This window comes from Cannabis sativa, chromosome 1 (assembly GCF_029168945.1).
Source record: "Cannabis sativa cultivar Pink pepper isolate KNU-18-1 chromosome 1, ASM2916894v1, whole genome shotgun sequence".
NCBI lineage: Eukaryota > Viridiplantae > Streptophyta > Magnoliopsida > Rosales > Cannabaceae > Cannabis > Cannabis sativa.
Genome location: NC_083601.1, coordinates 3,648,059 through 3,705,119, shown reverse-complemented (window position 1 = coordinate 3,705,119; position 57,061 = coordinate 3,648,059). Strand labels below are relative to the sequence as shown.

Below are 57,061 nucleotides of genomic sequence, written 5' to 3'. Positions count from 1 at the left end.
TGACATTCCTACCTGTTGCAAGATTGAGATGGTGAAGGGTTCTTTTGTTAAAGCTGATAAGAAGAAAGCGAAGCCTAAAGAGCGACTTCGAACGATTCAGCGTCGTTGGAAAAGATTGATGTGTGGTAGTTCTGAAGGTGAGCTTACTCTTGTGCAAAAATCTGAAATCAACACTATTGGTGGTCAATTTTCTTCATTTAGTACGAGGGCTCTTTTGGATGAAGAGGGTCCTCCCAACCCTTTTTGAAAGGGTCTCAGGTAAGTCTCTTTTCTCTGCATATTACTGTATACATTGGGGACAATGTAATATTTAGTTTGGGGGGAGAGGCTTAAAAAAAAAAAAATTAATTCTGCACTTTAATTTCTGCATTTTAATTTTCTGTTTTAGTTTTTTTGTTTTAGTCAAGGAATGGCAATAAGCTTGATGATAGTTGTATACTGCTGATTAGTGTGATGTGATCTGAATCTGTAAAATAACTGTGTGCTTGATTTTGTTAACTCTTTGGATTAGTTTGGATGCTTAGAAACCTGTGTTTTTCTGCAAATACTCAAATTGTGAAAATTGTTATAACTGTTTTACTATGGTTTGTGGTAAGATGGACATGATAGCTTAGAACTTGCATGTTTATTCTTTTGAGGCGAAATCCTTGATAGTGTTCAATTGGAATATGACTTAGGCATTTGTTGGATAGTTTGAGCCTTTCAAGCCTACCATAATGTGTATCCCTAGTTACCCTTTTGAGCCTTAACCTGTTGTGTTTTCACCCACTGATTTGAAATTTTGCAACCACACTATTAATTTTTATTCTCACCATGATTATCCATGATATCATAAGCTATATGATTAGTTTGGGGGAAAAGAAACATTTAGTGTGACGAAATAGTGAGAGAGAAAAAAATTTGTGTAAGATTGAGATGAAAGAAGAGGAAAAAATTGTGTAATTCAATGTCACTAAAAAAAAAAGGAAAAAAAAAAACAAAGCATTGAGAAAAAAAAAAAGAATTAAAGAATATGATTTCAGTGATGTTGGAAAATAATAAATATATCTTTTCTCAATCTTGGTAAACTTGGGAACAGCATGGGGTTTAGAAAAAGAAAAGTAAAAGCTTGGGGGTTCTGTTTGTGTGCTTATGATATCTTGAGCCAAAAATGTCTCTTGCCTATCCCTGAATATCTGAGCCATATTACCTAAGCCTTGAAAAGACCTAATGATTCCAAAGAATACTGTCAACATTAGTGGAGAAAGGTAAGCATGCAAGCTTATGAGTTATCGGATTGTGGAATTAATGGAAAGAGTAAAACTTTTATAACAATGTTTCATATTTGAGTAGATTGTTGCAGTTGTACATAGTGTAATTAATTGAGCATCCGAGTTAATTGTTAGAGTTAATAAGATCAAAATTCTAGTTTATGCAAGGAAGTAAACAGAGCATGAGTCAGCAGCATAGTGATTATCTGATAGCGTAGTTAGTTTTTTTTATCTTACTCGGGGGCGAGTAAGAATCTAGTTTGGGGGATTTTGTTAGGTTATAATTAACCTATATTTCGGGTCTTTAAAGTTAGCATTATCTCGTCTATTGGTGTCTTTTGGAGCAGTTTTACGCTTGATTTTCATTATTTCAGGTTCCCGGGGTGTTAATGCTCGAATTCAGTCAAATGGCGAAAAACTGGGATAAACTTGGAAAAATTGGAAAATTCGGTTCCAGAAGTGTCAGTAGTCGCGACCTCCAGAGAGCCAGGTCGCGACCCTTTTTCCTGGTCGCAACCCTGGTCGCGACTTCGTGAGTTTGGCAGAAACTCAGTTTTTCGAGTTTTGCCTGTAGTCGCGACCAGCTTAAATGCTAGTCGCGACTATGTACGGAAATCGCAGATTTGACCTAATTTTGATTTTTCACTCAATTGGAGGCTCACCACTCATCCCTATATAAGGAATACGACATTGAAGGTCAGATCTAAGCAAAAATAGACCTAATAGTGGAGGCAAGTGGAGAGGAAGCTATCTTGAAGACCCGGAGCGATACCACCTTCTAGTTTCTTTCTTTTACCCTTTTTATTCATCTTTATGTTTGTTTTTATTTCTGAATTAATCATGGATGTTTTTAGAGTTATTATGAACTAAATTTCCCAATAAGGGAGGATGATGATTGTTGTTTAAGTTTATGCCTAGTTAATAAATAATTGCCATTCCTTCATCTTATGTGTGAATACTATCTTTATTTGTGTTTAATTTCATGTGCAAGCTTGATCACCTTTTACATGTTCTATGATCCTAATTCAAAATCTGAAAAGTGAGAATTGGGAATGCTAAAATTTAGATAGTCTAGGTTTTGATGTAAAACGAAAGTATTTACATAGCCTTAGTGACTAATAGATTATTGCTTAATGCTGATTTTATGTTGATCTAATTAAGAAGTTAATTAGGGAACATATTATTTAGAACCTAAAAGATCTGAAAAGAGTTAGGTTAATTTATAATCTGTCTTTCACATTGAGATTAGGATAGCAATTAGGTATTAACATAGGTAACTTATCAACAGGATTCACCTCCCTAATCTCTCATCTTGATTAATCTTCGTTTATTTTCTCTTTAATTTCTGAGTTATTTACTTTTAAAATTGCAACTTATTATTTTACCAAATAGAATCATAAGTATAGTTTAGTAGTACTTAATCCAATTCCCTGTGGTTCGACCTCACTTGCGTGAGATACTACTTGATACGTACACTTGCGTAATAAACAGAATTTTCGTAACAATGACCTAATATGATTATCTCCCTATTATCAATTTCTATGCAATAGCATATTTACTAAGGTAATTTATAATCTTCTCAGATATATAAATTTCAATCACATGCAAACGTTCTAGTCTCGTGATAAATTTAACATGCAACAAGTATTAAACACAGAAACCCTATAAGCTATCTAAACCATACAGGTACATCGAAATTCAGTTTTATTTCACTATAGCATAATTGACACTCACTTCTCAGATCTCGCATCAAAATCATAGATAGTTAATAAGTGGCCAGACAATGAAAAGTAATTAAGCACGAATGAAATAGAATACATAGAAATTAGGGAGAAAATAAATCATATTTAAACCATAAAGCAATATCAAACAATATCCATCTAACCTTAATCAAGTGTTTAGCTACACATGTTCATGGAAGTAAAATTACACATATTAACTTTAAGAAAGAAAAGACGATAGAGAATAAAATAATGCTAAAAATCCTTTATAGAATGCCTCCAGTATTGACTTTGGTCTCTAAAATTCGTACTCCTTTTTCCCTCTCAATTCCTTGACTGAAATCAACTCCAGTTCACTATTTATATAGGCTTTCAACGACTAAAAAGATATAAAATGCACATGTTAAATGCCTATTCGAATTGGGAAACCACCAAAATCCACGTGAGAGAAAAAGATAATTTCTCTGCAGTGTAGGAAGGCAGGCCGCGGCCCCAAAATGGCTGGGTCGCGGCCCGTGTTAGAGTTTCACTACATGGCTTTGTTTCGACGGTGATTTTTCTGTTGCGTTGACTGATAGTATTTTGGCCATAACTCTGTCGATATTGCTCAGAATTGGATGATTCAAGATGTTCATGAAAGATAAAAGAGAGATCTATAGCTTTTATGTTTTAACTTTTTCCAAAATCTAACCAGAAGATTGTCGAATTTAGGCTTGAATTTTCAGCTTTATTCTCTTGTACAATTTTCTCTATTTTATATATCATCTTTTTGTGAGATTTTTTTTTTATCTTTTTTCCATCTTATTCCTTTGATAGTTTCTAATCTTCTTCTATTTTAAATCTGCAAAAATAAAAGATAACAAGCACAAAAATGCTCCAAACACGATTAAAACTAAATTAAAAATATACTAAATTTAATCTAAAATTAATACTCAAAATAACTTAACATTAGAATGGATCCGAGAGACATACAAAAAATGACTTTTCGCACTCACGAGGGCCACTACGAATTCTTAGTCATGCCATTTGGTCTGACAAATGCGCCGTCAACTTTCCAAGCAGCCATGAATTAAGCCTTTAGGCCACTTTTAAGAGGATGCATTATTGTATTTTTTTGATGATATTCTTGTCTATAGCTCCAATGAGGATGCACATGTAGAACACTTGAGGCAAGTACTACAGTTGCTACGACAACACAAATTCTTTGCAAAGGCAAGTAAGTGCAGTTTTTTCAGCACACGGTTGAGTATTTGGGACATTTGGTATCTTCTCATGGGGTTCAAGCCGATCCTTCGAATATTACAGCCATGACTCAATGGCCGCAACCACAATCTATGAAACAACTACGTGGTTTCCTTAGTTTAACAGGGTATTATCGCCGTTTTATGCAACATTACGCTACCATTGCTGCCCCTTTTGACGGAGCTGTTGAAAAAGGATAATTTTCAATGGTCACTTGCTAAAGCCACGGCGTTTGAAAAACTCAAAAAGTCTATGACTGAGACTCATGTTCTCAAACTTCCTGACTTTACTAAAGAATTTGTTGTAGAGACACTACTACAAAAATGATTTTTCTCAATATTTTTAAACATTCGTTTAAAGTATTCCCGTCGGTTTCTATAATCATCGCCTATACGACCGTCGTAAAATTGGCAAAATAGGCGACGATTAAAAACCGTCGCTAATGTAGACTTCTCGACGGTTTAAAACTGTCGCCTATAACAAGGCGATGGTTTTAAACCGTGCCCTATACCGTGGCCTATAGTATAGGGCACGGTTTAAAACCGTCGCCTATACCCTGTTATAGGCGACAATTTTAAACCGTCGGGAATGTAAAATAAAGATAAAAAATACAGATTTTTCTGCCATTTTAATGGTAAAAAAATCTGTATTTTCTCCCATTTTTTTCCTGCATTAGTTAATGCATCATTCACAATTTTAACAGCCTTGTCCCTTTAAAAAAGATTATGAGATCATCAACAAAACATAAGCTAATAATCAATAATCTTTTGCACAAAGGGTGGAACCGAAAGTCTTGGTGTTGTACTCCAAGTTGAAGAAGTTGTTGGGTTTTATGCCTTAAATAAAACTCATTTCAATATAATCAGATTTACTTATTAATATAGATCAGAAATAACATTTAATGTTGCATGGTTCACATGATTTATTTCATGATTATATGTACATAATGTATAAATTCATCTGAAACCCTTTTCACACACTTGATCCTGTTTATTGTGCCGTCAACACATTGGAAAGTAAACATGACTATGTGAATAAAGTTTCCTAGATTTATCAGACATAGGGTTTTACTGATATGATAATCTACAACAGAGTTTACTTGCATTTGGAGAAGTGCTATGTTCTTTCCAGAGCATTGGTTAAAGTAAAGTTCAGGTTGGATGCATGGAGTATGCATCGGAAGGGACCGATATTGAACTTTGACTTAGATTTATTAAACTTACCGTAATATCTATTCAAGTAAATATCGCCTAGTTAATCCTAGATCAAATGATCTTAATCCTGTTATGATTAGGCTCAATCTTGAAAGGCTATTCGTGTTCTTTGATTTGTTAGTTAAGCCTACTTTTAGGTCAGGGTGATACGTACATTTTGGGAACACGGTAGTGCAATTGAGTGGGAGCGCTAGCATAAACATGGAATCTATAGCTTCTATCTGGCGAATAGTAAGCAAAGGATGATCTCCTTCAAGCTTGACCAAACGAACATAAATGGTGGAGTACTCATTTCACATAAGCTGAAATATCATTTATACGGGGTCAAGTGTTTTAAGGATAAAATACATTGTAGGGTGTAACGGTAATCTAATCTCTTTACAGTGTAGATCATTCATATAGAGGATCATTGATCAAATTAGGATTATAACAATGGATAACTAATGATGCGTCTATATGGTGGAGCATATAGAGCATTCTATATATTGAGAGTGCAATTCTAAGTTCTATGCGTGGATTCAACGAAGAATTAATAAGTTAGTGAATTTTAATGCTAAATTCTTGATCTACTTATTGGAAGCTCGGTTATATAGACCCATGGTCCCCGCACTAGTTGAGATAATATTGCTTGTAAGACTCATGTAATTGGTTTTGATTAATCAATTATAATTCTCAAATTAGACTATGTCTATTTGTGAATTTTTTCACTAAGTAAGGGCGAAATTGTAAAGAAAGAGTTTTAGGGGCATATTTGTTAATTATGATACTTTGTATGGTTCAATTAATAAATATGATAAATGATAATATTATTTAATAATTATTTATAGTTATTAAATAGTTAGAATTGGCATTTAAATGGTTGAATTTGAAAATTGGCGTTTTTGAGAAAATCAGATGCAGAAAAGATAAAACTGCAAAATTGCAAAAAGTGAGGCCAAAATCCACTAAGCATGGCCGGCCACTTTTGTAGGGAATTTAAACTGATATTTTTATTATTTTAATGCCAAATAATTCAAACCTAACCCTAGTGGAATGCTATAAATAGATAGTGAAGGCTCCAGGAAAATTACACTTCTGATTCAGAAAAACCCGAGCCTTCTCTCTCCCTATCTGGCCGACCACTCCCTCTCTCTTTCTTCCCTCTCAAATTTCGAAATTCTTAGTGTATGAGTAGTGCCCACACACAACAAGTGATACCTCAACCATAGTGAGGAAGATCGTGAAGAAAGACTTCAACAAGAAGGAGGTTTCAGTATCAAAGATTCAGAGAAAGAGGTCCAGGTTCAGATATTGATAATGCTCTGCTACAGAAAGGAATCAAGGGCTAGATATCTGAATGGAAGGAGTCATTATGTTCCGCTACACCCAATGTAAGGTTTCCTAAACTTTATATGTGTTTATTTCATCGTTTTAGAAAGTTTATATTTAGGGTGTTAATCAACATACTTGTGAGTAGATCTAAGATCCTGGTAAAATAATTTCCAACAGAAGTCTAGTAAGATACTCTACGACTAGAACAAAGAGCATGGATGAGATATGATCTCCTTGCCTCAACACTTTTGCACCTTTAAAGTCTCCTTGAATTCTCCCATTAAGTATTAGAGTATAAGAGGTAACTTTTAGACAAAGCATCACCCATTTAATGAATCAAGAGGCAAAGCACAAGGCTATCATGAGCTTTTCCGAAAAACACTAATCCAGCGTATCGTAAGCTTTACTTAAATCAATGTTTACAGCACAATGAGGGGAGGCATTCTTCCTATTGTAACTTTTGCTTAAGTCCTGGAAAATAAGAATGTTATGAGCCAAAACTATATTCTTGATAAAAAATACTTTGGTTTTGACTAATTAAACAAGGAAGCATTTCAGACAACCTGCTACAAAGAATTTCAGAAATGCATTTGTACAACATATTACAACAGGCAATGGGATAGTATTATACAACCCTCGAAGGATGATCAGTCTTAGGCACTAGAGCAATTGTTGTTCTGTTAAGCTCTGTAGGAATGTTTTAAAAAATTCAAGAATAGAACAAGCTATTTAATCACCCAATTATGACCACATTTGCTTGTAAAAAGCCAAGCTATAGCCATCCGAACCAAGACTCTTATTGTCAAGGATGCGAAAAAGAGATTTCTTCACATCCTCCTATGTAAAACGTTTCATCAGCCCTAACTGTCTATCCAAGTCAAGTTTAGGCCCCATATTTAATAATTCAGCATTGAGGCTAAAAGTTGTTGTACTTCTACTGCCCATATACCCTTTGAAATGGTTAAGAAAGTGATGAACCACTTCAGGAAAGTCCTCAATCACAAAGCCTTGTTCATTAACATACGAAACAATTCGATTTTCTTCCCTTATCTTCTTGATACTAGCATGAAAGAATTTCATATTCTCATCTTTGTGATGTAACCAAGTTATTTTGCTTCTTTGAACAAGATAACTATGATATTATTTAGCATGAAAATCAAACTTTGAAGAGGCTAACCTCTCAACTTCAAGCAAATCAGCATTCCCAGGCTTCAATTAAGCCAACAATTGAGAAGTTTGAAACTCTCCCTTAGTCATATGATAGTTGAGCTCCACATTTCCCACTTTATACCTATTAAACTTCTTGAGAACATGCTTAAGCCACACACTACTACAAAAACCCCCTTTAGAGGCGGTTTTTAAGCCCTTTCAGCGTCGGTTTTCGCGAAATTCGCTACCGACGCTGATCAGGGCGACGCTAAAGGGTTTATATGAACCGACGCCATAGGTACCCCTATGGCGTCGGTTATTAGCTCATAACCGACGCCATAGGGGTACCTATGGCGTCGATTATGAGCTAATAACCGACGCCATAGGGGTAGTACCAACCGACGCCAAAAGCAAGCGATTTTCAGTTTTTTCAAATTTTTTTTATTTAATTATATAATTTTAATTTCATTTTATTTATATATTTAATAATTTTATATATTATTTTATTTAATATAAATTACATATTTATTTTTTAAAATGTGAATCAGATATTATTTAAATTTGGGTAAAATACATAATTTAATTTCATAAAAGTAATTAAATATTACACAAACACTAATGTAAAATTAGTTAAAAATATTAAAGTTAATAAATCTAACTACAAGTTAATCTATAAAAATTACATAATGAAGAAAAATTCTTCGACCTTTCAACCTCAATCGTCACCGTGAATCACCGCCATCAATTGTTCGATCCACTTTCGCTGTAGTGGTAACAATTCTGTTTTTGGATCGTATTGCTTCTTACCCTCAAACTGTTAAAAAAATTAAAAATTTATATTAGTTTATGTATATGTATATTATATATTTATTATTATAGAATTTATATACTATAATCAATAATTAAAACTTACAGCTTTTTGATCTTGTATGTAACGGCTGGGGTTGGCACGTGCGACGATGTCAGTGATATATTTCAAAACATAAAATCCGCATTCTTGGCTTTTAGGTTGTCTTGGACAGTTTGCTTGGTTAATTCCTTGCCACTGGCCAAGATACTCATGTGCGTTCCCTATATACATGAATGCCCTGTTTGGGAAAATTATATTAGCATTTCAATTCGTTAGTTAATTTAAAGTCGTTACATAAGAAGTCATTAAATTATTACCTTCCGATCATTTGTTCTATTACTTCGGGAATTGGGCAGCCTTTTACAGGGTTTAAATGGATAATTTTCCTTGGCGCAACCACCAGTAGCGTCCAATGCATCCTAGAAAATTATATTGGAATATAAGTAAGATAGTATAAAAATAATTTGAAGACATAATATAGAAATGAACAATTAGCACTAAAGAATTTAATAAAGTTTACCCGATATTCCAAGGAATAAAGAACATTTGGTGGTTGTTGTTCATTAATGATAACCAATTAGCCAATCGTCTTGCCGCATCGTCAAAATACTGACTCTGTTCTTCATCGTTGATCCCATGCACTGTGAGAAGCTCTGGGTCGTAAAACTTGAAAATTTTTCTCAGACCGTTGATGCTCTCCCATATGTGCCTGCCAAAAAAAGTGTTAGTGCCTTATAATAATTTAACTCTAATTTGATATAAGGTTAATTAGATTAAAGAAGAGTATACATCATTCCAAACAGCATTCCCTAGTTGCCGATGTAGTCACACGTAGCAACCTGCTGCAAATCCTCTCCAGATAACGTGATCTGGGTACGCGGTGCAATGAATCCTCGGGGGACAGGAATTGTGATTATATCACGTTTATCTTTGAGCCTTAGGAATTCATGAATCATCCATTTTAGCGAATTAGGGATCAACACCATCTTCTCTTCCGTGAACAAGTCATCTTCCCGTGCACCACGGCCTTGTGGAGAAAGCATCGGAGCTTTCCCCTTTGACGCATCACGTCTTGAGGGCGGTTGAGCGAGTGGACCCTAAACAAAACAGAACATAATATATATATATATATATATCAAATTTTATCCAAATTCTACCGAAATTTTGGCAGCATAACGGTTGTAATTGAATGACCCCAAAAATTTTGAACATGGCTGTATAATGACAAATAACACATATATAACAGTAGTTTGTTCATCCATCCCACCGCAGCACATATATTCGCAGAACCTACTTCACTACGGATGAATATTGAAGATATTCAAACTCCACTAATCATTAATAATTAATTTGAGTTGAGAAGTTACCTCGGTTGTTAAAATTAAGTGTTTAGGCCAAGGAAGGAACATCTGGTATACGTCCCTAACATATCTGCACTCTTCAATTGGGACTGGGATTTCAGCGTCCTCTTGCAGGATTTCCGAAACCATGATCCGGGCATGTGAATCATCGTAATCCTGGCAGTGAACTTTGATCATACCCACATGCTCGTACAAATACCCTCGGGCCACAATATTGTCGATGTTGTCAGAGCAGAGATGTACTTGCTGATTAAGGGCCGCATGGTCATCAAAATTGTATAGGATACCTTGGTCGTTGAAGGAAATAAACTCCTCAGCATAAATTTGTGGTTGTACCTCATCCTGAGGAGCGTATGGTTGTGGAACATACGCCTCACCAGCCACCTCTCCTTCTTCCTCTTGTTCGGCAGCGTTCCTCTGCTGCTTAAGGGATTGGACTTCGGCTTTTAATTTTTCAATCTCCTTCGCTTGCCGAGCCACAACATCAGACACTTCCCTTTTCTTCCTGCCGAACAGTTGAGATGCCCTGGTCAGGAACCTACAAATCATAAAATGCAAATTAGCAACGATTTTATTTGTGTAACTAAATAAATAACATTTGAAGTAATAGCATACCCAGCAGCCCTGACACGTCCAGGATGCTCTGGTGTCCCGAGCGCCTGCGTCAGGATATCGTTTTGGCCCTGGACCTGAATTTGTCCCTGACTAAGCTTCTCTTCTAATTGAGCCTAATGCACGCATATATTCAAGCAATTAGTATATGAATTATATACACTAACTCATGAGTAGAACTCAATTAAGGATTAATATATACTTACTATCTTCTCTGCAATTTCCTTGTCGTAATCAGTGACAAGTTTTCTACTCTTGGTGCGAGATTTAATCCAAACACGGTGGCGGGGGGGATCTGCAACTTCGAGGTCCTTTTTCTACATAACGTTATAACAATGAAATGAGTACCAATTAAATTGTATAGCACATTATAGCACATTAAATTTTAAGTATTACTTACCACAACTTCCCGTACGTTCACCATTCCACTCCGACCACTTCGATGTCTGGATTGAATTTTTGAGGAACGTTCACGTTGCACCTTACTCAATTCCTACAATGCCAAAAAAATACATTAGATACATGTACTTGTATTTAAGAGTTTATCTTAGTGTTAATATAATTAGCGTACCAGAAATTCAGGAGTTAGTCGACTTTCAACAAATTTGCACCAATCAGCAGCGTCGATCTCGGGGTGCTTTTCAGGGACTTGTGCCAGTCGTCCCAGATCATTCTCTTTCAACGCGGGCATTATGATGTCTTTTGTCATCCTATTCTTGAAGTCTTTCATTAACTTCCCAGCTAGGATGAGACAATCATGTTTGAAGGTGTCCGGCACAATGAACCCCGTCTATTTTGAAGGAAAACAAACACGGTTAGAGTCAACATTTGGAGTAATAGAAAAACAAATCAAAATTCTAACAAATAATAGCTTACCTGAATGTCTTTCCAAACTTTATTTTTCAGAGTCGGGTTGACTTCTTTCCAGTTTTTATAAGCCAACCCTATTGTCTGCCGACATCTGACTCCTAGAGTGGATACGAGCTTCGCATAGCTTTTTCCACAGTATTGACCTTTATCATTAACTTCGAGGGCCACTCTTTTGCCCTGATCCATTAGTTTGGATATTTCATTCATTTGCGTCGGCCCTCGTGTAGGTATTGTGGTTGGACACTCTGCCTCTGGGTCTGAATCAGATCCCGAACTCGAGTTGGCCATATCTACACCATTAACAAACAAAATTGAATATCATGCTACTAATAACACTAAATTCTACCGAAATTTGATCCAAATTCTACCGAAATTTTGGCAGCATAACGGCTGTAATTGGACGTTCCCAAAATTTTTAAAAGTGCCTAAAGTAACAAACAGAACAAATATAACAATACAGAACAAAGAAACTAACATAAACAATACAAAATTTATCCACCAATCCGACCGCAGTACATGTATTCGCAGAACCTACTTCACTACGGATGAATATTTAAGATATTCAAACTCAACTAAGCATACATTGATAATTAATTATACTAACAAAAGGTTAGCGGATGGATATACCTATTGCAAATCCGATCAACACCGAAATATGTCGATCGACTCTCAAATATTAGCACACAACCTATAACATAATGCAATATACAACCAAATTAAAATTTTAATTATTAAATTACTTACTAGTTATTAAACAAAGTAGCAAGTTACTAGTTACTAATTTCCATAATTTTTTTTAAAAATAACATATACATATATAATCAACTAAATATCACACTACCATTATTTTAAAAACTTTAACTCTAAACTAATTAAATTCCTACTACCTCTCATTCTCATTCACAACAAATATATATACAATACAAATACACAAAATACACAAATAGTATATACACAATATATATACACACAACATATATATAAACACATATTCAATAATAAAATACAAAATATACACATATATATTATATATCAAGTAAATAAATATTTACCTTATAAACGCAATCCGGCGACAAATTGCGACCAAAAATCCGGCCACCTATAGCACACACAATATAATATCAATAAAATGAAAAAATCCTAAAAAAAATTTACAAAAACGAAATAATACCAATGTACATTAATAAAATGAACAGAAATCATATTTATACCTTAATGAACGTTGAGATTGAACGATTTCTCCGCTAAAAGCGGTGGTCGGAGTTAAACCACCACTTTTTTTTTAAAATAGGTTCGGGTACAGTGTAAATGGGTGAAAAAACAAAACTTTTTTAGTGTATGGGATTAGATATTGAAAATAGAAACTTTTAAGACAAAAATGAGGTGAAATGGTGAAGAAATGAGAGAGATATGTGGGTTTTTAGAGGTGGTTGGCGAGGGTTTTCGTGGGTTTTCTCTGCTGTAGAAGTGGCTGGGTATATGCTGGAGAAGAAGAAGTGAGGAAGAAGAAGACGATGCAGAGGTTATACTCTGGGAGACCCTATGCCGTCGGTTCCTAGCAAAGAACCGACGGCATAGGTGCACACGTGTCAATAAAGTGTGCACCTATGCCGTCGGTTCTTTGCTAGGAACCGACGGCATAGGGTCTCCCACAACCCTTAAAAAATCCCAATTTCCAACCGACGGGATAGGGTTTACTAATATATATATCTACGGTTTTTACCAAAAAACCGCCTCTAAATGTCAATTTCGAATCTGGTGGGTGTTCTCACACCCTTTAGCTTCCCTTTTTATAAAATGGGTTAAAAAAAGGGAAGCTAAAGGCCCATATTGTAGTAGTGACATCATCTTTTTCATGATTATGTTCAGCCCCTCTCAATGCATTGGAGCACACCAGCTATTCATCACAGCATCTTTAAAATTCACATGGCTGGTCCATCAATTAAAGAATCTAAAAGGCTCTCTCCCAAGATCCCCCAATTGATGGTCCTTCACAACACAATAATAATGATTCGAACAAACTTCCCATAGAAACTCAGTTGTCAAATTAGGAAAGAGGTCAAGCCAATCCTCATTCTTCAATACACGATCAATTCTAGAGTAAACTCTATCTCCTCCTTCTTGATTATTTTTTCAAGAGAACTTATAAATAGAGCTTTTATGGGAAATATGATTTTGCTATAAAAAAAAAGTTATTTTATGGGAAAAACAATATGAGCTGACTGATTACTCTAAGAAGCTAATATTAGGATTTATAAACAATTAAGAAATATATAATCACCGATTTAATTATATTTTTAAAAGTACTTTAATATAGAAAACCTTAAATCATATTTCTATAGAACTTTTGCTAAATTAAAGAAGAAAAAAATGAATACGAGATGAGCAGAATCACTAATCTGAAGCCATTGTTGGAGATTACTAAGAAGGTTATAATCTCAAGAATACACTATTTCTTTAAAGTATTTTCTCTGATAGGGAAGAAGAGAATAAAAGAAACCTAGTATTTCATAGAGACCACTACTTATTTAAAGAGTGATTTCAGAATAAATTTTTGGTATTTATAATTTGGCCCCTCAATAAATTACAAACTAACTTATGATATCTACACATTATTTCCATGATAATTTAATATCCTTTTGATACCTATACATAACATAATCGGTCACTTAATTTTGTATCACACTTTATAATATCATATACATTATACATATGTGCTAATAGATAGACTTTTAATCAGCAGGTAACTAGTTACCTTGAGAAGATAATTGCTTATGAAATTTGTGTTTATTTGTACTTAAAGTACTACAATTTATGTTGATTTTCATACTTTGTGATAAATTTTGTATTGCATACGATGGATGCTAGAGAAGAAATTGGCTTCATTAGATGTGCCCGAGGACGTACAAATAAACTTGATTAGAGATTTAGAATGGAAGGAGATAGAATTATACGACTTAAAAGGTACAATATATGTGTTGTTGATTTTGAGCTTTTAACCATCACTGGAAAGGGGCTTTTGGCGAGGTTGAAGTGATCTTGAAATGTGTCATTTGAGTTTGGCTCTCAGATTCTTATGGCTTTCTTTTCTTATATAAATAATTTTGCTACGAAAGAGATGTTAGATTTTTTGATCTTTAAATACACTTATTGAAGTGTTTTATTTTATGTATTCATCATGTAAGATTTTGAATTACAGGTTCAATTATGTAGGAAAAAAATATCTGACAATATTTATGCGATGAAAAAGTTGAAGAAGTCTGAAATGTTATGGTGGACAAGTGATGACTGATGCTTAAACCTATCTCTGGAGTTGGCTAGCTATGATCGATATTTTTCTTATTAAATTAGTGTGAGCATGCTATCACTTCATTCATAAGAACTACTAATCACATATAGTGTTTGTCTTTGTTAGATTGTTAGGTTATCTGAGGATCTTTGTCCATCCACTCTTAGAACATGTCTTTATTGTGTTGTTATTTATATGCTTTAATCAAGTGTTTAATAAAAAGAATTAAAAAACTTAGAACGCAACTAATTTTTTTCATTTTAAAATTTTACTTATTAAACCTTTTATTTTATGTTGATCTCTAAAGCTATGAAAAGTTTTATCTTTTTTCAATATATTATAGGTTCATCTATGTAAGTATGTTGTCTTGTTTTTATTTAATCTATTTTTATTGTTTTAAATTATTCAAAATAACATTTACTTTGTTCTGATGATACTTTTTGTTCTTCTGTAGGTTGAACATATATATTATAAAGTTGAAATTAAGAATTTTTTTGGCTAAAGTTGGTAGCCATAATATCTTTGATGTCACACATCTTTTATTTTCGTTTTCCTGAGCCAAGTGTAATGTGTGCACTTCCCATATCAACAATTTTATTTGAACAATTTTATTTGAAATTGACTATCTGATTTGTATTTCTAAAACAATTGTGTTAAGAGTTAATTTGTTGAACTAGACAAATATTAAAATTTACATTAACTTTATGGTCTATATATTTCTTTAAAGGCTAGCACGCATAAACAAATATGACATTATTTCCCATAGGCTTAGTGGAGAATAAGTGTGGTGGTAGTGGTAGTGGTGTGATAGATTTTTTTATTATTTTTTTTAAATTTCTTTTGCGACGGTGCACTACTATTTGCTTCAGTTATGAACTGAAGCAAAAACTTTTTTTTTTACTTCAGTTACATTTTGCGTCGGTTTTAAAATGAAGCAAAAATATGACTATTTGTGTCTACGGTTATTGCGTTAGTTAACCCAACTGACACAAATTGTTTATGTGTCACTTTAAAATGGAAGAAAAACTCCTTTTTGTAGTAGTGTGGCATAACCAAATGCACATGCAATCCACAACTTCCAGCCATTTAGAATTCAACCAGATATCAATGCTAATAAGCACATCCCACACATATAATCACATCAAAATTATTGCTATGTTACTTTTCTAGCATGGCTCATAACAAGTAAGTAATTAATCAAATAACAAATAAACACATAACACTTACTATACCACGAGTCGACCTGCCTTCACAACAAATGTACATATCCAACTATTCTTCAGGATTATTAAACCATGGCTACTCTAATACCAAGTTGTAATGTCCTAATTCGTAGGGACACCACATGTGTGCTTTTAAAACATAGTTTTATAATAGGAGATTAACAATTTAATAAAATTCGTGATGATAATAAAATCTTCATCGAAATAAAACCATAACTATGAACATGATTACATTGCTAAAATTTGATTTTGAGGATCCCCTTTTACAAATTTTTTACAAAAGGGCTATATACAAAAGTAAGTCAAAATACACATCAGGTCTGCAACACTAAACATCTCTTGACCATTAATAAAACTTTAACCCTAGGACATTTGGTCAACCACGAGCACCTTAAAATATCTCGGTAATTCTAAAACTAACTTATCTCAACAATCTCACTAAGAGTACTAACTAAAACTATTGTGACATTTTAAACTTTCGATTAGGTCTCCAAGGCCGCCAAACTTGAAAATATTTTTATTTTATAAATAACATACACCATACCCATATTTTCTAATAAAATCTCCGTAATTAATATAAATTACGTTTACTAATCCACTTATGGAAAAATTCTATAATTTAGGCTGAATTACATTAGTAGAATCATAATCCTACTCATTCACCCTACATATTTATATATAATAAATTTTAATTATTCATAATTATGGTTTAGGGTTTAGGTTTCAATATTTCGAAGGAAAAATACTCAAATATTGTTTGTAATTGGAATAATAGATTGTCTTTACACATTTAATTGATGAAGTAATTTTTTTATTGGGGTAAGTTGAAAAATGCCTCTTTTATTCATCAATTAATCAAATTTACCTCTAATTTTATATTTATTTGAAACATACCTCTTTTTATATGTATTGTACCCAAAATACTCTTACATAAGAGAATCACATGGAGAGTATCTTGAAGTGACAGGGGCAAAATTGGTACAATGTTTAAAAAAAGAGGTAAAAATGATAGATTTTAAAAAAGAAGGTAAAAATAAAAGAGGACAACATAAAAAGGGTATAGAGTGTAATTTCCTCTTTTTTATTAGCTGTTATTGGTAGTGGTACTTATTATCCCATTCTATATACTCTGGGAAAGGTGTAGCCTATACATTGGCAAAGTTCATTACTTGTCCTTTAGGAGTTCGTGTATGTACAGATGCATGACCTAAAATTTTCGATGCTCCTTTAACTTTTGTTGAATAAAGTTTTTCATTTTTTTTTTTTAAAAAAAAAAGTGATTTTAGGGTATACAAAACAAATATCATTTATATTCTATCTCGATATATTAAAAATGGTAAATGGCACTATAAATACTTAATGTTTTAGATTTTATACACTTAGATATTTTATTTTTTATTTTTAGAGGCAAAAATACGTAATGTTACAATTCTCTTAATTACACATGTTACTACTAATGCCATTAACTCATAAATATAGACACGTGGAGGGTCCAAATGCATTACATTTATTTATTTTATTTTAAAATTTAATATTATAATGTCAGAAACTAAATGTTACTTGTTTAAAAAAATGAGAGAGATGCAATACTAAATTATCATAGTTGAGTGAACCAGTACAGTATATATATGGAACATGGTTATCGAATGGAAGTGCCAATACTATGTGAAAATTGTTACGAGAATTGTTTTTTTTTTTTTTTTTGAAACAAGTAGCATTAAGTTTCTAACATTAAAAATATTAAGTTTTAAAATAAAAAATAAATAAATAAATGTAATTCATCTGGGCCCTCTACGTGTCCATATTTATGAGTTAACGGAAGTATTAGTAACAGATGTAAGAGAATTGTAACATTGAGTATTTTTGTCTCCAAAAATAAAAATATTGTATTTAAATGTATAAAATCTGAAATATTATGTATTTATGCCGCAATTTACCCAATTAAAAATATATATGTATATTCTAATATAAGATTAACTTTATTAAAGTGTAAAAAGCCCCTTTATTAAGGGAAATTACCCCATATACTATTTTTTTTAGGAATAATTACATAAGGCCCCTTTTTTTGTAAAATATTTACATTTTTACGTTCAAAGAATGTTTTTTTTTTTTTACATTTTTACGGTTTTTCAAAAAATAACACGAAAACAACATAAAATCAACAAGAAAACAAAATAAAACTAACATGAAAATAACAACAAAAAAAAACAAAAAATAACATACAGATAACAAAAAATTAACAACAAATGAACAAAATTTCAACCTAAAGAGATCGTATTTCATGTAAATAAAATAAAAAAAATCGTAAAAATGCTTAAAATTCCGTGAAACCGTATTTTTGTTGTTTTTCTGTTGTTTTTGTGCATTTGTTAAATTATCACTTTTTTTAACTTTTTTTTTAAAAAAATTTACGGTTTGGGTTTCCAAAGTGATTGCAGAGCTAGTGGCAATAGGGGATTCTGTACGATTTTTTGTTGCAATTTAGGTTGCAGCCCTAGTTGCAATAGAGATTTCTATGTAGAATTCCGTAAAAATTAATACAAAAAAAAACTGTTTTAAAGTGTAAAAATGAAAAAACCCTTTTTATTAATGGGAAATTATAGTAAATGGCTCAAAATCATAGGATTATGTTAGTTTATGTCCTCATTTCAAAAAAATATAGCAAATGACTCTAAATCATAAGACTATATTAGTAAATGTCCTCATTTCAAAATCATTAATTTTTTTTTTTTAGAATAAGAAGCAAATTATTTAAATATTATGGTATATCTATATTAATTTTATTAAAATCTTTTTTATTTTAAAGTTATGTCAATTTTTTTAATTTTTTATGAGTTGTTTTGGGTTGTTGGTATATAGAATTTGTTGTACGGTATATTTTTAATTTGTTGTATATGGTATATTATTATTCTTAGATGGTATTTATTTTTTATTATGATATGTATAATAGTGGTATATAATTTTATTAGCATAATAAAAATATTTTAATGTATATGTATATAATTTTATTGCCATGCTACATATATTTAATTATTATTTTATAGTTTTTAATTGTACGATTATTTATTTTAAATAATATTTAATTAGTTTTTATTTTATTATATACAATGGTCATGGTTTATATATTTTAATTGTGGTATATAATTTGGTTACTATAGTATACATACATATATATATATATATATTAGTAATCTATATTTTTATTATTCTTATTTTTTGTATATATGTTTTGGTGTATGGCATATGTATTTTTTGTTATACGGTATATAATTTTTTAAATAATATTTAAGTTCTATTTTCTATTGTACTTTTGTTGACATGATATATAATTTTATTAGCATCCTATATATTTTTATTTTTATTTGTTGTTGTTGCTCCTAAATTCGCCCAATATACGTGGACCAGTCGAGAGGGGACACGTGGATCAGATAACTTGGGAAGATTTGCTAAGTCTTTTATGCCACCAGGAAGCGCTATTCGCATGGGTCCCGGAGGATACACCCGGAGTACAAGGTACTCCGGGAAGCTAGCATAGCATGAAGGCACTCCGGGATGTGTCAGGACTCTCCCGAGAAATCAAGTCGCATTTAATGCTGCATGGGAGGAAGCGTGTTGGGACTGTAACACGCAATAAAGTCTGACGGCACAACCCCCGAACAGCAGCGCTACAGTAATGATCATTTAAGTCTAACGACGGCTACTCTGCGAAGAGTCACGTCAATCATAAGGCAAAAAGGACATTCTCCATAAAAACCCTACAGCACCTAGGGATTTGACCATGCATCACCCATGGTATATTCATCAGAAATGCCCAACTTTATGGATACTTACAGACACATGTGTAAGAACAATTCTAGGGATTACCCCACCAAAACACTATAAATACCCCCTCAAAGCTCATTTAATGGGGTCGAGAATCTTGGTTGCTAAAAGAGCAAGAAGAGAACAAACTCACCAAGAACATTCTCTGTATTTAAGAGAAAAACATTCTCTCAAGTGTAGAATCTGTATTAAATACATCCATTAATAGCAGTGGCTCGTGGACTAAGGCTCATTAACGCCCCAACCACGTAAAAAGTCTTCATCTCACTTTCTTACAGCTCATTATTATAATTATATTTTAATAGTTGCCGAAAACCTCGGTCAACATTTTGGTGCTTTCATTGAGAGCTGAGGAAAGCTGCTTCACAACAAGCATTTAACTTCACGATAATGGTGGAGACAAGAGCTACACGTCATCCTCGCCCTCTAGAAGACGCTCAAGATCCCAATGAGGAAGATGTAGCCTCAAGGGCAGCAGAGGAGTCCGAGGAAGAAGAAGAAATAGTTCCCGAGGAAAACCACGAGGAACACCTCGACGAGTATGCCTATGATGATGGAAGCTACCAAGAGCTGGTGCTCCTCAGACAAAAAGCTATCGATCATGAAGCTGAGATCGAAGCTCAGAAAGTGCAAAATCAAAAAATGCAGGAAGTGATGCTAGCCATGCAGAAAGCCATGGAAGGAGCTGGCATTCACGTGCATCCCAAGGCGATGGCCGTTGGACTCGACGGGGAGCCAGCAACGTCTTCGCCTAATTCCCAGCAGCAAAGGCCTAGGGAACCTAGCCCTATAAGGCACCCTGCTGAGGAAAACCAAATAAAAAACCCTACTTCTGCCCCTGGTCGAAAGAAAAGGGCGCAGGATCCGCGAAAGGTCCGCTCGGATTTCCCTAAAGGGAAAGGTCCGCAGAGGGGCAAGCCCCGAAGAGGGAGTCTTGGCCCTCAGGATCGAGGGGACCGGAAAAGCGTTTCCGTGCACCAGGAACCAGGGGGTAGAGGAGGAGGCGGACAGAGATGTCCGCCCGTTGATCTGAGAAATCAAATCAATGGGAATCAAGGTGACCTCCGGGATCACCTTGACCAAAAAAGATACAGACCCGTAGTCTCCTCGGGTACTGTAAACGAAGGGATTATGGCAGAGCTTGCCATACTTCGAAAGGATATTGCTCGAGTCTCCCGGAGGCAGAAGGGAGATGACTCCGACTCGGACAGTGAGGATCGAGAGCCTTGTGCCAAACATATCTTGGAGGCGGAGCTCCCTAAAAACTTCAAAATGCCCGAAATGGCAGCATATACTGGGAACTCCGACCCCAGTGATCACTTGTCACGATTCAACCGGGTCATGACAGTCATGCGGGTCAGCAATGACGCCAAATGCTTATGCTTCCCCCTCACTCTGAGCGGATCGGCAGAGGAATGGTTCAAGAAATTGGAACCAGGATCGGTGGGTTGCTGGAACAAACTCCAAACCAACTTCCGGAGACAGTTTGTTGCTGCCAGGAAGGTCAACCTGGAGGTTAGTGCCTTGACCAACATCAAGCAACTGCCCACCGAGACCTTGAAGAATTACATCAAGAGGTTCCGAGAGGAAGCCTCGAAGACCAAGAAGGTCGACGACGGACAACAGCTTGCGCTTCTCCAAGCAGGAATCCGCACTGGGACTCCCTTCTGGAACGAATTACAGCAAGAAGGCGCTGCTAGCCTTCAGGACTTCCAGAAGCGAGTCCAAAAATATATTAACCTCGAAGAAGCCCAGATCGTGGCTTACGGAGGCTATTATCCCACCGGGATAGCAGGATACATGCCAGGAGTATCGCCCTCGGGTACTGTCCCGACCGCGACCCCTCCGGTAAGTGGCATACAGTTCTCTGCTACTCCCGGATACAGCCAGGGCCAAGCTTTGCCCCCGGCATCTTCCCATTACGGCAACCCGTCCGGGGTGAATGGACGTACTCCTTCACAAGCTGCCCCGACCGCTAGCTTAACAGGCCCTACCCAGGGGTCGAGGAGCAAAAGGTCTTCCAAAGGCAGCACCCGAACGGGAGAGAAGCGCCAAAAGAAGGGGTACACACCCCAATACACCCAGTACACAGAGCTCACGGACTCTCAGGAACGTGTATATTTTGCCACAAGGCAGAATACGCACTACCGGAGACCACAGCCATTGTACAAAGACAGCTCCCGGAGAGATCCGAGTAAAAGGTGCGAGTACCACAACGACATTGGTCACAGCACCAATGAGTGTAAAAATCTCAAAGACGAGATTGAAAATCTGATCCGTTTGGGCCACCTCTATGAGTGGATCAAAAATAGGTTGCCCCACCTTAATCCGGGGCAGGTGGCAGGGGGTATGCCTCCGGGAACACCAGGGGGTACAGCAGGAGTATTGCCTCCAGCTGCTCCCGCAGGTGATACCCAGCATATACCCGGACTACCGCCCCGGCCTAATGGACGGGTAGCCATGATCTCCGGAGGTCCCCACATCGGAGGAAACACTCGCAAGGAGCGAAAGAGATACGCCGAGGCCGCAAGACACAGTGAGGTGTGGGAGGTCACTCAACTCCCGGCTCAAAGGCCTCGGCTAATGGACCAACCCATAACGTTCACGGAAGAAGACGCCAAGACGGTGCGTTTTCCTCACCACGACCCGCTGGTCATAGAGACCCCCATCGCAAATAAAGTGGTGGCTAGGGTCCTGATTGACAATGGGAGTTCCGTGAACTTGCTCTTCAAAGAAGCCTTCACTGCGATAGGGTTGACCGACCGGGACCTCTCTCCTAGTGGATCGCAGCTCACAGGGTTTAACGGGACGACGCTAATCCCGATGGGAAAAGTCAGGCTCCCGGTTACCCTGTGCCCGGATACCCCCCAAAGCACATTCAAGTATTGCACCTTCGTGGTGGTAGACTGTCCAACAGCCTACAACGCAATCTTAGGCCGACCGGCCCTCGTCGACTTTGGTGCAATAACTTCAATCCGACACCTATGCCTAAAATTCCCTACCCAGGAAGCCGGAGTCGGAACGGTGAGGGGAAATCAAGGAGAGGCCAGGCAATGTTACAATGTTGCCACCCACTTGCCAGTACTCATGGTCCGGGGGCCCCCTGAAATAGAGAAGGCTGAAGAAGACGAGTTGGATCCTCGCATAGGATCCGAAAGGGTCGTAGAACCAATGGAGGACGTCGAGGAAATACCAGTGTGCGACGACGACTCCACTAAAGTACTCCGGATAGGTAAAAGCCTGGATCCGGAGGAAAAAGATAAAATAATAAAAACACTGAAGGGCGCCATCGACATTTTTGCATGGCGCCAAGAAGACATGACCGGCATCAGCCCTCATGTCATCACCCATGTACTCAATGTCAACCCGGACATGCCCCCTGTACAGCAAAAGAGACGCCCGCTCGACTCGGTGAAAGCCGAGGCCTTAGAGAAAGAGGTGGATAAACTTTTGTCCAATGGCATGATCCGCGACGTATACTATCCGGAATGGCTGGCCAATCCGGTACTGGTGCCCAAGCCGAACGGGACTTGGCGGGTTTGTATAGATTTCACAGATCTAAACAAAGCCTGCCCAAAGGACTGCTTTCCGCTGCCCAGGATCGACCAGATGGTAGACGCCACGTCCGGATTTAAGCTGTTGTCTTTCATGGATGCCTATGCGGGGTACAACCAAATAAAAATGCATACGGCAGACCAGGAGTGCACTAGCTTCAGGACCGATAAGGGGGTATACTGTTACCTAGTCATGCCTTTCGGACTGAAAAACGCCAGAGCAACCTATCAAAGAATGGTTAACCGGATGTTTAAAAGCCTCCTGGGACGAAACATGGAGGTATATGTAGACGACATGGTCGTCAAATCCAAAGCATGCAGCAGCCATGCAAACGACTTAGAGGAATGTTTCGAAGTCGTCCGGAGATACGGCATGAAGCTCAATCCGAAAAAATGCACCTTCGGGGTCAAGTCCGGGAAATTCCTGGGCTTCATAGTCAGCCAAAGGGGGATCGAGGCAAACCCGGAAAAAATCCAAGCTCTCCTGGACATGCCATCCCCCAAAAAACATAAGGACGTGCAGAGTTTGACCGGAAAGGTAGCTGCACTGAGTCGATTTATCTCACGGTCCACGGACAAGTGCATACCCTTCTTCAACATACTGAAGAAATGCCAAAAGTTCGAATGGACAGATGAATGCGAAGAGGCATTCAAAAGGTTAAAAGACCACATGGCCAAACCTCCTATCCTATCAAAACCCGTCCTTGGAGAAGACTTGTTCCTTTACTTGGCCGTCTCTGAGCATGCGGTCAGTGCTGCACTGGTCCGGGAGGAAGAAAAAATTCAGCACCCCGTGTACAATGTTAGTAAACGCATGGTAGGGGCTGAGACAAGGTACCCGGTTATTGAAAAATTAGTATTCTGCCTCCTGACGGCATCAAGGAAGTTGAGACCATACTTCCAAGCCCATCCGATCAGAATTTTGACCAATCATCCACTCCGGCAAGTTCTCCAGAAGCCTGAAGCATCCGGAAGACTCCTCAAGTGGGCAATGGAGCTGAGTCAGTTCGACTTACATTATGTGCCCCGGATTTCCATAAAAGGCCAAGCCTTGGCGGACTTCATCACCGAATGTAATGAAGCCGAGGCAACAGCCAATACACCGGAGCCACCCATCCCCACTTGGAGAGTATTTGTGGATGGAGCTTCTAATGAGAATGGTTCAGGAGCCGGAGTGGCTATGATATCACCTACTGGGTTGCGGCTCCAGGCAGCACTCCGATTCAACTTCACAGCTTCGAATAATGAAGCCGAATATGAGGCCCTGATAGCAGGGCTAAAATTGGCTAAAGCTGTAGGAGCCAAGAGGGTGGAAGTCTACAGCGATTCTCAGCTGGTCGTAAACCAAGTTTCCGGAGAATACCAAACTCGCGGCGAAAGGATGGCCGCATACGTAACAATAGTCTGAGAACTGCTCCACGAGTTCACGGACTATAAAATAGAAAGAATCCCCCGAGAAAAGAACGCTCACGCGGATTGTCTGGCTAAGTTAGCCTCGGACAGCGAAATCGAAGAGCTGGGGGTAGTACCAGTGGAACGCTTGGCAGAGCCAAGCATCAAAATAAAAGAGACCACACAAACGGTTGGGCAAGAACCCAGCTGGATGGTCCCCATCATAAAGTACATAACCTCAGGTGAGTTGCCCCAAGAAAGGGCACTGTCTCGAAAGATTCGCATCGGCTCATCGTTATGTAATGATGGATCAAATTCTACCGGAGAGGACTCAGCATGCCTTATTTAAGGTGTGTATCGGACCCTGAAGCTAGACAAATCATGCTGGAGGTCCATGAAGGGTTCTGTGGAGACCATACGGGAGGACCCAGCCTCTCAAAGAAAATATTGAGGCAGGGATACTTCTGGCCAACAATGAAAAAAGATTGTATAGACTATGTCCAAAAGTGTGACTCGTGCCAAAGGTAAGCGAACATACCGAGAGCTCCTCCAAATGAGATCACGTTGATGACCAGCCCCTGGCCCTTCGCGGTCTGGGGAATAGATCTCATCGGGTCTCTACCTACGGGAAAAGGAGGGGTAAAGTATGCAATAGTAGCAGTGGACTACTTCACCAAGTGGACAGAGGCTGAGCCTATGAACACAATAACTGCTAAGAAGGCGTTGGACTTTGTTATCAAAAACATAGTGTGTCGATACGGCTTGCCTCACAAGATAGTCTCAGACAATGGAAAGCAATTTGATTGCGAGGAATTTACTGACTTTTGCAACCAACACGGAGTGGTAAAAAGCTTCTCCGCGGTAGCCCGGCCTCAAACAAACGGCCAGGCGGAAGCAGTCAATAAAATCCTAAAGATCACCTTGAAAAAGAAGTCACGGCCGTAAAAATAATCGGCTCGAAAAATTGCCAAGGGTATTGTGGGCCTACCGGACGACCCCCAGAACCACAACCGGTCACTCGCCGTTCTCAATGGCGTACGGTTGTGAAGCCATGGTCCCGGTGGAAACATTATTCCCATCCCACAGGAGGACGACTTATGATCCGGCCACCAATCAGGCCCTGCTCCAAGAAGCTCTGGATCAAGTCGAAGAACTCCGGGATGAGTCCCAAATACGGATGGCCGCTTATCAAAAGAAGGTGACCAAGTATTTTAACTCCAAGGTTAAAAATAGAAAATTTGCTATTGGGGATATGGTCCTAAGAAGGGTTTTCCCAGCCACCCAAGAACCCGGAGTGGGGGTACTTGGACCAAATTGGGAAGGACCATATGAAATCGAGGACGAAATCGGTTCTGACACTTACAAACTGAAAAGAATGGACGAAACTACTGTCCCAAGAGCCTGGAATGCCGATCACCTCAGAAAATATTACCAATAGCGAATTAAACTTAGATTTTGTTCAAAGGGTTTGTACCGTCCAAATGTATGCCTCCTCTATATTAAATAAAACTGAGTGCCTTAAAAACAAAGTTTCTATGCCACTCAGGGGGGTACTAGGGTATACCGCACGGACAAACAAAAACAAACTAAGTAAAATATCCTGACCCAAAGGGCAGGTCAATCTAAGTAAAATATCCTGACCCAAAGGGCAGGTCAATCTATCTAAGTAAAATATCCTGACCCAAAGGGCAGGTCAAAAAATACGCGCAAAAATAAAGAGCGTAAGTATAAAAACCCTGAGCCAAAGGACAGGTTAAAACATATAAGTGTGACGAATAAAGATCGCATATATATATATATAAAAAAAAAAAATATATATCCTAGCCCGAAGGGTAGGTCATACACATGTAAATGGCCCGGGGACAGGCCTTAAGATATAACTGTCTCCCCTTCAAATAAAAGCTGCCGCCTATATATATAAATTGTTCTAAGGCAGCAGCAAATATGTACAAACAAAAAAAAAGAAGTTATAAAAAGAACGGGTAGAATCTGGGTCAGTAATACGGCAGCTCAGTCAGCCCGCGGTGGAAGACGAGGTCCAATCCGTGCCTCAAGCTCAGCATCAAGCCTCTTCTTCTTTTCCCGAAATTTGGCAATCATGTCCTCGGGTTTGGGATAAAAAGTAAGCTTGATACTCTGATCATTGGTGGCCCAAGCTATGTAGACCCCATCATCAAAGCGCTTCGCGCACCGGGCGCAGGAGACAGGAGAAAGGAGCTCGGCCCTCTTGGCCTTCCTGGTAGACTGATCTTTGTAGTCCCTAAGCTCCTTCAACTCCGCAGCTAGAGCGGCCTTGGATTCGATATCCGACTGGTGAGTCTCCTCTAGAGACCTCACCTTGGCGGCCATTTCATCCAAAGCCTCCCTGGCCTCCCGAAGATCTCGCCTAGCCTTCTCGACAGCCTCGGTTTGAGCCCTTAGTTCCTCCTGATGATGGGCCTCCATCCTGTCTCTCCGCTGGGCCTCGGCCTGGATCATGGCCTCCGCCTGAGCCTCCCTCCGGGTGGCCTCCTCTTCCTTGGCCTTGGCCTTCTCTTCCTTGGCCTTGGCCGCTGCCTCCTGGCGCTCGGCAGCCTCCTGGTAGATCTGCCTCTCCGCTGTGAGGTCTTGGAGGACCTTCCTGACGTCGTTCATGTCCCCAAAGTCGGACAGAGCGAAGCCATGATTTATGATGTTCCTGGAGAGGCGACCAGCCTCAGCAGCAAGCTGAACCATAACGAGGTATAAGGAAAAATTTCTCAAAGGAAGAAAACAAAATACAAACAACAAAAAGGAAACGCAAAAAATTGCAAAGTACTTACCACTGTGAGGGAATGGCTGAGGTCCTGGACCTGGAAGATAGAGTTCAAGGAGGCACAAGTGGCAAACCACTTGGGCCCGCAGCGTGTAAGCTGAGAAGCGAACTCACCGGTCATCTCCGCGGCAAAGGGAGCCAAAGTGGGCCCTAGGAGGGGACGGAACCAATCCGTTAAAGGGTCCAGATTGAGGTTCCACGGATCATGATAGTCCGGATGGTTGATGCTCGCCTCAACCTCAGCTCGCAGAATCCTCCTAAGGGCCTCCACCTCGGCATACCCCCGGGAGTACTCGTCCATAGCATAGTTGTGTTTGGCTATGCGAAGCTCCTGCCTCACCTCATCCCCCGGAATCGGGGTAAGATCAATATGGGGAGGAGCAGGATTTTCCTCCATCGGGGAAACCCCGCCGTCTAGGCCATGAGCAGGAGTGTCGGCCATCCGAGGCCTCTTCGGCTCGTCTTGGACAATCATCTTGCCCTTACGCTTGCGAACCAGAGCCACTTCAGGCTCCTCCTCGTCCTCCTCTGCTACCACTGGATGGGCTTGAGGCTCTCCAGTACCCTCAGCGACTTCCTCCGAGAAGTCCCACCCTTTCCCTTGGCCTTCTCCCGGAAGCACCTCCTCGTCATCCACTAAGTCAATGGTTTCGGGGGGAGCGCCAGAAGAAACCTTCAAGGAAGGAGCCGGGGGAGAGGGGGTGAAAGCCGGAGGAGCCACGGGAGTATGAACCCCGGCTAGCCGTTCCAGGATGGCATCCATGGAGGTACCTGTTCCAGTAAAATAAGCAAGTGTTAGAAGTTCGTGAGGAACCACTTATAAAAGACGCAACAAATAAGCTACTCCTACCCGAACTTCCTAATTCGGCCCTAGCGAAATCCCGAACTTTAATGCTGGCAGCATCATCTCCAAGATGACTGTCCGAGGGCCGAAACCAGCTGGACGCTATGTAAGCCGACGGACCTAAGGGAATAGGTTCCGGAGGGCCGGAGCCCATCCGGGACCGACCCAGGTAATCTCCTAAGTTCGTAAAATAAAATTCCTTCAAATGATCCCCCCACCGGGTCGACGGCATCTTAAACCTACGGAGACGCTCGTCGAACCCTATGGGCCTATGACTGGTATATTCATCAACGGAAGGGACATAGCGAATTATCAAGGGAGACTTACCACCGGCACCGGAAGTGCTAGCACCAGGAGCACCCGAGTTTGGTTCGGGGGCTGAAGGCTGAGGCCGGGAAGTCTGATTCTCAAAAGAACCTTCAAGACGAAGGGGCCTCCCGGCGGAAGGACCCCCAATCTCTTCTTGAAGAATCTTGTCAAAAAATTTTGCCTCGGACTTCCCGCCAATGGCTTGGCTCCTTCGCACCACCGGACTCCCCACGCGAAGCCCTCTCCCAGAGGCAGCCTGGGCCTTAGAGTACGCCTTCTCCTGGGCCTTCCGGTAGAGATAATCTTGGTACTTCTTCTCTGCCGTAGCAATGAGCTCATCCCGGAAGGCCTTCTCCGCAATCGGCGCCCTCACATTAGGGCAGATGACCTTGGAGAGGTTGGAGTCATCCACGGATTGATGAGAAAGGATAAGTTTAGCCTTCCTACAATTCTCCGTGGTGACCAGGCCCCCGACATCAAGATCGGCATGGTCGTAGGAGGCGAAGGCTTGGGCCCTTCGAAGGAAAGCCTGAGTGGGGAGCGTCCGCTGGTAAGGTGGGATCCGCACCCACTCCGTGAGAAGCTCCGGGTGGTCCACGGCTCTGAACCCGGACGAGAAGAAAAAGCGGTGGCGGTACTCCTTAACATGAGTCTGCCTATTATATGGAACCACCCCCTCGTTAGCAGGGTGGATCCGGAACCCATAAAAACCATCCTTAAGTTTGTCCCCTTTCTTGGGGACGGATACAAGTTCATAAAAATATAAAATTTCCGCCGGGCTGGGAGACCCCCAGCCACGGGCGGTGTAAAAAATGAATAAGCCTGAGAGCAGGCGGTAAGCTTGAGGAATAAGTTGGTATGGCGCAAGGCCGACAAATACAAGAAAATTCACAAAGTAATCTTGGAGCGGGAGCATGGCACCGACCATCAAATGGGTCTGACTCCAAGCCCCGAAGCCGTCATAGTTGTGATTAGGCGTCTCCGAGTCACGAGGAGGCCGGTGGAAGGTCCCTGAGGTAGAAGGTTTGATCCCAGCCACATTAATAATGTTCTCCAGCTGGTGAGGGCAAGTCAGGGTCGATCGAAGCTCGGCCGCTTCCCAACCAGTTGCGCGGGACTTGTACCCCTCCTGGGCAACGGGTCCCAGGGAAACCTCCTCCAGGGTGGCTATGTTTTTCCCTTTCTTCTTCGAAGATTTCGAGCCAGAAGCAGACATTTTATGTTCTGAGAAAAACAAAAAGAAAAAACCCAGCAGTTAGGCCCCATACCAAACCCTAAATCAGGAAAAAGGGAGTGGGGGTCCCCTAACCGCTGGAAAGAGGCCCCCTCCGGACACGTGTCACCTGGGAAACTCTGGAGAGAATCCCTGAACAAGTGTCGGGTGCAGTAAAAACGCAGAAAGTGGTTTTGCAAAAAGGAAAAGAAAAGAGAAAAGCCTTCCTATGCCCTAAGCAATTGTTAAACGAAGAACACATGGCCTTCTTCAAACAAAGCTGTGTGCCTATAACAGAGGCATGACAATGGCGACTCTACAACTAACACAGTAAACATAAAGCAGAACTCGAAGAACTTAAACACTCACACACCCAGAAAACAAACGAAGTAAATGTAAGCATGTTATTATCTAAAGATGCAAGAAACTTACAGTCGATTGTTGAACTGGGGGTACTGAGTGTGGTTGAGTGAGAGTTGAGAAGCACTGGCGAAGTCAAACGCTGGAAGGCTGAAAGAAGTGTTTAAGTATTAAAGCAGTTTGTGCTACCTTGAAAAATTTTCTCTCTAGGAAATTCAAGCAGAAATGGCAAGGAATGGAAAGTAACCGAAATGAAGGAAAGGTGGTGGCTTTTATAGGCAAAAACGCATGAGGAACAGGCGTCATCACCTACCAATCGCACGGTGGGGGAGACGCACGATTCGAATTCCTGAAAAATCAACGGATCAGATCGATCTACCATTAAGGCGGTGGAAACGTTTGAGTATCCGTCTGACACCATCAATGCGCCGCATCAATCATGGGGCGTGAAACGAATCGACCTCTGCAAAAGCGAATCGCTGCATTTAATGCCATTATTAGACACACCTCCACGCGCCCCCAAGTCGTATCAGAAGACCGAGGAGGCGGCTGGAAACATTCCTGCAAAAAAGCATATTGCTGCATTAAATGACATCATTTAATTTGCCCCCACGCGCTCAAGGCTTGAGCTAGGAAAACGAGGGGTCAACCGGAGACACTTGAACAAGCCTTGGTTTATTTTTACTAAGTAAACAAGGCTTGGGGGTAAATGTTGCTCCTAAATTCGCCCAATATACGTGGACCAGTCGAGAGGGGACACGTGGATCAGATAACTTGGGAAGATTTGCTAAGTCTTTTATGCCACCAGGAAGCGCTATTCGCATGGGTCCCGGAGGATACACCCGGAGTACAAGGTACTCCGGGAAGCTAGCATAGCATGAAGGCACTCCGGGATGTGTCAGGACTCTCCCGAGAAATCAAGTCGCATTTAATGCTGCATGGGAGGAAGCGTGTTGGGACTGTAACACGCAATAAAGTCTGACGGCACAACCCCCGAACAGTAGCGCTACAGTAATGATCATTTAAGTCTAACGACGGCTACTCTGCGAAGAGTCACGTCAATCATAAGGCAAAAAGGACATTCTCCATAAAAACCCTACAGCACCTAGGGATTTGACCATGCATCACCCATGGTATATTCATCGGAAATGCCCAACTTTATGGATACTTACAGACACATGTGTAAGAACAATTCTAGGGATTACCCCACCAAAACACTATAAATACCCCCTCAAAGCTCATTTAATGGGGTCGAGAATCTTGGTTGCTAAAAGAGCAAGAAGAGAACAAACTCACCAAGAACATTCTCTGTATTTAAGAGAAAAACATTCTCTCAAGTGTAGAATCTGTATTAAATACATCCATTAATAGCAGTGGCTCGTGGACTAAGGCTCATTAACGCCCCAACCACGTAAAAAGTCTTCATCTCACTTTCTTACAGCTCATTATTATAATTATATTTTAATAGTTGCCGAAAACCTCGGTCAACAGTTGTTATTATTATATATATTTCTATTGTAAGGTATATATTAATTTATGTTATATAGTATATAAGTTTTATTGTATAGTATATCATTTTATTTTAGATAATGCATGTTTAGTTTATATTTTAGTATACATAAAGGTGATATATAATTTTGTTAATATGATATATATAATTTTTTTTAATAATATTATATTATTTTATTTTATTTTTTATTGTAGGTATATATGTTTTCTTGTATGGTATATGGTTTTTATTGTTTATAATATATCATTTATTTAATATGATATTTAGTTTCTATTTTATTATATATAAATTTTTTGGTATGTATTCATATTTTAATGGTGGTATATATAATTTTGTTAGCATGATATATATATTTTTTGAGTATTTATTTAGTAATGTTATAATTTCTTTGTGGTATATAATTTTATTACTACGGTATATAAATTTTTAGTACTACAATATATCTAATACTGCTGTATATATTTAAATGATCTAATATATTTATTTATTTTTGTTACAATATAATAATATGCAATACTAAAAAAATTATGTAACTTAATTTTATTATTATATATATTTTTTTTTAAAAAAAAATGTGATAAATGTATTTTTCTATTTTTTATTAGCTAATTTATTAAATTTGGCTATTTTCTTAATTTTTTTAAAAAGTGTACTTAGTTTTTAAATTTAGGGTCATTTTGCATCTCAATTCTGTTAGACATTTATTTGTATAGACTAAAACATACATGATTATGAATAAAGTGCGGAATTAATAAATCATATATGCACTATAATTTAAGGATCGAAATACCTCCAGCCATTGATTCTTGAGCTTCAAACCCACATAAGCTTTGATTTGCAAAGGAAACTGGTTGATGTGGGTAATCGGGCTTCCTCGCTCTCTCAACTCTCTTTAGATGGATTTTGCTGTTATAAACAGAATGAGTGAGGAGCTCGGGGACCGAGACCCTATATTTATAGGTGAGATACTCCATCAGTATCTGCGCCACATTAATTGTCTGAATATTTTGACAATTAATTCAGGAAATCAAATCAGGTAATGAATATAGAAATCTGACCATATATAGAATATTACATAATTGATTTTGTCCAGATTCAAATAATATAAAATATTCATTTATCAGAAAATCAATTATTTATTTATTTCCTTAAATAGAAATTTATTTCTTTATATAGAAATAGATTTCCTTAAATAAAAAATATTCTTACATTCTCCCACTTGGTCAGTATTTAGACTAAAACATTCAAACCCAAACGTTCCTCATTATATAATAAACATACGAATCATAGCGACATGTCCTCATTATAAGTCGAGTATTATCTTCCATGTATTACGATATATTTATTATATAACAATGTACTTTATGTGGCAATGTCACTACAACAAATATGAGTATTAGGGGCGACAATAATCGCCCCTAAAACCATAAAATATCGCCCCTAATCAGTATTAGTCGCCCCTAAAAAGTCGCCTCTAATAATTCGCGCCTAAAAATACTATTAGGGGCGACAAAAAAGTCGCCTCAAAATAAGAGCGACATTTGTCGCCCCTAATACCCCTAAAAGTCCCCCATAAAAAGACGTGTCAGTATTGTATTTTTGACTTTTAGGGGCGACAAAGTCGCCCTTAATGTCGCCCCTAAAGGTTTTTACATAAAAAAAAAAATTAATTTTTTGTAATATTAGACATATTAATATTTAATATATAAAAAATAATTATAATAATAATTAAAATAAATATTAACATAAAACATAAACTTTTTTATATTAAAAAATTGCACAATAACATAATAAAAATAAATAGTTCTTATATTAGTTACTAATTAGACAAATACAATATTAGTTCTTGATTCTATAACTAAAAAATAAAATTATCTAATCTCTCGCTCTCATTAAACTCTAGCTAAAAGAAGCGGTGGCTGATGTTGTGATGTCTACAATAGCTGTAGCGGCAGTGATGTATGACTTTAGCGGGCAGCGGTGAAACAAGACGGTAATTCAAGAACTAATTCACAAAAAAAAAAAAAAAAATCAAATTAAATAATAAACATACATATATATATATACAAAAATGTACAATATAACATAAACACACACATACATACACTATATATACACATACTCACATACACAAATATATCCATACACATATATACATATATAATCATACACACATATACATATATACTATTGTTAAAAAAACACAAATACGTGTACACATACATATATATATATATACACACTCACACACCTATGAACAATTTTTCACAATTTTTAAATTAATTTTTCTTAAAAGAAAAATAAAATTATTAACCTAAATTTGTACATATATATACACACAAAAATATACAATATATAACATAAATACATATATATATATAACATATACATATATAATTATACACACATATACATATATACTATTGTTAAAAAAATACACAAATACATATATATACACACTAACACACATTTATCTCAAAAAAAAAAAAAAAACACTCACACACATATAAACACCAACAACAACAATAAAAAAAAAAAAATCATATTTTTCACACTATCACAACATAAAATTAATTTTTCTTAAAAAAAATTGATATTATTAACCTAATTTTATACAAATTCATACAAAATACTATAAATATATTTACATAATCAAATTTCATTTCAATATAATACATAATGACCAAAAAAGATAAAAATATAAAATTTACCTTTATATTCCTCTAAAATTTCTGCATTAAAAACACACTCACATAAATTAAATTTTTCAACAACGCAAAAAAAAAAACTAAATACTTAAAGAGAACATACAAAAATACACAAATATCTTCTTCTAAAAATTTAAAAAGAGAAACAAAACTTACCAACAAAAAAAGTGGGATAGATTCGGTTTAGACGATATTGGCCGGTCGGAATAAATCGCGGTGGTTCGACTGTGAAGAAAGAAGGGGGAGGCGGTCGAGACAGGGGTTCGGCGAGATGGAGTCGGAGCTGCCGGTGGGAAAGGCGGGGGAGCTGAGCCTTGTTTTTGTAAGGATTTTTTTTTGTTTTAGAGAATAGAAAAAAAAAATGAAAAATGAATGAAGAAGGAGAAGGGGGTTGGGGTGGAGCTTTTAATGAAAACTGGTAAGACTTTTAGGGGCGACAAAAGTCGCCCCTAATACTATGGGTGGAAAAATCCCGCTTTTTTTTCAATGAAAATTTTCAATATTTTTAGAGGCGACAAATGTCGCCCCTATTAATACACTAAAGTCGCCCCTAAAGTTATTAGGGGCGACTTTTGTCGCCCCTAAAAGTTTACAAAGTTGCAAAAAAAAAAAACTCAATTTCTTTATGGGCGACAATTTTATGTCGCCTCTAATACCACTCTCTTTAGAGGCGACAATATGTCGCCTCTAATATTGTCGCCCCTAAAAACTAAAATTGTTGTAGTATGTACTTAAGTGAATAAACCCTAACCCTTATGTTTATTCAGGTCCTCTTACGATAATTTTCTCAGATGAAATTAAGGTGCACATAAATATGAGAAAATATCGAAATTAGAGTTTCATTAAATAATTTTTGTTACAATATATTTAAATGATCTAATATATTTATTTATTTTTGTTACAATATAATAATATGCAATACTAAAAAAATTATGTAACTTAATTTTATTATTATATATATTTTTTTTAAAAAAAAATGTGATAAATGTATTTTTCTATTTTTTATTAGCTAATTTATTAAATTTGGCTATTTTCTTAATTTTTTTAAAAAGTGTACTTAGTTTTTAAATTTAGGGTCATTTTGCATCTCAATTCTTTATTAATTGGATAAAAATGCTAAGGGAATGTGATTGAAATTTATCAAAATATATTTATAAAGGGAATCCATATCCCGAACAAAAACAATACGTAAATTAATTGATTACCCTTAAAAATAATAATGTTACAGGGCATATAACCTTTCAATTACCACTTTAGTGGCATAAACAAAACATAAAGCAGAGAACAAAACTTAAATAAATTGTATTAATTAAAACTGCACACATAATACTTCTTTTTTCTTTTTTTATAAAAAAATAAAAAATAAATACAAGATAATGCATGTGGATCGATCGATCACGAGAAAAACTAAATTATGAGAGCTAGGGTTTAATAAATTAATAATTACTACAGTAACCATTAACGATAGCCAGAAGAATGCTTGCCGATCTGGAGACTTTAACAACAGAAGCATCGAGTTTCTTCTTCATGGTTGGGCCAACCTTCTCTTCTTCGATCTCATCGTGGCACGTGTATTCATCCGTTAAGGCAGCACTGGCCCAAGTCTTTATATTCTCTGTTTGGAACTTGGCCTCATCGGACGATGTAGAATTATTTCTATTAATGCTATCAAGGGCTTCCTTGCACTGCTGGAGTTCTTCCACAGAGTCCTTGAGGCTGTCCTTGCAATCCGCCAGGACGGCCTTGTCTGTTGTCGTCAATCCTTTAGATTTTCCAATCTTTACGACGGTTTTATAAGCGTCGCTGGCGGCGGCAAGAGCAAATTTGAGAGAGTATGAGCATAGCTTTTTAGGATTGGATTTGATTTTGGCGGCGTAGGGCATAAGTGCCTTTTGGCATTCTTTCACGTACAATGTTGAATTACATGCATTTTTGACATAGGTTTTAGCACAAGTAGATGATGAAGTATGATAATCCTGAGCTGTGATGGCTTTGTTGGCCAATATGAGGAGAAGGGTGGCAATGAAAAATGAGGAAAAAATTGGAGATCCCATGTCTTAGATTGATTATAGCTAGAGAGTTATTTTTGTGTGGGTGTGGCAAGGTTCCCCTTTTTCTTTTAGAGAAGGATTGTCAATGAAATAATTGGAATTTTCATCTTGTATATATAGCAGCTAGCTTTGACAAAATATAACTATGTCTCCATTTAAAACTATTAATTGTGATCGATACATCTAAGTCACAGTCACAAAATATACATAATAATGCTAATTAATCATGATTAGAGACCCGAATTATTACTATTAGGTCATAACTAAGTATGTTGCCGATAAGTGGATTTTTATAATTTGACATTCTATATATAGAGCTGGCAACTTATTTAATTATCACTATTCACTACTATTATAATAAATATGCAGAAATATTGCTATTGTTCTATCACATGGAAAAATGCAATAATTGAATATAAAATCAGGGGAGAGATCGAATATATCTGGAATTACACCATATATATATATATGATATGGATTTAGTTAAACATGGCGCAAACTTCGAGAAAACGTATATATTAAAATTAACGGGAAATAAGAGGCCCGTGGAAGAGTCATATGCACCATCAACAAAGAAACAATACTGTACAGCAGACATAATTAATGGTAGGCGGCATGATCATATATTAGTGTGTTTTAATATCAAGTTTTATTTAATATAAATAATATAAAAATCGTTAATGAACTCCAAAATGCCATATTAATATGGTGTTGAACATCAATGAAAAATATTTTCAACTAATCAAATTACAATAAAATTAAGTGGTAAAAGTTTTCAACCAATCGAATTGATTTGAGAAAGATCCCACTAATTTAAACAACAATATTATTGCCACCTACTAATTATAAGTGTGTAAGTATACATATCTTGTTTATACAAGTGTGAAATATATACGATATTTGAACAATATTATCAGCATTATATTATTAGAAATAGTCCTATATTACTAATGGGTGTAAAATTTATAAATCACTCATCTTATTGTCAAATGATTTTGAGATAGAAGATACACCTTAACTATACATTTCTAAATTCTAACAAAAATTATAAATTATAACAAAAATTATAAATTATACATATAATAAAATTAAAATTATAACAACATTTTGACTCAAAAAAAAAAATTATAACAACATTTTAAATACTAATTAAAAACACAAAAGCTTTTTTTGGTGAGCGACAGATATAATAATATATAAGATCTCTCTTTCGCTGTCTTACAACGAGTTCCTCCCTAGAACTTTTAACTCTTGATAGGATGGAATCATATTCCTTAATTTTCTCCTATTTGCACGTGAAGCTATAATACAAGCTACAGTGCTAATTATATCTGCATATATATGCTATATGTCATATATAAGGATCTCATTTAGTTTAGTCTAGTATATGGTACATATAGTTTATTATTAATTCGTAGCTCAGCATATTTATTGGAAGAAAAAGGTTACATGTGGATATATATAGTTTACGTATGGCGGCCAGAATATATGTGGATAGTAGATAAATGAAAAAAGAATTTCATATATATATAATATAGCATCCACTGCATGCAAACTGTTATATAATATAGAATAGATAGTAATTACTGTCTATGAAATAGTGTTCTGTCCAATGTCCATGACAACATTATTAACGTGAAACAAAATGAGAAACGTTAAGCAAACTCTATTAATTGTTTTAGTACGTAATTTGATTTAAATATTTCAAAGACAAGATTCTTTTTTCTTCTAATTAATTGTTACTTAGAGTTAAAGGTGGGCCGAAGTCATAAACCTAAGAAAAGTAAGGATAGGATGGAATATAAAGCAAATTGTAAAAGTTGCGTAAGATGAAATTCTTAGCTGAATATAGATTTTGGTTTGGAGTGTAGAACTGTATAAAAAACACTGAAGATTATATATATCTGGCTGTCCAATAGCAGGAACACACATGTTGATCATGTTATGGTGTGGGGCTTATTTCATAATTGTAATATATATCTTTGATAAACATGACATGAGATCGCGTCACGTGTGTGCGCCGCGTAAGACGCGCGCTGCATGATGAGTGGCGCCCTTGTTGGACCTCGTGAACGTCCCAACCTCCATCTCCATCATATAGTTCTATAAATAATTATATTGACAAAATACCTTACAAAAAGAGTATTGAAAAAATATTTATATTAATTCCTTGTCATAAAACTGGACAGTGTAGTGAAAAATAACATTGTACGTATATAGTCAACTACATAAGTTATTATATCACTAAGAAATGTCACTTTTACTAGTACAGTTTGCTACTGTGCTGGTAAAAGTAATTTTTATCAGCGCATTTCGTAAACTGTGCTGGCAAAGAGGTCAAAATTTTACTAACTTACATTTGCAGTGTCTAAAATCTAACTTTTACCAGCGCATTTACACGTTGGGAAAAGTCATTTTTGCCAGTACTTTTCATTTTGTGCTTACAAAAGTTTTAATACCAATATTGATTTGCTAACCCCCTTTTGCCAACACATCACAAGTAAATTCTATTTTACCAGCGCAATACCAATTTTTGTCAGTACAAAAATGTGTTGGCAAAAGTGACTTTTTTGTAATGTATTAAATACATAATATATAGAACTCATTTGGTATGTTTTAGGTTACTGAATTAGGTTATATATATATATATTACATTTTTATATCATAATATTGTAAATTTTAATAGGCTTTTTTTGTTTACATACTAAAAAGAAAACAATATTACCAAAATATAATGGATTGACTCATTAAATATTTATACAACTCACAAATAAAAAATTACAATTATACTTCTTTTGTTAAACCTTCAGCCGCACAAATCAAAAAACACACCTACGAAAGCTTTGACCAATCAACAAAGAATGCAACTGAAACGAAACCCAAAATGGTGAAAATCTGCCATTTATTTTGGCGACTTAACCTGAGAAGAAGAACGAAATCAATCCAAACAAATACTATTTCAAATTGTGGAAAGAAAGATAAAAAAAAATTGGTTCGAAATTAAAATTCAACCATGAATTCTGGTTAAATTTACAAAGAACTAATCCTCCTAATATCACTTTTAAGATTCAAAAAATGTAGATCTCATACAAATACATCTCGAGCTCCCAAACAATCTAAATCAGGTATATAATCCACAAAAAGTAAAAAAAAATAAATATATATATCAATACTATAGCTAATGTTTATCTCGTGACATTTATGTTGTTTTTCAAATTTCTAATGGAGGATTTATTAATATCAAATTCATCAAAAAGTTTAGTATATTCTTATGAATATAAGGTCACATCGAAATATAATTATAAATTTTTATGTTACATTATAATTGCATTAAGGTTTTGCTAACACTCTGAAACTTGACATAATAATGATAACAACTGATAACAAAATAATGATGTTTATCAAATTTGTAGGTGTTTTATATTGTCAGTGCAAGACAAATCTCTTTAAAGAAAATTCTATTACATGGTTAGTTATATGAGTATATTCAATTAGTTGATATTTAAGTTGGTTTACAAATGTCTAAGAGTTGTTTCTCGAAATACTGCTATTAATGTTTAATTGAAAGTTGTTGAACGATAACAATAAAACATACACAAAGTTTCTTAAAAATGCTAATTTATAAATCTGTAGTTGCATTACAGTTGAATAATAGTTGAGCAATAAAAATAACACTGTGTAATAAATACTGGATTCAGAATTGACAATACACTTGAACAGAGAAAACTCGATAGTAATAAGTTTTTTTTTTCTATTGCATACAAATTTTTATTATTTTTCTTATGATAAATGGCTCACAACATATATAACAGTTGTATTATAGCTTTATTACAATTTTCAGTAAGATGACTTACAAAAATTAATCTTTTGTAATCTCAACAAAAGGATTAAATTTCATTCCTTGTCTTTTGCAACAAAAAATTTAATAATAAAATGAATGAGCAAATTACGAAGCTAGTCGGAAATTCATCTCAATTGATTGCAAATATGATGAACTAATACACAAGTTGAAAGACGTGCTAGAATACAACTAAGAAAACACTGACTTGCAACTGAATACCGCCAAGTGAAAGAAAGATACCAATCGTTGAAGATAAAAGACAATCAAAGCCTATACTTCTACATACATATAAAAATGAAGGAACATGATTTCACAACGTATCTATTTTGTGTGAACGTGGTCAGCAACAGAACGACAACTAACAATACATCATTCTTGGAAATGAGCAATTCATTAGTTGCACAAACAAATGAAATAGCAACTATGGTGGACAATGCACCACCAACAGAAGAATCAACAACTCAATAACAAACAAAGCAAGGCACAATGTTGGAAGATGGGGGAACAATATTCGACTTCATGGATTATGCAAAACTGGTGGCTGGGGAAATAGTTGCGCAACTAGAAACAACCCATACAGAGGTTAATATCACTGATTATGACGAACTACTAATTACAGATCCTTAATATCCTAAAATACAAGAAGCACAAATTTACAAGGACAAAGAAACATTAAAAAGTGTGCTTAGTTTCTATGCAATTAGAAACAACTTCTAATAGAAGGTCAAAAAGTCTTGCGCAAAAATATACAAAATTTGTTGCTTGGATTCAAAATGCAAGTGAGCACTAATGGCATAAAGAAATGGACCAACCAAGTTTTTATAAATCGTAAATATGACAGAAAGGTGATACACACTTGTGATCTCAACATAAGATTTGCAGACAAGCGATAGGCTACAAGAAAGTTGATTGGAAACTACATCAAGTCAAGGTTCACCAACATAAAAATAACTCAAATACCACAAGACATCAGAGGAGAATTCAAGGACAAATATGGCGTAGAAATGAACTACATGAAAGCATAGAGAAGTAAAGAGCACACACAACAAGAATTACACAGAAAAGCTAAAGAATCGTACATCTTGCTTCTAAGTTTTTTGCACATGCTCCAAAAACTAATCCTGAAACCATAGTACACATGCAAACAGAAGAAGATAACAACTTCATGTACTTATTTGTAGCACTAAATGTTTCAATAAAAAGATGGAACAAGTGCAAAGTCATAATCATGGTTGATGGAACTATCCTAAAATAAACATATGAAGGGACATTACTCTTAGCTTATACACAAGATATGCAAATGGATACATTTTTCTCGAACTCTCTGTTGGATTTAGAAAATAACAACTCATCATGGGTGTGATTTTTAAAAAAATTGAGGGAAGCATATGGTGTAAGAGAAGAACAGTGCTTGATCTTAGACAGAATTGAGAGCATAATTAAGGATGCTGCTCATGTATTTCCAGACATAACTCACGGCTACTGTGTATACCACCTATTGAGCAACCTAAAAGCAACCTTTAAGAAGAATGCCAGCAAACTCGAAAAACCATTCTTAATTTGCAGCATCAAAAGCATACACAGAGAGGAAATTTGAATACCATATGAGCAAGCTTGATAGCTTGGACAAGCGTGTTAGACCCTATTTATAATAAGTTGGATACCACAAATGGTCAAGGTATCACAGCAAACACAACAGGTATACAACTATGACTTCTAACATAGTTGAATCTCTAAACTCAACAAATTTAGAAGCTAAAGAACTACTAATCACTACACCTATGGAGTCATTGAGAGTTTTGATACAACATTGGACATACACAAATAGGAAAAAAGTACAAAATACAACAACAATTTTCACACCTATTGCTGAGAAGAAGTTAATCAACAATTTTGTCGACTCATTGACAAAAAATATAAGAATTCATTGAATGAAAAGTTGCATGATAGTTGTGTTGTAGTTTCTTTTTAGTTTTGTTAACATTAAGTACGCAGTACCAAATCTGCATGTGAAACCAATAAACGACGGTATATTTAAAGTAGTACAACAAATAAGGTCATGGATATGGTCATTTTAAAAGAAAAAATATGCAGTGACAACAGATTCCAACAAGAGAAACTACCATGTGCTTATGCTCTTGCTGTGATGAAAGATATGAGCTTAAATGTTTACAATTACTATTCACAGCAGTACACAACTAAAACATGGCTTGAAACATATAGTGGGTCAATATATCTTGTACAAAATCACACAACATGGAATGTACCTCAAATTAAACATCAAAGATGTCATTTTCTGCCACCAAAGCAAAAAGTGAGATTCGGAAGACCAAGGAAAAGAAAGTTTATAGGTGAATGAGAAACAAAAATATAATAGGTGTATGGTCAAAAAGGTCACAACCGAAAGACATGCCACGACCAAGCAATTAAATAGAGAAAGGATATTTATTTGAATTCTTTAAATTTCTATATGAACTCTTACAGCATAAAAATTTACTTTTAGTAGATTTCTATTAATTTCTAATACTGAAATAGTTTTTTTAAGGTTGCAGTACAGTTGCTAAATAGTTGTGTGCTAAGTTAAAAATACATTGCAATTAACATGTTGATTTCTTAAAAGTTGAATAATATTTTTTAAGTTGTATGAGAAATACAATATATTTAAAAAAGTTCATTATAAGTTCATTATAAGTTCAAGATAGCCAAATATCCAATGGCTTTATTAAAAAAATATGTTCGACTTCATACCAAGGCTTTGAACAAGAAATTCTCAAAGTTTTGATATAATAGGTTATTGGGTGAGCAATATGAATATGAGACATCTTGCTTTTTAATGACTTTGCCTTATAAAATTTTTGGTAAAGAGACTTCATAGAATCATCAAAAAGGCAGTATATTGTAGCAAAATCCTTAGTTACAGTAGAATAATACTTTTCTTTCTTTTTAAGATAATACAAAATAGTATTCATATGCTGAAACAACACAAATTAAAGAAACAAAAGAAAAAACAGTTAGAACATGAACACATTCCAAGATCATCAAAACAAATGCAAAATTGAAAGATAATCCACAAACAACTATATAAAAAATAAAAAACGTACAAATAGATTTAAAGAAATTACCGAGTCATTTATAAAAAATGTCACAGTAAGAAATATGATAAAATTAAGTTTTATCTTTAACATAGTCCACACCCAATCTAATACCAGGATAGATTTTTTGGGCACCATCGTCATAGACATTAAAGGGCCTAAAAGCAAAAAAAAAAACGAATATGAACAAAACTTAATTTAAATAATTAACATAAATAAATTAAAAACAAAAGAATGCATAAATAGAATTAACAAAACATCACCTAGGATATTTAAACAATCATTTGCTAATCCATTCGTCAAACTTCCCCTCAAGCTTAAGAGAAATATGATCGGAAAAAAAATTATCAATAGCATAAAGGCCCTTAATATATGTAACAATCTTGAAATCTCACTCATCTCCTGCAGATTGAGAACCTAAAGACATAAACTGTAACGTCCCCGCTTCAAGCCTCCATTGGGTCCTTACACCCACGGAATGAATGGCTCTTATACACGAGTACGTCACTTTGGCTGCTTCATGGACTGATGACTGACCCTACAGACCAACACAAGTGTTTCCAGCGTGCTTTGTCCTCACTCACACGCTTCCTGGGAAAACTTCCCAGGAGGTCACCCATCCTTGAAATTGCTCCAAGGCCAAGCACGCTTAACTGTGGAGTTCTTTCAAGATGGGCTACCGAAAAACAAGATGCACCTTGTTGACATAGGTAGTACCAATCAATCCATTTAAGCCCTCTTCAACTGTGTAGTCCCATACCTACACAGTCTCAGAATCATCCCACTTGACCTTCCCCAGGCGGTGTGGGATTGTACAGCTTACCCGGTATTTCCCCTTACGGATCACGGGACTACTGACTGTCACAATCACCCCCCCTTACGGGGTCCGACGTCCTCGTCGACCACACTTCCGGCTGGGTCAAGGCTCTGATACCATTTGTAACGTCCCCGCTTCAAGCCTCCATTGGGTCCTTACACCCACGGAATGAATGGCTCTTATACACGAGTACGTCACTTTGGCTGCTTCATGGACTGATGACTGACCCTACAGACCAACACAAGTGTTTCCAGCGTGCTTTGTCCTCACTCACACGCTTCCTGGGAAAACTTCCCAGGAGGTCACCCATCCTTGAAATTGCTCCAAGGCCAAGCACGCTTAACTGTGGAGTTCTTTCAAGATGGGCTACCGAAAAACAAGATGCACCTTGTTGACATAGGTAGTACCAATCAATCCATTTAAGCCCTCTTCAACTGTGTAGTCCCATACCTACACAGTCTCAGAATCATCCCACTTGACCTTCCCCAGGCGGTGTGGGATTGTACAGCTTACCCGGTATTTCCCCTTACGGATCACGGGACTACTGACTGTCACAAATTGTAATATCCCGAGAATTATATTGATATTTATTTGGCCATATTTTATTAAATATGTGATTAAGTGGGTATTAGAGTTGGATTATAATCCTACTTAAACTAATCATGAGTTGATTAGGGAAATATGAATTAATGAATAATAAAGCGTAATTTATTAATTACGGAGATTGTACTGGAATATGTGGGTATCGTAGATACCATATGTAATATCCCGGAAAGTAAATAATGTTTAAATAGACATATTTAAATAAATATGTAATTATTTTGGAAACGAAGTAAGATTATGATCTTACTTGGGATAATTATTGAGAATTTATTTAACGAAATAAAATATTTTCGGGCCCAGCAATTGTGGAAATTTAGCGATGTGGTTAGTAATGTCACGACATTAATGGAAGAATTATTTTGGGAATATTTCGGACTAGGTTAGAAATATTAGAATGTCGGTTTAATAGAATTAGAAAAATTACCAATTTGTCCCTAGGTTATTTTGGAGATTATTTAGTTTTTGAGGGTAATTTTAGTTACCTCTTTTATTTTATTTAGGGGGCTGTAGCTTTTAAAAAAAAAACAAACAAAGAAAAGAAACTTTTCTCTTCCTATTTAAGTTACTTGTGAGTTAAGTAACTTCATTTTTTTTTTCAAGCTCTTCCTCCTCCTCTTCCTTCGAGCAGCTGGAGCCAGCCATGAGGGGGACTATTTCTCTTCAGCAACCTTCTATTTCAGAGCTAAACTTAATCCCCAAGCTAACCTAGATCTTGAGGTAAGTTCCTCCTTATGTTTTGTTGGTGAAATCCTAGGTTCTAAGGCTAGGTTTTGATAATTCTTGTAAGTTTTCAGGGCTGTAGATTTAGTTGAGGTTTGAGTGTGATATTCTAGTTGAATTAAGTCTAATTGTGTATGTTTTAATTGAATTCATGGCTGTTGGGATTGATTTGTGAATGAGGAAGCTAAAGGAACTTAGTTTTCTTCACTTGAGCATGTGAATTTGAGCTAGAGATTGAACTACTGTAATTTGCAGCTTGGGATATGCTATATTTATGATATTATACTGTTCTGGAAAGTTTGGTTAGGTTTGGAGGAGTTTTGGGTCGAATTTGAAGGAAAGAACCCAAGGGAATCTGGTCTGCCGGAACCGGTCGACCGGTTGGTTCTGGTGTACCAGAACCGGTCGACCGGTTGCTTGCAGGGGAAATTTTCCGGGTTTCCTTCAGGTTCAGTTTTGGCCCGGGAAGTTGTGTATCGTCTGTTTTAAATTTAATATGGAATGCTTGATCTATTTTGGAGTTGTTGGAAGTAAGGTTATGTTTGATTTTTACTAGAGTTTTAATCCAGAATTTCGAGTTAAGGTATTTGTTAAGTTTCGATTTGTTGTGACATAGGAATGGGATCGCCTAGCTTGTTTTCCACTCAAGACGGCTCGTACACTTAAGTTCTGAACCAAGGTAAGAAAAGTATTAAATACTGTAAAAGATTAATGTTTTGATTGTTACAGATTCGATTGAGATCGAAATCTTGTTAAACGTTGTTGTGACTTAGTCCTAATCGAGGTTAACGATATGTACTGGATGTGACTCGATTATGATCGAGGGAAATAATAGGAAACGATTATTATCGTTTGACTCGATTATGATCGAGGGAAGTATTATGAAACGATTATTATCGTTTGACTCGATTATGATCGAGGGAAGTATTATGACACGATTATTATCGTTGTGGCTCGATTATGATCGAGTAAAAGAAACGGTTATTACCGTTATGAGTAATTACTCCTGAAACCGCGGATAGGTTTCTTACTTATCGTTTGTTGTATCGGACAACGATAGTGACATATACAGCTCGTGGTTAACGAGTGGTAGGGGTACTTTATGAAGTACCTAAATTATGTGGTTATGAAGTTGTGGAACGATCAAGCGTGTTATTATGTGATGAGTTGTAACTAAATTATTGTGTTATGGTATGATTGAATGAACGTTATATTATTTATGAAATTAGTCTCTGTAACTGTCGGGGGTAAAAATACATGCTGTAGGGATGTAAGAATTGAGTGCTTTACGAAGCAATAAGATTATGTGTTTGAGTGCTTTATTAAGCACTGAGATTATGTGGTTACTGTAATATATGAATTAGAGTGATTTATGAGGTACTGAAAGTGAGTGTTTATAATGTTGTGTGATTAAGGTACTTAATAAACCACTGAGATGGTTGATTATGAATAGCTATAAATATTCTTTATTATGTATTAAATTTGCTTACATAAGCATTATGTTATTTTTTTGTATATGTAGATTGACATATGTAAGACCTACCGGTATGTATATTATATTATTATGAAATCTGCCTGCACTTTCCATAAAGTCTAATTAGTAGCTTTTCTTGCTGAGTCATTGTGACTCACGGGTGCTTCGTGGTGCAGGTATGGAAGTTGGTAGCTGTGTTCGGCCATGAGTCAGAGGTCTCCAGCAATGTACATATCAGCCTGGGGTCTTGGCTTCTGGAAAGCAGGATCGGAATTCCTTTCTATGTTTGGAAATGTAATTTATTGTAAAAGAATATTTTTATTTTATAAACAGGGGATCCCTATATTACGACATTATTTAAAATAAAAGTCTTTATGTTGAATTTAATTAAAGATTTAAATTAAACCACACTTTTCTAAAAATTATAGATTAATAATAATAAGTTTATAAAAGCACACACGTGGCGTTCCTGAGGGTCAGGGCGTTACAACATGGTATCAGAGCGACCAAGGTTTAAAGATCCTGAAGACTGGTTTGATATGTACATTGGCTGCGAAGATTCGTTCGACTCATGGCTTAGTAAGTGTAAATTGATAATTGATTAATACAGTAATTGTTGATTGTTTGAATTGCATGCTTATTTTAAATGTGTAAGCTATTAGAGAAGCATGAGAAGTTTGATATAAAGTTGTTAATTATGTTTATGCATGCGCGGTAATGCTTATTAGCATTAATTCTAGTTAGAAAGATTTTGACTATGAGGAAGGAATGATCACAAATGTACTAGGAGGTGTACCTGAGGTGATCTAGTAAGTAAAAATTGAGAGCCTGTTAGGCTCGGGGTAGGTGGTGTGGGTATTAATCTTCCACTACCTCAGGGCTGAGAGCAAGTGAATGCTATGAGGCAAGAGACTACCTGAGTGGCCAGGTAGTAGAACTTACATAATTGGTCCCAGGCAGCGCGGTGATGGAAACTGACACTAAGCTGGACCGATTGGCAAAGTTTCGTTTTGATGGAGTAGTTGCTAAGGCTGTTAGAAGGGTTAAATCTAATTGAAGGTGGAAAAGAGTATATCATTCAGAATGTAGATGTAATGGCGAAGCAACTAGAAGTTGTCTGGTTTTATGCTCAGGTGGTTGAGCTAAACCTTACTTCTGGGGGTGCAAGAACTAGATCACGAAAGACATAATATGAAAGGAGATTCATGAAAGTAAATGTCTAGTGTTGAAACGGGTAAAAAGTGTTAACCCTAATGATCTTAAAAAAAAAAAAAGAAGTTACCAACTCATCAGTTATGGGTTCTAGTAGGAGAATTTGGGGTAACCAAGTTTTTGATGTGGTGGGAATAAAGATTTGCAACACCCATCCAGAGGGTTGAGATGTAAGAGACACCAGTAAAGTGAAAGCTATACAAGAGCTTGCATCTAGTGTGGGGTAGTAGACAATTGGAAAAGAAACTATCCCTGGTTATAGTAGCAAGAGTGGAAGGATGATTGGAAGTATGTGTTAAAACTTAATGATGTGTTACTGAGTAGTTTTGGTACCTTTTAGTCTACTGGAGAACTGGTTATTTTTCCAGTATGTGGTCTAAACCCTTCCCAGATTGTGAGGGCAAGGAAATAGTTGGTTGTTTCAGTTGTGCTGAATTTAGAGAAATCTAATATTATATTAGGGTTGAACTAATTTACAAGGTATAATGCAACTATCGATTGAAAAGAAAGGTGGCAACTCTTGAATCTAAAAGTGAGGACCCATTTGTGTTCCTAGGTAAGGTTCAAGGTCCCGAAATTCATTAATCTCAACATTTAAGGCTGAAGGGATTACTATGGGATGGATGTACCAATTTTTTTAGTTAGTGTGGCCAATATTATAAAGGGAACATTAGTGAGATTGGGGCACAATCTTGTGGCTCAAGGTTTTTAGATGCTTTTAGAGGAGCCACTAGGGTTATTGGTTAAGCAAGAAATTGATTCTGAATCAAAGTTGTAATGGGAGTAAAACCTGTATTTAAAATTTTGAATTGGATGGTAATTGTAGAATTGAAAGGAGTGAAGATTTAGTTGTAGGAAGGTTGGGCTTGAAATTACCAGTTTAAGTATTTCATTCTTGAGTACACCAATGTTATTGGTGAAGATTAAGTATCCTTTGATAAGGACAGATGTTATGCTAAATAATTTTAGGAAAGGATCATCTTCTCTAGAATTGGTCTCGATTTGGTAATTACCAGTTGAAGACTCGAAAGGAGGATATTCTTAAAACAGTTTTCGTACCGATGACTCCATAATTGTCTTCAGTAAGGGTATTGTGATTCCTTTGGATGATGTTGTAACGTTTCTAGAAGCATAAGTTTTATGCCAAATATGAGAAATGCAAATCTCGCTGAACCTAAATTTACGATAAAGGTTAGAAGTTTTCTGGAATTAACAGGATGCTACAGATAATTGTTGGGGGTTGTTAACACCCTTAGTGATTAGATCGAAAGAATTGAAAATAGAGGTTAACTATTGTATCAATGATAACATTGTTAGCCAGTGAGGAGAAAATGTGATTCAAGGTGATACTTCTAAACAAGGAATAGATTGTATTTTGACACAGTTTAGGAGAGTTATTGCCTAACTATCGAGGCTACTGAAGGAATATGAGAAGTGGTAATTAAGCCATGATATTGGATTGGCAGTAATCGTTTTACATTGAAAGTTGGGCACCGTTTTTCTATGTGGATTTTCTATATGGTGAAAATGTGAAGTCTATACGGATCACAAAAGTATCAAATACTTTTCTTTTGAAAGAATTTAGATGGGAGGCAGTGGTGACGGTTAAAGTTGATTGAAAATTTTGAACTGTGTGATTTATTACCACTTGGGGAAGTAAATTAGTAGTAAATACTTTAAACTGAGGAGATTTAGGACAAGTTTGTAAAGCGAAAAGATCTTACTATCGGTTGTTGGGAATGTAACCAGAATAGGGATTGAGTTCATGATTGGAGAACTTACTAATATTATGTGGTAGTTTAATCTGTTGAAAGAAATAAAATGGCCCAGTAGAGTCACTATGAACTTTAGAAGTACGAGGAAAGGTTTGGAACTAGATTGGCAAAGAACTTTGATTTTGCTTGAAGGAAATTTTACGATATAAACCAGATTGTTGTATCAGTCCGATAAGAATACTGAGTGGAAGGTTCTAAATGAGTTTTCATGTAACAACAGTTATTAGAGCACTGTTAAAGTGATACTGATGCAGTTTAAAGATTCAAGTTTGTATATTGCTTATATAATGGATGAAAGAGCTATGCTGATCTTAAGTGTAGAAATATTAAATTTCAAGTCGGGAATTCTATCTTTCTTCAGGTGGTTCCAATAAAAAAGGAAAATTCAGAAATTGGTCAGAAAAGGGAGTTAAGTCCCAGGTTAATCAGCCCGTTTGAGTTTTCAGAAAGGGAAGGTCGGGTAGCTTATTAGCTAGCCATACTCCCTGTTTTATTTAGAGTTTACAACATATGCTTCAAGGTTTTAGAAATACAAAGTGGAAGAAATCCATATACAAACCTGGGAGAATATTGAATTTCAAACAGATTTGTTATATGAGGAACAATCGGTACAGATTTTAGAACAGAAAAGAGAAAGTGCTGCGGAACCAAAACTATAACACTAGTTCCAGTGCTGTGAAAGAACAATAAGATTGAGAGGCAATTTGAAAGATGAAGGCACAGTTGCGAGAGCTGTGTCTCGAGTTGTTTGAATAAATTTCGAGGACGAAATTTCTATAAGGAGGGGATAATTGTAATATCCCGAGAATTATATTGATATTTATTTGGCCATATTTTATTAAATATGTGATTAAGTGGGTATTAGAGTAGGATTATAATCCTACTTAAACTAATCATGAGTTGATTAGGGAAATATGAATTAATGAATAATAAAGCGTAATTTATTAATTACGGAGATTGTACTGGAATATGTGGGTATCGTAGATACCATATGTAATATCCCGGAAAATAAATAATGTTTAAATAGACATATTTAAATAAATATGTAATTATTTTGGAAACGAAGTAAGATTATGATCTTACTTGGGATAATTATTGAGAATTTATTTAACGAAATAAAATATTTTCGGGCCCAGCAATTGTGGAAATTTAGCGATGTGGTTAGTAATGTCACGACATTAATGGAAGAATTATTTTGGGAATATTTCGGACTAGGTTAGAAATATTAGAATGTCGGTTTAATAGAATTAGAAAAATTACCAATTTGTCCCTAGGTTATTTTGGAGATTATTTAGTTTTTGAGGGTAATTTTAGTTACCTCTTTTATTTTATTTAGGGGGCTGTAGCTTTTAAAAAAAAAACAAACAAAGAAAAGAAACTTTTCTCTTCCTATTTAAGTTACTTGTGAGTTAAGTAACTTCATTTTTTTTCAAGCTCTTCCTCCTCCTCTTCCTTCGAGCAGCTGGAACCAGCCATGAGGGGGACTATTTCTCTTCAGCAACCTTCTATTTCAGAGCTAAACTTAATCCCCAAGCTAACCTAGATCTTGAGGTAAGTTCCTCCTTATGTTTTGTTGGTGAAATCCTAGGTTCTAAGGCTAGGTTTTGATAATTCTTGTAAGTTTTCAGGGCTGTAGATTTAGTTGAGGTTTGAGTGTGATATTCTAGTTGAATTAAGTCTAATTGTGTATGTTTTAATTGAATTCATGGCTGTTGGGATTGATTTGTGAATGAGGAAGCTAAAGGAACTTAGTTTTCTTCACTTGAGCATGTGAATTTGAGCTAGAGATTGAACTACTGTAATTTGCAGCTTGGGATATGCTATATTTATGATATTATACTGTTCTGGAAAGTTTGGTTAGGTTTGGAGGAGTTTTGGGTCGAATTTGAAGGAAAGAACCCAAGGGAATCTGGTCTGCCGGAACCGGTCGACCGGTTGGTTCTGGTGTACCAGAACCGGTCGACCGGTTGCTTGCAGGGGAATTTTCCGGGTTTCCTTCAGGTTCAGTTTTGGCCCGGGAAGTTGTGTATCGTCTGTTTTAAATTTAATATGGAATGCTTGATCTATTTTGGAGTTGTTGGAAGTTAGGTTATGTTTGATTTTTACTAGAGTTTTAATCCAGAATTTCGAGTTAAGGTATTTGTTAAGTTTCGATTTGTTGTGACATAGGAATGGGATCGCCTAGCTTGTTTTCCACTCAAGACGGCTCGTACACTTAAGTTCTGAACCAAGGTAAGAAAAGTATTAAATACTGTAAAAGATTAATGTTTTGATTGTTACAGATTCGATTGAGATCGAAATCTTGTTAAACGTTGTTGTGACTTAGTCCTAATCGAGGTTAACGATATGTACTGGATGTGACTCGATTATGATCGAGGGAAATAATAGGAAACGATTATTATCGTTTGACTCGATTATGATCGAGGGAAGTATTATGAAACGATTATTATCGTTTGACTCGATTATGATCGAGGGAAGTATTATGACACGATTATTATCGTTGTGGCTCGATTATGATCGAGTAAAAGAAACGGTTATTACCGTTATGAGTAATTACTCCTGAAACCGCGGATAGGTTTCTTACTTATCGTTTGTTGTATCGGACAACGATAGTGACATATACAGCTCGTGGTTAACGAGTGGTAGGGGTACTTTATGAAGTACCTAAATTATGTGGTTATGAAGTTGTGGAACGATCAAGCGTGTTATCATGTGATGAGTTGTAACTAAATTATTGTGTTATGGTATGATTGAATGAACGTTATATTATTTATGAGATTAGTCTCTGTAACTGTCGGGGGTAAAAATACATGCTGTAGGGATGTAAGAATTGAGTGCTTTACGAAGCAATAAGATTATGTGTTTGAGTGCTTTATTAAGCACTGAGATTATGTGGTTACTGTAATATATGAATTAGAGTGATTTATGAGGTACTGAAAGTGAGTGTTTATAATGTTGTGTGATTAAGGTACTTAATAAACCACTGAGATGGTTGATTATGAATAGCTATAAATATTCTTTATTATGTATTAAATTTGCTTACATAAGCATTATGTTATTTTTTTGTATATGTAGATTGACATATGTAAGACCTACCGGTATGTATATTAATATTATTATGAAATCTGCCTGCACTTTCCATAAAGTCTAATTAGTAGCTTTTCTTGCTGAGTCATTGTGACTCACGGGTGCTTCGTGGTGCAGGTATGGAAGTTGGTAGCTGTGTTCGGCCATGAGTCAGAGGTCTCCAGCAATGTACATATCAGCCTGGGGTCTTGGCTTCTGGAAAGCAGGATCGGAATTCCTTTCTATGTTTGGAAATGTAATTTATTGTAAAAGAATATTTTTATTTTATAAACAGGGGATCCCTATATTACGACATTATTTAAAATAAAAGTCTTTATGTTGAATTTAATTAAAGATTTAAATTAAACCACACTTTTCTAAAAATTATAGATTAATAATAATAAGTTTATAAAAGCACACACGTGGCGTTCCTGAGGGTCAGGGCGTTACATAAACTCCAATAGAAGGGTCTTCAAATCAGACAAACTAAAATCAACAAAAGGAGATTTTAATGTCAGGGCATGCTTTTTCTTGTCAAGAAAAGGAGTACTGGAATGTGTGTCATCTTCTTCTTTAGAAATATTGACATCTATTTTTTCAACTTCCTCATCAGGAAGGAAGCGGGAACCTGAAGAAAAGGAAAGATAAAAAGTTTTCAATCTAATAGTTTTACAACTTGAATTAAACATATAAGCAACTATGAAATAACTACTCAGTACCACAATCTCAAAAATTAAAAAATTCAATGAGAACTGTACCTTTATTTTTTCAACAGGCTCCAAAACTAGCCAAAACAACGTGATCATCATCAATCTCAAGTTGGCTTAAACCTTTAAAAAATCACCCCCTATAAATAAACTTGTTTGCCCTTGACATTGCCAACGTCCTTAGACTTGTCACCTTCACTTGCTACAACACCCTCCCATTTTCGCTCACCAACATCCAAAACACAGCACCCCCCTTGTCACCAACCACATCAACATCATTGTTATCATCTTTACTATCAACTCTACTATGCTTACTGATCCTGAGAACCATCACCATCAGAATCAACATCATTCTTCTCCAAATTTGGACCTATATTATCTTCTTCATCATCGTCGAATTTTGACTCTTCATTATTTTTACCAAAATTAATTTGTATGAAAATCATGAAACAACTATTAACAACTAAATAACAGAAACAATAAATGACATGAAATAATCAAAATAAAAACAACTTAAAATGAAAAAACATACATCAACATGAGACTTGTCACAAAAATAAGTAACCATTGTCTTTAGTTCACCAATTACATGTTGGGAATTATTTTACCAGGATCTTAGATCTACTCACAAGTATGTTTATTAACATCCTAAATATGAACTTTCTAAAACAATAAAATAAACACATATAAAGTTAAGAAAACCTTACATTGATGCAGCGGAATAAATGTCTCCTTCCACTCAGATCTCTAACCCTTGATTCCTTTCTGTAGCAGAGTATAATCAAGATCTGAGCCCGAATCTCCTTCTTCTTCAAGCTTTGATCCTTCACAGTCTTCCAATCTATGATTGAGTTACTGCTTGCTGTGTGTGGGCACTTACTCTTTCACTAGGGTCACGAAAAAGATGAAGGGAAAAGAGAGAGAGAGATTTCGGCCAAGGTAGAGAGTGAGGAAGGCTCAGTTTTCTGAAGAGAGAAATTTCTGTCAGAAAGGCTTGTTGAAAACTTGTGATTTGACTGAGCCATCACTTTCTATTTATAGGCAACTACTAGGTCTAGGTTTAGAATTATTTGGCATTAAAATAATGAAAATAATAATTTGAAAAATCATCATTAAGTGGCCGGCCATATGGTGTTATTGGGCCTTACTTAATTTTGCAATTTTATCAAATTTTATCTCTATTTTCTCAAAAATGCCAATTTTCCAATTCTAACCTTTTAAATGCCAAAACTAATTATTTAATAACTAAAATAAATTATTAAATAATATTGTCATTTAATTTAATTATTAATTAGACATATAAAGTCCATTAATAAATAAATAAACCTAGAAAACTCTTTTCCTTACAATTTCACCCCTGCTTTGTGAAAATTCATAAAATCAGACATAGTCTAACTTTAGAATTATAATTGATCAATCACGAATCAATTAATGAGTCTTACAAGCAGAATGTTCTCAACTAGAATGGGGACCATGGATCTATATGCTGAGCTTCCAATAAGTGAACCAAATTTACCAAGTAAATTCCTACTTATTAATTCTTCGTTGAATCCACTCTTAGAACTTAGAATTGCACTCTCAGACTTATATAGAGCATATTGTATGTTTCACGATACCAATATACTATCTCATTTAACCATTGTTATAATCTTATTGTGATTTAAAGATCCTCTATATAGATGATTTACATCGAGATGGGATTTCTTTACCGTTCTCACCCCTCAATGTATTTTGCCCCTTAAAAGACTTAGCTACCTGTAAATGGTGTTTAGTGATCTAATGATTAGTCAGTTAAACAAGAGCTCATCCATTTACTTCTATTTGCTAAGCTCGAAGGGAATCATCACTTGACTTCTATACACCAGTAGAAGCTATAGATTCCATATTTATGTTCAGCACTCCCACTCAATCATACTATCATGTTCTCGAAATATACGTATCACCCTGACCCGAAAGTAGGCTTAACTAATAAATCTAAGAACATGAATAGCACTCCTGAGTTGAGCCTAAGCATATCAGGATTTAGATTCTTTTAATCTTAAGATCAACTACTGATATTGACTTGGAAAGATATGTATAACGGTAAGTTTGTAATATCTTAACTTAGTTGCAATATCGGTCCAGTCCAATGTATACTCCATACATTCGAAACTAGTATACTTTACTAATGTCCTGAAAAGAACATAACACTTACTCCAAGTGTAAGTACACATCATCGCTGATTATCACATTAGTGTAAATCCAATAACACTGATGAAACAGGGACCAAAACTTTTGATTCATATGATCACAATCACATTCCACTGTGTTGACGATACTGTAATTGTGAATAAACATATGATCTGGATTTAACTGATTTTGTGTGTATGAATGTAATAAACATATTAAACATGTTAAACCACTAGCATGTAAAATTCATGCAAACATCAATCACTTCAAATTTCTTATATTGATAACTAATCAGATTGTAAAGAGTTTTATTTAGGGCATAAAACCTAACAAACTCCCACTTGCACTAATATAAAACAAACTGCGCAAATAGGTCAATCTGATGTCTTGATCTTCAGATCAAGTGTAGTATATTTGAATCCACCCAAACTTCTGGAAACTAGTTCATAAAAACTCTTATGAAACATCCTTTACTATATGCTTTACTCATCAAGGGATACTGAAATCTTTACTGTTTTAAAAGTACATCTGAATTAACAGAAGACATATCTCTCATATTTTAAAATATGTAATTGAGATAATACAGTGTAGAATTTTCTTCAGTGATATAACTTCCTAGTATTTTCGAATAGACCAAGTTATAGTTCTTCTCTGGTAGAGCTTGAATTATTATACAATAATTCCTCCACCCCCAAAGTAAGCACCATCTCATATAAATCGAAATTAGATGGTGAGATACAAGGACAACTGATACACAGTTCCTTAATATCTGACATATAGATCACTTTCATAAATCCTTCTTGAATATCTTCTAATGTTCCCTATTTGATTACATCTCAGATAGCTCCCACTCAATAGCAGATGTCTGGTTAAATAATACTTTTAACCTCTGATTGTTTAGAGAGTTACCTAGTTGTGACTTTTGTATTAGTCTGA

General features: G+C 36.1%; 1 protein-coding gene across 1 annotated transcript; it reads right to left on the bottom strand.

Annotated features, from left to right (window-relative positions):
- Positions 1–35,772: 35,772 nt before the first annotated feature.
- Positions 35,773–38,011, bottom strand: LOC115708169 (pectinesterase inhibitor 4-like). The gene has a single exon (XM_061102700.1). The coding sequence runs from the start codon at positions 36,650–36,652 to the stop codon at positions 36,035–36,037; it is 618 nt and encodes a 205-aa protein (XP_060958683.1). The 5' UTR covers positions 36,653–38,011; the 3' UTR covers positions 35,773–36,034.
- Between the last annotated feature and the right edge of the window lie 19,050 nt (positions 38,012–57,061).

Coding starts and splice junctions, on each gene's coding strand:
- LOC115708169 (XM_061102700.1), bottom strand. CDS start 36,652: ATGGGATCTCCAATTTTTTCCTCATTTTTCATTGCCACCCTTCTCCTC.